The sequence below is a fragment of the Gopherus evgoodei genome, chromosome 20 (genome assembly GCF_007399415.2).
Source record: "Gopherus evgoodei ecotype Sinaloan lineage chromosome 20, rGopEvg1_v1.p, whole genome shotgun sequence".
Classification (NCBI taxonomy): Eukaryota; Metazoa; Chordata; order Testudines; family Testudinidae; genus Gopherus; species Gopherus evgoodei.
In genome coordinates, this window is record NC_044341.1 from 6447888 (window position 1) to 6509934 (window position 62047).

The following is a 62047-nucleotide window of genomic DNA, read 5'->3' on the forward strand; positions in this document are numbered from 1 at the left end:
TGCTGCTGTTTAACAGCACAGAGCAACACCATGTGACGATTCAGGACAGGAGGAGAAAGAGAAATGCATGTTCCACAGAGCGCGCCAGAAGAATTTAGCTCCACAGCGTGTAACAATAACTCATGCTGAGATTTAGCCAGGTCAACCCCACGTTTGTGAGATGCACCAAGGAATTTTTAACAGACATGAGGGCTCAGGAGCTCAGTTTTGGATCTCTGCTGAAAGGCAGTGCCTCCAGCAAGCACCATGGAACAATGCCGACCCAGAACCGACTCACAGGGCAGAGCACCACATAAGGGACCACCGGCACCGCTTCTCCTCCTGTCAGGAGGAGGGGGGTCTCCCATCCAAGAACTGAGCAGACCCGAGCTTGGTTTAGACACAAGATCTGATGAGGTCAAAGCCCTAGTGGGATGAGACTGCAGGCCAGGAGGTGGGGAACAGGTAACAAAGGGGCCACTGGGCTGTGGTGAAGCATGTGGGAAGGTTATGGATCTGCCACGGAGAAGGTGAGCAGTGCAGGATGCAGTTCTGTGGCCGGCGAGTCAGCACCCACACTGTGAAACTGGGTGAAATCTGCACGCTATGTCACTGCAGCATTAGGCCCATTGCATGGGGGGGGGGGGAAGGGGGACAGCCCCCAGGGCTGGGAGCAGCAATTCTAAACAAGGCTCCAGTTCCTCACCAACCTTTCACAGACAGTTCATCATTAGGACCTATTCCACCCACCCCCACAAACTCCCCCACTTCCAGGTCCCTGGCTCATTCTCAGCTGTGCTTCACTGCCAATAATGACTCTGACATTTACATTTGAAAGAGAAAGCGAAAAAGAACCTTCTGCTCATTCAAGATTCGCTTTTGCATTTTCATGAGACATGAATTCCCTTTGCAGTTTTACACCTGCCTCCTGGTGTTTATATCCCAGAGGGGGAAACTGAGGCATCAAACCGGGAGGTGATTTGCCCAAGGTCACACAATGAACCAGTGGCAGAGATGAGAGCACAGCAAGGTCCCCTGACTTCCTGGGCCGGGAAAATATAAACAGCACTAGCAAAATAACTGGCCGGGAACAAGCTTGAACTGGATGAGAGGAGGGCTAGATGGGACCTAATGGGCCAGATCTCTTGCTGGTGGAAAGCAGTGTGGCTTCGTTTAAGCCAGTGGCACTATGCCAATTTATACCTCCTGTTTTACTAGCAATTCTGTGATTCAGACAACATGATCACAGTGGTCCCTTCTGGCCTTGGAATCTACAGTCCAAAGTGCAAAAAATTTACCCCTTCACCGTCTTGCCGTGATGTTTCCAAGCCAGAATGCTCAGAAGAACGGCAGACAGGCCCCGGCTGAGCAGCTAGGCGACATGCACAAGGGTAAGATGGAAAGATCAAGGTCCCACCAAGATCAAGAGCCCAGCGGAGGAACTGCCCCACCCCTCCAAATCACCAAGTGATAAGGGGACTCCTTACACACACACACAGCCAGAGAGGGGTTACAGGAAAGACCCCTGCTGGAGGATCTATTGGCCATGGGGCTCCTCGCCATGTGCCCCAATTCCAGTAATCTGCTTGAGGAGTGCAGAGAAGTGACCACAGGCCATTGCCCCACATTAAGCCATCAAACCAGAGCTTATTAATTCTGTGCATTACAGAAACACCCAGAGGCTTCAGCCGAGATCAGGGCCCCCTGGTGCCAGACGCTGAACAGATACCTAGCAGGAGACCATGGAGTGCTGCCGTGTTAATAAATCAGGCAGACGGAGAGTAGGATGGGAAACAGAGGGCCAGGGAGGAGTCATGATTTGCCCAAGATCACGGCAGAGCCAGGAATGGAAGTTAGTCCAGTGCAGTGCACTAGATTGCAGACCATACTGCTTGGCTAGCAGTGGTGACCCCTCCGGTGCAACCCCTGCCCCGGCTTTTGCCCCTTTCTACTAGGAGTGGGCACCTCCCCAGGACGCCACCTCAGCCCGGCTCTGCACCCAAACGGCGAGACAGAAGCACCTGCCGAGGTGCCCCAGGGATGGAATTCCTTCCAGGCCCTAAATTCACATACAGTCACCAAAGGTTGAGCAGCTAATCCCATCCGGGCAGCCACCTGAGCTGCGGCAGGGTCAGTTTGCTCAAGCCGGGTCCCAGGCTGCGCCCCAGGAGCTATCCCAGCAGAGTGGGACTGGGAGGGGGCCCATAGGCTAAGACAAGACTTGGGAGAGCTAATAGGGGCTCTCAGCAACTTGGCTGGGGGTAGTCATGGCCCAACAGGTGTCTGGGCAGGATGATTTAACACCTGCTCACACACACCCCCTGCGCTTCTGTCAGATGCTACACTAATAGGCTGCACATGTTATTGATTTAGTAGCACCTATTAGTTCCAGGAATTGATCTGATGTTTCTATTAGGCTACACAAATTTTTAACATGTGGGTTTGTTCCAGATTAGCTCACTGGAGGCCCAGGTAGCCAGTGATCACGTCCCTTCGCACAGGGTGATTTATCAGCACCTGCACGAGGGCCCTGTTCCCAGACAGAAGCACCACGTAGACAGACGAGTCTGGCTGTGCACCCAGAAGTTCTGGGGCTGGCTAGTGCACACCCTTATGGCAGAGCAGGTCATGGCCACTCGGCATCCATTCCTTCTTGGGATTCAGCCCTCAGCCTGGCGGCTTAGAGCCTCCCCACTTCTGGGGTGACAAAAAGTCCAAACGAAAACTTAGCGTCTTAGTGACCCTGTACCAGGCCTTCAGCCCTCACTTGAAGCAGACCCCAGCCCTTCTCCCCCCTGGCCCTTGTGATAAGCAGCTAGGGTCTGTTTCTTACAATCCCTTGCTGATTCCTACCTGGGCCTGAGGGCAGGTGTCTGTCACGAGCTGCGCTCACTCATCCTCCCTGGAGCTTCAGCTTTTCCCAGGTTGTTGCTACCTTTGTCCTTTCACCGGCTACCCTCTCCTTCCAGGGTCTACACACCCCCTACGGCTGCTGTTCTCCCCTAGGGCCACTGCAGTCCTGCCTTGATAGAAATCACCTCGCCCAGTCCCCCCAGCTGGGTCTAATTCTCAATCACCAGCTTCCCCTCCAGGTGCCACAGAATGGGTTGACTGGGCTCGCTGGCTCTGCTTTAACACCGTCACTGCCGGGGTGGGGTTTATACACCCCACGGGCCTGTGAGCGTGTGGGTGGGGAAGGAAGTTGCCCTTCCAAGGGATCCCAGCATCTCAGTCACGACCCCGGCATTTCTTTCTCCCCAGGGAGCGAGTTGATGGGCTCGGCAGCGAAGCCTGCAATGCGTCCAGGCTCGCTCTGCACACGGACGTGGAACGATGCCCCTGAGCCTAGTACAAAATGCCTGCCTGTGCCAGATCCCAGTGGAGCAGAGCCAGCTGTTCCCCACCACTCCCCCTGCACGGCCAGCAGCATCCCACTCTTGCCCCGTCTGTGGCAGGGCCTGCTGCATGTTGCTTCCGTCCACCCCGCCTGCAGAGTGAAACTTCGCCCTTTGCACTACGCACGCCCTCTTTTGGAAGTGGTGCAAAGCCAATAAGCTGGGCCATGGCTCAGAGGGATATTGCCCCCACAGGGCAGGGCTGGAGAGAGGCCCCCTAGATAAGATCTCCTGACATAATGCTTCTCTTCTGAGTACTGCCTCCAGCCCAGCTCCTTACTCTTCAGGGGCAATTTCAGTTGATAGCCCGGAGCCGTCTCTTCTGTTATTTATCACTAGGGCCCTACGAAATTCACAGCCATGAAAAGTGCATCATGGACTGTGAAATCTGGTCTTCTCCCCACACACACCCCTGTGAAATCTTTCCTTTGCTTTTACCCGATACCATAAAATTTCCTGGGGGAGACCAGGGTTTCTCAAATTGAGGGGCCTGACCCAAAAGGGAGTTGCAGGAGGGTCACAAAGTTATTTTAGGGGGGGGTCCCAGTATTGCCATCCTTATTTCTGCGCTGCCTTCAGAACTGGGCTGCTGGAGAGCGGCGGCTGTTGGCCAGGATCCCAGCTCTGAAGGCGACACCCCACCAGCGGCAGTGCAGAAGTAAGGGTGGCAATACCATACCAGAGCTGGGATCCCGGCCAGCAGCTGCTCTCCAGCTGCCCAGTAGGAAGAGGTGGAGTGGGGTGGGATCTCAGGAGAAGGGCGGGACAGGAAGAGGCGGAATGAGGGTGACCTCCTCTGTAAAGTGCTGTGACACCTATGGGTGAGCTGTTCATTCCAATGGGAGTGAGGTATCCAAAGACCTTTGAGGATTTGGGTTTCAGCTCCCCATCTGTAACATGGGGATAACTACATGTCCCTCACTCTCAGGGCATTGTGTGATAAATGCATTACAGATTGTGAGGAGCTCTGATACTGTGGTGACAAGGGCTATAAAAGCACCCAATATATGCATGTCCCACTGCCCTCAGCAGGATGGACTTGGCACTCCTCAGCTGTGTGTCCTAAGCCCAGTACGGCTAACAGCCGACAGAGAGTCTCAAGTGGCAGGTGCCTGTGTTCTGAGCATAGCAGAATCTGAGAGCTATGCCATGAAGCACAAGTAACAAGAAGAGCCTCTTATGTGGCAAGGGATTTGTTACAACATTAAAGAAAATTCATTCAGTTAAACATCTTCAATATTATGCAGTTTCCTAACGACTGCCTCCCACTCCCACCTTGAATCTAAATGTCGGGCCTAATCTAAGGTAGCAGTGTCCATTTAACAAATGAATTCATGGCACTTGCGGAAACAACTCCATTCATCTGCTTTGTAATAGGCTCCATTTTCTCCACTTAGACCCATGGCTCATTAAAACTTCTTTGCACAATAGGGTGTTATTTCATGAATTTCTTTTCCATAAGAGTGTTCTTGATCTCTTTCAGTGTGCCTGGCACCATTTGCCTGACCAACATTCTCTTCCCCCCATCCTACCCCCCACAAGATCATTAACAGTCTATTAATTTCACAGATACCTCACTACAATCCATGTTCTCCCCTTCCCCCACCTTCCTGTAATTTTCATGCTCAGGTTAAAAATATCTTCGCTTATTGCCTGGGGAAAAAGCTAAAGAGACAGGTCCCGTGACAAAAGCTGCTCTGACACCTGTTCTTGGTAGCATGGTCCTCTTGTGAGCCCACATGGGCAGTGAGTTCTCCATTCTCAGCTCCACATTTTAAACATTTAACTTTAATCAAGGGGTGCCCCGCAGGCCGCCCACAGCGTTTTCCCACGTGACCTGCACGTGGGAATCTTTGACACACTGGGTGGTCTGCAGAGAACTCAAGTCCCAGCAAGCATTGCTGCATCTTGATCCAAGTCAAACCTGTTTGGACTGACCAGGAGCAGTGGCAGCTGAGGTCAGTACTATCCTTGGGGTGCTCATCTCTATAAATGGCCTGAAAAGGGAAAGCAGATGTCTTGTTTAAGGCAGCCAAATAAACCCCTATCAGGAATGCCGTCTTGTCTCCCTGGTTTCTGCGGGAGAACTCCTTGGATGACTCAAGAGATGAGGACAGCCCTCAACTGAAGGGGCGGGGGTGCTTTAACTAAGACAATCTTCTTCCCAAGTGCTAGTTTTAAAGAGATGTTAATGAGAACAAGACCTTTCAAACTGCCAGCCCTAGCCACCCGACCCTTCCCAGCCCATCAGCTTTCACTGAGAAAGCTCCCCTACCATTTCTCAGCTGGTCCCTAGAGACTTGCAGGCTCCACAAGCCCTAATGTATAAAAACAGACAGGAAGACAATTCTTTTCAAGTCTCTTTGTGCATCGCAAAAGGGCAGAAGCTGAATTATTATCCTGCCCAGGTCTCCTCTAGACAGGAGAACTGCTGAGCTCTGCTCAACCTGAGGCAGATTTGTGACAGTCCCTCAGCCTGGTGGCAAATTGCTGATGTGGCTCCAGGACTGGGACAAAGATTGGGCAACCTGTTTTACTCCCATTATCCTCAGGATCCAGACAAATTAGACAGGCAGCATGGTGTCATGGATCAGGCACTGGCCTAGGAGACTGGGATTCTAATCCTGGCACTGCCACTGTGACCTTGGGTGCCTCCATGCCTTAGGGGGATAACAGTCCTTCCTCCCAGCTGCTGTCTATTTACAGTGTAAGCTCTTTGGGGCAAGGACTCAGGGCTGGCTTCAGGTACCAGCCCAGCAAGCAGCTGTTTGGGGCGGGCAACGGTGTGGGGCAGCATGTCCAGCTCTTCAGCGGCAATTCGGCAGCAGGTCCCTCACTCCCTCTCGGAGCGAAGGACCAGCCGCCAAATTGCCACCGAAGACTGAAAGGCGACGGTAGAGCTGCAGATCATGATTGCAGTGTTTTTGCTGCTTGGGGCAGCAAAAACCCTGGAACCAGCCCTGCAAGGACTGTCTCTCACTATGTGTCTGCACATCACCTAGCACAGGATAGATGAATGCAAAGCACTCCACTTAGGACGGAACAATCAGTTGCACAACTACAAGATGGGAAATGCGACACCCGTGGCACCTTGTAGACTAGCAGACGTATTGGAGCATAAGCTTTCGTGGGTGAATACCCACTTTGTCAGATGCATGGGAAATGACAGCCTAAGGAGGAATACTGCAGAAAAGGATCTGTGGGGCGGGGGGCCAGAACAGATCCCAAACTAAATGCATCGACCATGTAACACTGTTGCAAAAAAAAGCAAAGGTCCTTCCGGGATGTAAGTGGTAATTCTTCTGCTCTGCTCAGCACTGATAAGGCCTCAACTGGAGTACTGGGTCCAGCTCTGGGTACTGCCCTTTGGGAAAGATGTGGACAACCTGGAGAAAGGTCAGAGGAGAGCAACAAAAACGATGAAAGGTCTAGAAAGCATCACCTAAGAGGGAGGAGTGAAAAATGAAAAAAATGGGTTTAGTATGGAGAAGAGAAGACTGGGGGCGTCGGGCCATGATAACAGTCTTAAAATGTTGTTATAGAGGGGAAGGTGATAAATTGTCCTCCTCATCCACTGAGAGCAGGACAAGCAGCGAGGAGCTCAAATTGCAGCAAGGGAGATTTAAGTTAAACATTAGGAAAAACTTCCTCACGGTAACAGCCGTGAAGCACCGGAATAAATTCCCAAGGGAGGTTGTGGAATCTCTGTCATTGCTGGTTTTGAAGACCAGTCCTTTGGAACAATAAGCAGCTCTCCCTCCCCCTGAACTCTGTCTCCAATAGATAGGAGAATTAGCATGTGCTCTATTGACATACAACCTGTTCCACTCTCTAATTATCCCTGGGATCCCCGGCCAGCCCTTGATTGGAGTTCAATAACCTTTCACTGCTCAGCAGCTGTTCAAGCTGGTGATTACAGGTTACATCTACTCCGGAGTTCCACTGCCAGGAGCTGAGATCTTCCCGGGGCACTGACCTCTTTGCGGTGCCATGGTGGCACCTGACCTTCTAGCTCAGGTTGGCCAGAGCCATGCAACTCAAGATGTCACCTTGGATTAACCTTCCCAATGTCCGATTTGCGTTTCTGTGAGCACCTTCCCCCCAAGCACTTTCCAGCCAGTCGCGTATATGCTGATCTCTGCTGCACCAGCTGTGAGCTCCATCGATTTTTCAAGTGTCAGTGAGATCAGAACCTGACCCCCTTATCTCTCTCTGTGAGAGTCACCATGGCAAAGAGACTATTGATTTATCTTTTTATTTTTATTTTTATTTTGCAGGCGATAACCAGCAACTGACACGCAGGCACCCAGCTGAGTGGAAGCATCCAGATAGTAAAGCTGTGTAAAATGAACTCCCAGGGAGGCTGCCTTCGCTAGAGTGCGCTGAATCAGAGCAGGTGTGGTTTAGGATGGAATGAACTATGGGGAGCTCGGATGCAGCCCTCAGGCTAGATATTTCTGAGAGGGGATGTGCTAATGGTTTACAGCAAAGACCTAGGAGGAGGCAGGTCTCCTGGGATCCATTTCTGGCTCTTGTGCTTACTCACTGTGAGCAAGTGATTTCACCCCTCTGTGAAGAAAGGCACAAATCCTACCGCCTTTGAGGAATGTAGTGAGGCGCAAAGAAGGACTCTCTCTGAGAGCCTCTCGTCGAAACAGCAGAATATGGGATGGGGAGTAATACTGTAATGAACCAGACTAGCGCATCTGCACACCTCTTCCTTCGGCTGGGTGGAATCACAGCTCCTCAGCTGTGTGTCAGAGGCCCTATGTGGTGTCTGCTCCTTTACCCAAGTGCTAGGGACCTGTGCTCTTTGAAAAGGAGGCTCTGAAATCTAACACCATGGTCACAATGAATGCCCAAACAGCTGTGTCATGCAGCACAGCGACATGTGGGAAGGCTTGGGTGGGAGGCTTTGTTACATTATTCTTGGGGGGCAGAAAGGCAGGGCCCTAGGGGATCCTTCTTCACCATCCGCAGGAGAACAAGCTGCCAGCAAAGGGAATGGGGGGCAGGGCTCTGAGTTCCTGCATGGAAGCCCTTCCTGAGGCTCTGGCTTTGTCCTTTATCCTTAACTTAGCTAACAGAGCCCTGAGCAGAACCTTACTTAGCCTGAGCTCCCTCGTGAGCTGGTTGTACCTAGGTGCACTCCCTGCAGGACTTCCTACCCCTTCCTCTGGCTCTCTCCTGCCTCGGAGAGACTCTCTGCCTTTGGTACTCCTCAACTGTTGCTCATGAGACCGACCTGGCCTGACTGGCAGTGAGAGTCAGCAAAATAGCTCTGCTCTGCCCATTGCTAGCGTGTCCAACACTAATGCACCCCATCTTAGCACTGACAAGCAACACCTTTCATAATGTCCCATCCGCAGCAGAACCTGCCTTCCCTTTGCTGGGTTGCCAGCCCTCTCTAACTGCTAACACTTGAGGAGCCAACACCATCTCTAGCACAGCCTGCAGGTGCATGAGGAGACGGCCTGAGACTGTGGTTTCTCCAGGGCTCTGGAGAGGAGATCTCACACAGAAAGGAGTTGATTTTCAATCAGTAAAGTTGATCTTGTGAGGCCAATGGCTTCTGAAAGCAAAGACAAAGCAGAGGGACAGGCAGGGAATGAGCAATCGGTGGGGACAAAGAGAATCCATGGCTCCAACCCACACACAGAGATTAGGGTCACTCAGTGGAAGAGAAGAGGTTTAAATGAACAGCCTGGGGAGATTGAAGTGTTTGTCTGCTTTGCTGTCCACACTCTGGCCTGGACTCAGATTATTCCGGGCACGTCAGTGCACGGGGGAGATTTATTGACTGGCCACTTCTCCATCACAGTCTGAGTAGTTTTCTTACAGCTTCATGCAGGGAAAGACAGAGAGAGAGAGAGAGAAAACTTAAACTGGCTGGTGACTCAGTGTCTTGAATGGGCCTTTCCAGCCAGCACGTCACAGCACTGGGGAAGTGATGGATTTTGTAACATTTGTTTTGGTCTGATGCACAGCAGCTCCGCAGGCAAGAGGCTAAGCGCTCTCCCAGGCCAGCTGCGGCTTCAAACACTACAGCAATTCCAACCCATCTGGAACCCCCTCAACTCAGCACTAGGGGTTCTGTCCCCATCACACTGTCACCAAGGGCTTCTCTATCCCACAGGCTGTCTCATACCCCTCACTCTTAAGGGTCCCTTGCTCCCATGGCAAGAGTTCACTCCACAGCTCTAATGCATGAGGCTCTCCCTGCCCCACCTTAGGAGGGGGATATCTCTGCGCTTCCCCCAATGCCCCCATGACGGGGCTGGCTCTCTAGACAATAACCCCTCAAGCTCCCCATTTCTTCCGCATCCACCTAATTGAAAGCGTCCCATGGTTCCTCCTGCAGGGAGATGATACCCTGCTCTCCCTGTGACTGCTGAGAGGGGCTGGTCATTTCCTTTGAGTCAGCAAATGACCTTGGCCCTGCTCCTTAAAGGGATTTCAGTCTCTGATTCCCATGGTTATCAATGGGAATTAAGCACCTAAATACCTGTAAGGATCTGGGCCTTCTTGCCCCTTGGGTGCCATTTCTGGCAACCTGCGGCCCTTAGGAGACAAAGATGGCACAGGGCCTGCTCCAAAGATGCTGGACCAGCAGACAGCCAAGGAGCTCTGAAGGGACTCAGCCTCTCGCAGCTTTGACACCTCCTGCTGGCCACACAGGGAGCTTGGTCAGAGTCCAGTCCAGACAGGGACAGAAACCCAGCTCCGATGCTTCTTTTCCCTAAGGCTGCAGCCAGAGTCCACTGCAGATGGGCACGAAGTTCCCCCTGCCCTTGAGGCCAAGGACATGAGTCATACACACTTTTCCTCTTGGACCAACCCACACATAAACACATACAAGCCCTTAGCCCTGTATTTGCTGCAACAGGCTAGAGACGCACATGCAGATACGAACACACGAGAAAAAAGATTCACATGCAGACACGCACACCCAGGTGCTTGCATGTGGGGATGCAGAGATGAATGCAACCACTCGTATGTGCATACCCAGCTATGGCCAGGCACAGAGACACAAAGGGAGCAGCATAGCCTAGTAGTTGAAGCACCGCACCAGGATTCACAAAAAATGAGTTCTAGTCCCACCTCTGCCACTAAGGTGCTGTGAGACCCTGGAAAAGTCATTTCCCTGCTTGGTTCCTCAGTTTCCCCTTGTGTTGAATGGGAATAATGCTACTTCGCTACCTCCTAAAGGTAGGTTATGAGGCTACAGTCATTCATGTGTAAAGTGCATTGAGATCCTCAGATGGGAGGTACTGGAGTCAGGCAGAGTACAGTATTATATACTGGGGCTTTATCTTCCTAGGCTCCTAGCTGAACCTTTTATGTCCCCCTTTCTGCCCTTCCCACTGTCCCCAGGTTCCCATAGCCAGTTAATGACTTTCCTTCTTTGTACACAAGCTGCAGAAATATCACTTGCTGCTGCCTGAAGCCTATCGACGTACAGGGGCGCACACAGCTGGCCACCACTGCATGCACACCAGCTGCAGCTACACATATGCTGCACGCCGGTACAGACATTCACACATCCGGCATAAAGCTACCACAGTGAGCTAGAGCTGCGCTCACACAGGCACCGCCATGCACCAGCAGTGCTCCCGGCTGCAGCTGTGACTGGTCTCTCTCTGCCAAAGCAGAAGCTAGATTGATTTTAAAAAGGGGGAGAGAGGGGGCCTCTTTTTCTTGTTGTGGATGCAATCCTAAAGTGCTTAGCTCTTTATTCCGAATTAGTCACTAACTGCTAATCTCAGCCACGCTGCTGTAAACACTGGGCTTTGAAATCAAGGAACTTGGCACCCCTTACAATGTTTATTCGGTGCCCCCTCCCCACCCACCTACCTACTGGAACAGCCATGCTATTGTCAAGTGCTCTGCTACCCTCTGCTGTTCATTGCAGGGAAAAACGCAGTCCTGGGAAGATTTCTTCTCTGCCCAGCACCTTACAGCAGCCTGTCTGGTTTCCTTGCCCCTGTGGTTTGTGCTGGCACCTTCCCTCCATTAAATGCTTCTAGAAATGGTCCTTCCTACATGGCAGATTCATTTCAGATCCCAGGAGAGGCTATTCTATGAAAAGCCTGGGGCTTTAGAAAAGAGCCTGCTAAATATTCATTTGCACACACAGAGCCCTGACTGGCTGGGCCATTCCTCCAGCAGCAATCAGCAGTGCAAAAGCCATGGTAGATGTATACTATGGCGGAGACCACACGCAGCTCTGGGCACCTCAGCAGGAATGCACCAAAGGGAATTCAGAGGAGAACTGAGATGACTGAAGGGGCTGATTCACGAGGAAAGATTAGAAGAAGTGAACCCAGAGAGCTTGGTTCAATAGTGCCCCAGTTGGGGATGCAAAGGTGTCTACAAGCTGAGGCGGGTGGAAGTGTTTAGGGGATCCCAGGTGTTATTACTAAGAACGATGGGACAAAACGGAGTGAAGGAAGACTGAGGCTCAAATATCATGGAAAAAAACAACCCTTACTGGCCACATCTACTAGGCTGTGGAAGTCTCCCACAGGAGATAAATGGACATTAACTGAGTCCATTTAAAAGTGGATGAGCCAAGACCCCAAAGAACAAAGGTAGGGAACAATCTTACTTTGGCTGAGGGAGTGGGCTGAACTGACAGGTCTTTGCTCCCTCACTTCTAGATGCTTAGGGAAGTTAGTGCTTCTTGTGGCCTTCAGTTTGTGGCCAACCAAGGGCAAGTCTGGCACAGCCATTAACTGGCTGGACAGAGGAGGAGGTGCATTGCTGCAGCTGTAACTCTACCTAGGACACTTGTGTTCTAGGAACAGGTGGGCTGCAGCAAGCTCTCTCTTCCACTGCCCCACCAGGAGCTGTTCTAAGCAAGTTTTTCTGGAAGCTGCTCCTTGCACTTCCTGTCCTACTTGAGTACAAAAGCCTTTATCTGGCGTAACATATTTTGTTTTCTGGTAGAAGCCGGCTGTATTAACATACTTAATTATATTAGAGGCTTGTGGATTATCTAATTATGAATGTGCCTAGTTTTGATTTTCTTGTAATTAATTTGTTTTGTTTACATGCAGCAACATCTGTCTGAGCTCCCTTGGACTCCATCAGAAATGAGATGGGATGTCTCTAGGGAGGTGTTCTTCTGGCAGATGACGTTGTAATAAATGAATTGGGGTGTTGTGCGGGGATTGGGTTTACATTTAAATGAGTATTTCAGGGGGTTGAGTGGCTCAAGGATCGAGACCTTTTCACTTCTGTGGGCTGGTTTGAAGCCAAAAGTGACAGAGCTGTTACCATGAGACAGCTGGGCACGAATTACATGAAGTGAACAGGCAGGTAATGGGCAATCTCCCTGTGGACACGTGTCCATGTCGGCAAGACCACCCCAAATTGCAGGAGTTGGCAGCATCTTCCGAAAGCCAGAGGGCTGAGTAGGACATGGAGTGAGAACTCTCTTTTCACCTCTGGAGATGGTCTTTCCAGCCAGGGATGAGGACCTTTGGCAGGAGGCAGGGGGCTCAGCAGCTGCCCATGCTGCCCCTGTGCCAGGGACAGAAGCCGTCAGTTCCTGGTTGGCTATCTTGCACTTCACACACAGAAGCACAAGTAAACAGCTGGTCCCCTGTCTCTGGTGCCAGGCGCTGGAGATGCACTGCCTGTCAGTGCAGGTGGCGATAGTAAGTGAGTGCACACTGGGAAAGGGGCAGCTGCCTGTTTCACCAGCACTGAAATACTGTCCCCACCCTTCAGACCAGGGGGATAGAGACATCCCACTAGACTGTCAGGTCATGGGATGGGACCCAGACAAACGACGGCAGCGTCCAGCATGGTTAGAACACAGCTCAGTCTTGCAGTCAAGGGGAACAAACTGCTCACTGAATGGCACCAGAACCCTGCGCAGTGCAAGGCATGGCTAGAACTCAGTTCAGCTCCAGCTGCACTGCAAAAGCGAATGGTGTTCCTGCTGCAGCCAGACTCTGCAATACCCTGGTTTTTTCACGGTGTGGGACCCTGACAGCTAGGCTCTCTCTTTCCACGGGAGGGCAGCAAAGTGCTGCGTTTTCAAAGGTTTGGCAACACCAAGGCAAAGCTGACCCCAGACATACCAGCGACCCATGCAGGGTGCCCTTTGTGATTGCCGCCATCCCCCCTCTTCCTTCTCCTTCACCCTTGGGCCTCGCTTGTGCCACAATGCCTCTCCTTTCAGCAGAGATGGGCTAGAGGTGGCTCTCGCCAGCAGCCACTGAAGCTGCTCTAGGCAGGGGATTAGATGAGGCTTAATCGCAGGCTGTTCCCCACCACCCCAGATCTCCGTAGGGCAGCCAAGGCCCAGGTTTTTTTTAACATTACACACACACAACTGCACTCCTCTTTTGCAAAGGCAATACTGCAATTGCATATGCATGCTGGACAACTCCCACCAAAGGGCCAGTTACATGCATGATTTGTGTGCACAAGTTTAAAAGCAGGCTCTTAGTTTGAAACATAACCAGAGGAACAGTTTGTGGGGTGGTCGTCAGAGCAGGGGTCTGGGGTTCAGGACTCCTGGATTCTAATCCCTGCTCTGCCACAGACTTGTACTTTAGAACTGGCCCATAACACCACGACTCCTACTAAACTCGATGCTCCACAGCTCTGAAAATAGGGCCCACGGCTGGCTAAAAATGGGAAACCAAAGTGTGGCCCTTAACTCCACACTTCCTCTCTCTGTAAATGAGCCTAGCAATCTCACCCACTCCATAAAATGCCTGGAGATTCTTGGGTGAAAGGCTCTATATAATAAACAGTGAGTGTTACTGTTCACCGAGTCTGATCTCTCTCCTGAGAGGCCCACTGGCTCAGTCACAGAGCGATTCCCACCCTGTCTCTGACAGCAAGCCTGAGAGTCAGACTGTTTTGCTGCTCTCCCGTAGCCTTTGCTCTAGCAAGTAGGAGGTGGAGCAGGCAGGAATTGACACCAGACATTTGGGCTGAGAAACACTTACTGCTTAATCGGCGCATTTCCTGGTATCAGCAGGGCAGCCTGCTTTGTTTACTATCTCATGACACAGAGCTCAGTGCCATCTGGATACTGTACAAGGAAGTGAGATAAGTTTGTATGCAGGGAGGAGAGCAGACTTTCTCTAACGCATTCTAACGCATTTGGGAGTTCTCAGCAAAGACACCACGGCCTTGCTGGCTCATTTCAAGTGAGAGTTCACTTTTAACATGTCTACACACCACCTCTTTATGTAAGCAAGGAGCCTCTGCATCTCTTCTGGGTACAGCCTGGTTCTAAACTCAGCAGCAAAATCCTTAAAGTCAATTACAGGAAACATCTTGTAAACATAACCAAAGTCAACCTCTGCTGGAAAAAAAACATGGCTGATCAGTCCAGCTCTGCAAAGCTGCAAAATGAGAAAGGAAGAGCAGACTAATATTAGTGGGGGGCAGATGGGGTTTGAAGATCTGATGCAGAAAAAATAAAAACGTGACGACGAAACGGGTAAGAGTACCAATGCATAACACACAGACACGCTGCGTGTGCCCTCAGGTCTAAGCGTGCAGGAGCAAGGAGACCATGCTTGTGTTTGAAGGGCAGTAAAATGCTGTGCATGTGTATGTCTAGACATGGGACAAGGTTTTATTGTGGCTCTGCGGCCCAGGCCCAGGTTGGGAGAGTCGTGTAGTGTCACACTAGCCAAGGGGGAGCTGGAAGTGACATTTGGAGAGTTTTGCCGTGGATTTCAGTGGGACTAGAATCTGATTCCCAATCTAGGAGAGGGCTAAGTAACAGAGACGTAAGGCAAGAGAAGGTTCTTAAAAGCACAGGGTCAAATTCTCTTTTCAGTTACACCAGTAGGTGTGGGGTAACACCAGTGACAACGATGGAATTACTTCAGATGTACACCGTTATTAAGGCAGAATTTGTCCCACTGGAGTTACACCTGGGATAAACCATCTTAAGAGGCCAAATCCTCCATGGGCATAAGCTGTCGTATTCCACGGTTACGCCAATTTACACAACAGAGGCTCTGGCCCCACGAGTAAAACGCAATGAAAAATTGATTTAAAAGCCGTAACACACACCAGCTTCATTTTAAAGAGCAATTGTCTAACCTCGTTAAGTGGTATATTAGAGATGTCGTTCATTATCAAATGTATTAGACAACTGGGGATAGTTTGACTAGTTTTAATGACAGAAGTTAAAGGCACATGCTTCCACATTTTGGGACTGAACCGACCTTGCCAGGTTAGAAATCATATGGTACACAGCTTGTGCCTCCCTCCCTCCCTTTGTAACTAATAGGGATTGGGAAAATGGAGGGGATTTAAAACAGGGGAATGTATTTCTCTGTGTCTCATTGAACTAGAAGAGTAAAAGCAACCAGAGCCGTTTCTTATCAATTTATCATCCACTACCACCATGCACTTATGTTTTGGTTGCCAACACTGCAGGGAAAGGTGGGTCCCGAAAGACCCTTCAATTCCATGCATGCTCCAGTGCTTCAGGGAACTGGGGAAGTGGGGGGGATGCACAGGGCCCAGGGTGGAAGAGGGCCTGATTCAAAGCCTACTTAAGTCAATGAGAGTCTTTCCATTAACCAAAAGGGGCTTTGGATCAGGCCCACATAACACAAGCGTGAATATGGGGCACTAATGCAACAGAAACAACAAAGCTAACCTGGACCCACTGCTGATTGTAGATGCTTATGCCATCCCACTGGAGCAATTACTAACAGCTGAATTCTCAGCTCAGGTCCAGCCTTCACAGCAGAGCCTTCCATTGGGACCTGCTGCCTGCAACTATCCCAAGAGCAGTTGTGATGTTCTGTTTACAGCTGTTGCTTGTTCTTTTGGGGTTTTTTTAATCTTAAGAGCCGACCTTGATGTCATGGGCGATGATTCAGAAGCAAACAGAGAGAGGGAGAAGCAGTGACAAAGGCCTGGAGACATTATCTGAGGGGTTTAGGAAAGACTAAAAAAAGAACTGAGTAGATTGGCTGCACAATGACTAAGAGGAGAGGTGATAACAGCCTACAAGTGTTTGAGAATCTGAACACCACAGGGCAAGAGGTTAGTTAATATGGAATGGAGGAGGATGACTGGGAAGAAAAAGGAGAATAAACTGAGGCTAAATATCAGGGGGAAAAATCCTCCAGGTCATGGATGGGGGTGAACCCTCCCTTCAGAGAGGTTAGTCCTGTCCCCCCAGACCATGGCCAGACCTCCAGCTGCCCTGTGGCTGGAGCCCCAGCCCAGCTTCCCTGAGCTGCCAGGCCCCAGCCACGTCGGCCATCCCAGCCCCTGGCTGCCAGCCCGACACCTGGGCCACTGGTCAGCCTGAGCCCTAGGCCATCAGCTGGAGCTGAGCCCCTGCCGGCTTCGGGGGAGAGGGGGAGTGAGGGTGGGGCCTCGAGGTAGAGCCACGGCCTGGGTTAAAGGAGACTTAGCCTCCCCTGGCCTATGCCACCTGCCCATGCTCCAAGTCAAACAGTAAGTGTGTGTCAGGTACGGGAGAGATGAGGTGGGTGAGGTAATATCTTTTATTGGACCAACTTTCTGCGGGCGAAAGTGACAAACTTTCACCCACCTTGTCTCTCTAATATACTGGGACCAATATGACTACAACCATGCTGCAAAAAACCAATGTCAGGCATGATGACAGCTGCAGGGTACTCAGGGCCAGCGCTATCATTTAGGCAGCCTAGGCAATCGCCTAGGGCGCCAGGATTATTCGGGGGGTGGCATTTTGCCGGGGGGGCGGCAGGCGGCTCCAGTTGACCTGCTGCAGGCCTGCCTGCGGAGGGTCCGCTGGTCCGCGGCTCCGGTGGAGCTGCCGCAGTCATGCCTGCGGACGGTCGGCTGCTCGCGCAGCTCCGGTGGACCTCCCGCAGGCATGTCTGCGGCAGCTCCACTGGAGCCATGGACCAAAGGACCCTCTGCAGGAATACCTGCGGCAGCTCCACCGGAGCCGCGGGATCAGCGCGGGGGGTGGCGAAATGGCCGTGTGCCTAGGGCGCGAGAAACCCTAACGCCGGTCCTGAGGGTACTGCTTTCTGACCCTGGATTAGATACTAGCACCCCGCACTGAGATGCAAAGCTCTTTATTCTTCTGTCTAACCCTGGGCTTGATCTGTTTCTATTAGCACATTTGGCTAAACAAAAATCTTTGTCTATATGGGACAATAAAACCATGCTAAAACAATGCTATCTACAAACTGTGCTGGGAAATGGCCATCTGTCAGAAATCCATCCTGACAACTGTTTTCAAGCCTAGTTGTAACCAGCTCTGCTCCAAATTTGCCCAGAATCTCTCAGTGACAGTGCTCTGCATCTCTTTTAAAACATAACTGCTAAAGAATCTTTATTTTTCTTACTCTGAACATTTTTAAACAGTACAGGTTCCATAACATCAAAATAAAACAATCGCGATTGCTACGATTCAGATTGCAAGTCACATGTGAATCCAGTCTATATTTGAACTCAAGTCTCCAGCGTTACTGTGCAGTGGTGGTTACTGGTCAATGTAAAAATACAATATTTAAAAAACATCGGTCATGGTATAGTGTAAAAGAACAGTGCCTACATCGTAGGTGCCTCTAACAACCCGCACCCATCTTCTGGATTCTTACATCCTGCATCAACCTTTTTTGAAAAATACCGTATTGTAAATAGACAAAACATTTTTTGCAATTGCTCGTGAAGGAAATGCCAGTAACACGTCAACAGCAGGTCCCTTTCTACCAGTGGGAGAAACTCCTTATGCTCGGTATAATTTTAAAACAATTATCTAAAAACCTTTAGTACACAAAAAAGCTCCAACCACCACCAGGACTGGGTGGAATTAAAAATTTTAAAAAAAAACAACACTACTTTCAGTAGCACATTATTTCTCAGTAAGCCTCAGATCTGCCCCCTCACAGACATGCTTTTCTTAGTGCACAATACTTCCTTGTCACTCCCCCGCCCCTCAAGTGCACAGGGAAATGGCCAAAAATTCCTTTTCAATGGCCACAGAAAGCAGAGTGACCAGAAAACAGCTTACATGGCGTAATCGTAACACTTGCCCTACTTCTTCCGTTCTGATCAATATGTGGCCACTGATGTATTTAGAGCGCTGCTCATTATTCCATCTGTTCCCACTGAAATAATTCTGTAAGCCTTCTTACCGTACGGGCATGTTTCAACCTATCCACAACTCTCAAAAGTTTGGGGGAGGCCCTTTTAAATTCCAGAGGTTGATGCTGCTTTCATGTCAGGAGTACACAATTGTAGAAATGATTCTCTATGGAGCTCCCTAGAGGACATGGTGTAATTAACAACCAGAAGGGGGATATATTGATCCACAAAAGGGAGGAAGGGTCAACTGAGACTGGGGATCCACACCACTTTCCTGCTGGGCTGGTGGAGATGTGGATCCTCCAACAATCTGAGATTCCCCAGGTGTGGTTGCCTGTAGGATTGCAGAAAGATCTAACGAAGGAAGTGGGAAAAGAGTCTGGTTCTGAATCTGTGAATTCAACTGCACCAGTGCCTCCAGATGCTGGATCAGAGACAACGCTTCCCCTACAGGAATGGTTGGATTGGAGTCTCCAGTTGCAGCATGATTTTGGAGGTCAGATGCAGTAGGAGGTTCATTGGAAACAAGATGGGCCACAGATGGCACCTGAGAAACTCCACCAGAAGATGCAACTCCAGGATACAACATGCTTGATAACTGCTGAATATCTAACATGTTGACATCGAGGGCAACATTGTCACCACATTCATGTGAGCATAAGGAGCATGAAGACAATGGTCCGTGATTCCAGTTCTGTGTCATGGCTGGCCCTGCATCAGCCTGAAACTCCGTATGTCCCCCAATCATATTCTGCTGCCTTCCCAATGATTCCTGAGCCGTACTGTAGGACTGCCCTCCCATCCAGGAGAAGCTGCTAAGTGAATGGACAGCACAATCCTGCATGGATTGGTTTGTTTCCTCCTTTCTGTTTTGGCAGTGTGAAGAAGATGCTGCATGGCATGTCCCTCCATGTATGACTTCACCCACTGCTGTATTGAGAGCGAACATATTATTACAGGGCTCCTGGCTGTGAAAAACCGCTGGAGGATACTCGTTCCTAGACAGCCTCTTACCTGTGAATGCCCTGGAAGGTACCTGCTGAAATGGTTCAGCCAGTTTGGTGCTCCCAGAACTGTCCAGAGGAGGAGAAAAGCATTTGGTCACAAGGTTATTTTTAAAAGTCACTGTCTTTCTTTTTGTTTCCCTTAAGAGGCTGGGCCCCATGCTACTTGTAGAGGGGTCGCGTGAGACTTTCTTTGGGAGAATCAGTCCCAGCAACAAGCAAGAATGACTGGCATCAAGACCTATTAAAACAAACAAAAAAGATGGTGTTAAAGGAAGACTTTTCCACAATTTATGCTGGAATCTTCCTAACTTTGGGCCAAACCCTTAGGTACTGTCTCACTCTTTACTGAATACTTACTGAGGCAAAACTCTCAGTGAGACAAATCCTAAATTTCTTCCTACAATAGTCATTGGCCACTGTCAGAAGACAAGATAGAGGGCTAGATGGACCATTGGTCTGATCCAGTATGGCCATTCTTATGTTCTTATGGAAGCTTTGCCTGAGTAAGTACGAAATAAAAAAACAAATAAGGATCATAGGTTTTCTTGTAATTTTTTTAACCTCATGCATATTTTCTGCATTACACTGAGATTTAATTTTTATTCTTCATCCACAGCTCAGCAATTGCATTCAATGGCTAGAGCCAAATTTTAAAAGGGACGTTAACTTGGCCTCTGAAATTGAGCCTGCAATTATGGGCAGGCTTGTTTTTACACATACATTTTTCACAACAAAATCTCAGGCCTGCAAAAGAGTGGATTTGTGCATGGGGTTCTTCAGTTACATGCGCAAACCAGGTAGTTCACAATCTGCAGTTGAGGAATGCAAATCCAAGTTTTTGCACGCACACAATAACATGCATGTGCAAACACTGTTGTGCACAAAATTCCAGGCACAACTTTAGAGACCGCTGTAGAAAAATTTGCCTTTATTTTTTTGCCCATCTAGGTCAGAAGTAGAATTAAGAGTCTAAAATACATATTGCTTTCAAATTATGTATTTCTTTCTCAAACGAAACACTTACACTAATCACATAAACTCACTTGAAATCAGTGGCTTCTGTTTGCAAATGTTAGTCCGACCACTCTGTGATGGGTGGCTGACCACAGCTAAACACCAAGACAATTTTACTAAGGATGACCTGCAATTTCCAACCATTGTGGTTTGTAGCTGGGTATCTGATTCTCCTGCCTTGTGCGATGGCTGAAAAAAGTACAGCCCATTTCAAATGGTCCAGGAGACATTAGAGTCTCTTGGTCTTGTCCTATCTTGATGGCAGAGCTCTGGACTGTCCCAGATTAGGAACACCAAGGTAACACAATTTATAATTAAAACTATCTGCTTCTCCGTGATGACTGAGTTCCCACTTGTCTGAGAGGTGAGACAGGTGCCAGGTCAATCACCGGTGGATTGTGCTGCACCTCAGAGGTGATTCTGCCAATGATTACTGGGAAATGTCATCAGTTTCCAGCCTGGGTTCAAGTGTGCACTGACTGTGAGTACCTGATATGGAGATTACGTGCTGTTACATCATGTGATGGGAGGTAGGACAGGGATTAGCTGCAGCTCTGACAAATGGCATTTCACACGAGGAGTAGCTGTGTGGGAACACACTGTTATGTGACAAGGGGTTACATGAGTTTACATCCTGATGTGCTGCAGGCAAGCACCAGGCATTTCGTTAGCCATATGTGGCAGTTACCTCAGGTCATGTGACACAAAGCTGGGCAGGGAAAGAAAATGTCATAGGAATTAGGACAATGTGGGATTACTGGGCTTGATTTGCCTTTCATTTACTCTCATTTTATATTGCTGTCAATCCATTTACCTCAACGGAGTTACTCCCGATTCTCCTCGTGCCAGTGTCAATCAGATCCACTGGCTCTCTGTCATTTCATATGCAACACAGGGCTATAGACGTCCATACATCACAAGATGCAACTACTCATATTTTAAGTGCATTTTTCTATAGCAAAGGACATGCGAGTGCCCAACCCTATTTTTCAAATCTGCCTTTCACTGAGAAATAAATCGAGCCCCTGGCTTTCTGACACCCTGTAAAGCTGTGGATTATATTATACTGAATTATTTATAGCACTGGAACCTGTGATCCTCAGATTGAAAGCAGCAAGTTATTTCACTGAGCCTCTCTGTGGCACACACCAGAAAGGGAAGCCAGATTGTTTCAAATCCATACCTGGGCCACCAAGTGGATGGAATTTGGCAGGTACTGGCTGGAAGGCTGGCAGCGGTACCATGAACATTTCCATCTGGTTGCTGTTCACAATGCCGTATCTCTGTTTGTTGTTCAAATACGAGTACAGCATGTTGTAAGTGTTGAAGTCTTTGGTCATGGCAGGGCAGAATCGTATCATGCTCATCTCCTAAACAAACACAGGGGGAAGGAGACTGGGTGGATTGCCTGAGAACACAGTGCGGCTAACATTGTTCATCTAGCAGTAAAGAAGTTCTAAAAAAAAGACTGAAAAACGCAAGGCATCTAGAAACTTGTTTGCATCTTGAAAGGGCTCAAGCTTACTCCCATTTGCGGGAGCGCTGCTGTTCTTCATGTGCTTCACTCACTGCATTTTGGTAAGGTGAAGAATGTTCACCTCACACACAACCTACAAACCACACTTTGGTGCACATAAACAATCTGGCAGACTCTACATTCTGTGTGGCGATGACAAGAGTATGAACAAATTCAGGGGAGAGAGAGAGACCAGCACAGACCGAGATCTTGCCTAAAATATGCTAAAGACAATTTTTACCTGCAGATGGGTACATCCCTGAACTGTGTCAGGTCAGCTCACCCCATTGGGCCTGATCCAAAGCTCAATGAAGACAGTGGAATGACTTCCAATCACTTCAGTGGACTTTGGAATAAGCCTTTAGGAGTCTTCCATCCATGTCACAAATTTATGCACAGTCACAATCCTTGAACCCAGTGGTTGTTGCCAGTCTACTGAACCTCTCAGGACTAGGGCCTAAATTCTATTAACTTTTACTTGCTACTTAAAAGGACAAAATGTCTTTTGTTTCAGTTGATCCAAAATATCATTCTATGCAATCATTAAAATTGTCCCTGCTGGTATCGTAACTATGTGGGAAAGTGCAATCCTCTGCAGGCATGCTTTCAAACATGTAAAGGTGACAGCTATTTTCGCTGCATGAATGCAGGCTGCTTCTGGTGTCCAGCAGCTGAGTTCTCCTGTGATGAAATATTTAAAGGTTATTATTATATAACTCAGTTCGTCTGACATCTTAGACCACAGGCTGAAGGAACCAGGATATGCTTAAAAGTCATCTTAGTACATGACAAATCATCCTCAGTGCTTGAAAACAAGAACCTTTCGAAAGGATACCTTGGCTTCAGCTGGCCATATGCTCTCTAAATAATCCCAGACGTCCTCCGGGAGAATACAGCCCCTTGACTGAATCAGCTCCGGTAACGCCTGTACAAACCAGGACAAAAATATAGGTTAACCACCTTTTCATAACTGTTGTTCTTTAAGATGTGTTGCTCATGTCCACTCCATTCTAGGTGTGTGCACGCCCACATGCGGGCGTCAGAGACTTTTGCCTTAGTGGTACCCATAGGGTTGGCTGTGGCGCCGTCTGAGTGCCATGCTCATGCGTCGGTATATCAGGCGCCACCAGCCCTGTGCCCTCTCAGTTCCTTCTTGCCGGCAACTCCGACAGAGGAGTAGGAGGGCAGGTAATGGAACGGACATAAGCAACACATCTCGAAGAACAACCATTACGAAAAGGTGGGTAACCATTTTTTCTTCTTTGGGTGCTTGCTCATGCCAATTCCATTCTCGGTGACACACAAGCGGTATCCCTGAAGGTAGGCGAGGAGTTCACGGTTGTGCGGCTTGCAGTACTGCTCTGCCAAAGCCAGCATCATCTCGAGCTTGTTGGGTAAGCGCACAGTGAGACATGAACATGTGAATGGACGACCAGGTAGTGGTCCTGCAGATATCCTGAACTGGCACTTGGCCAGGAAGGCCATTGACAAGGCTTACGCTCTAGTTGACTGAGCAGTGACAATTGCTGGCACCTTCGCCTGGTCATAGCAGAAACGGATGCAAGATTTGATGCAAGACAAAATTCTCTGGGTGGACACCAGATGACCTTTCATCCCATCTGCCACCATGACAAACTACTGCGTCGACTTGTGAAATGGCTTGGTCCTCTCGATGTAGAAGGCTAGCGCTCTCCTGACATCCAGGGAGTGTAACCTATGTTCATCCTCGGACTTCTGAGGTTTTGGACAAAAGACTGCCAAGAAGATGTCCTGGCTCACGTGAAACTGGGAAACCACCTGGGGCAGGAAAGCCAGCTGTGGCCACAGCTGGACCTTGTCCTTGAAGAATGAGGTACATGGCAGTTTCAAGGTAAGCACCCTAATCTCAGAAACCCTCCATGCAGAAGTTATTGCCACCAGGAACGATACCTTCCAGGAGAGAAGAGAGGACGCAAGGGCTTGGAGGAAGCTTGCATGCGCCGCGTGAGCACCAGGTTAAGGTCCCATGAAAGGACAGGATCCCAGGCTTGAGGGTAGAGTTGTTCCAGAACCTTCAGGAACTGGCCTGTCATGCCATGTGCGAAGACCGACCAGCCCTGGAACGGAGGGTGAAAGGCTGGTACAGCGGCCAAGTGGACCTTAATAGATGAAAGGGACAGCCCCTGAAGTTTAAGATGCAAGAGGTAGTCCAGGATTAGCTGCAGCAAGGCCTGCACAGGCCTAACCTCTTGGGCCATTTGGCCAGCTAGCTGGCCCTAGTGAAGGGCTTCCTGCTTCCCAGCAGGACCTGCTAGACTCGGGCCGAAAACTTCTGCTCCTCAGAACTCAGACATGGAGCAACCAAGCTGTCAGGTGACGCGCTGCCAGGTTCAGGTGCAAGAGCCTGCTGTGATTCTGTGCCAGTGGGGCAGCGGCATCGGGGCCAACACATCCAGGAGCATGCTGAACCAATGCTGGTGAGGCCAAGCCGGGACAATGAGTATGACCGTGGCCCTATGCTGCCTGATCTTCTTGAGGACCCTGTAGAGCAATGAGCACCAGCAGGAAAGTGTACATCAGAGTCCCCGTCCATGGAAGCACAAAGGTGTCCAACAGGGAGTCTCTGTCGAGCCCCCGGAACAAGTAGAACTCATGGCACTTCCTGTTCTGGCGAGTTGCGAACAGGTCCACCTGGAGAGATCCCCACTTCTGGAAGATCATGTCCACCCCTTTGGGGTGGAGAGACTACTCATGGCGAGATGAGAAGGTTCTGCTGCTGACCACTTGCGAAGCAAGGGAGAGAGGCCCTCCAACTGACCACCACGGGCGGTAAGAAGGAATTGAGAGGGCACAGGGACCGCAGTGCCTGATATACCAATGCATGGGCGCAGCACTCAGGGGGGCACCACAGCCAACTTTACGGGTACCGCTAAGGCAAAAGTCTCCTACGACTGTGCACGGGAGTGGCCACACACCTAGAATGGAATCGACAGGAGCAAGCACTCAAGGAAGAATTATTACTTATTATTTGATATTCTGCAGACTTACTCAAGACCTACTCAAGCAATCCCCTACTGAGATCATTATTTGTAAGTAGTAATCTTTTTCACATTTATAAAGGCCACCACCCTAGTATCTGGGCACATTTTGCATGGTTTAGATTAGAAACAAATAATGGAAAGTGAACCCTTTTAACCCAAACTGTGCTTTCTGAGATTCCTTTTAATCTCAGAAAATATAAGGAACAGTCCTGCACTGGCGCCTTGAGCAATGGACTAGATGCTATAACTGGTCTTCTCCACTTTTAATTCCTATGATTCTGCCATTCTACAGCAGTTCCTGCTTGTACAAGTGAAAACTCAGTTCAAAGTCCATAGTCTCAAATCCATGGGAGTTCAACTGGAGTTGAGCATAAAAACCCTCAAATCACTGCAAATCCTTCAGGCACCTAGCTAATCCTATGACATCTCAGAAATGTTTCCCCTTTCCTATTGTCCCAACCACAGGCCAAATGCTGAGGTCCTTACTAACCAGTTCTTACTTAGGCAAATTCCCTTTGGTTTCAGTGAGAGTTTTCACGAGAAACAAATGAGTAATAACTGCATAAGGGCCACACGACTTGGGTCTACAGCAGAGGTTCTCAAACTGGGGGTTGGGACCCCTCAAGGGGTCGTGAGGTTATTACATGGGGAGGTCACGAGCTGTCAGCCTCCACCCCCAACACTGCTTCGACTCCAGCATTTATAATGGTGTTAAATATATTAAAAAGTGTTTTTAATTTATACTGGGGAGGGGGGTCGCACTCAGAGGCTTGCTATTTGAAAGGGTTCACCAGTACAAAAGTTTGAGAACCACTGGTCTATAGTGTGAAAACACGTGATACAACTTGATGTAAGAATCTGAGCTTTGATGCCTTGTCTGTGGAATGCTACATGAAACGTGGTGTTTTATTAAATAAACAGTCTTGTTGACACAGACAATCCCTCCTGTTATGTATAAGAAAATAAGGGTCATACTTGAATGAGGCAAGTGCCGTAGCCTGAAACAGGATACGCTTTTGCGGCAAACTGTTTAATGCTGAACATCTGAATGAATCCTTCCCACAGCACAGTGTCTCTGACTTGCTTCTTTGGCCTTGGACTCTTCTTGAGGACATCAACTGAGGCAGGCCTAAAACAGAATAAGTTTGTGTGTATTATACAGTGGAGTCATTCCTGTAGGTCTGGATATTCCATATGCTTTTATTTCCTGAGTAACTTCACCTCTTTTCCTGCACATTTTGCCCTTTAAAGGAGGGGAAAGGAGACTGCCACCTGATCTGATTTGTTACCTCTGTTGTACCTTGTAACATGTAAGTTGGAGGTACAGAACATGCATCTCTCCTCCCTGTATAAGGGACTGACAATGGTTCCTGCTCCAGCCCATCTCCTTTTAGAAGGGGCCACAAATGAAAACCCAAAGGGCAGGACTTGGGGATATGAATTCCATTTTCCAGACCTCTTTCTCTCCCCAACCCCTTTCCATCACCACATGATGCAAAACGGTCACGTAGGGGCATAATATTTGCTGTACTAGATCAGACAACTGGTCCATCTAGTCCAACATCCTGCTTCTGGCACAGATCAATACCTGAGGCTTCAAAGTAAGATAAACCCCACCTGTAATATGTTATATCTCTCTGGCACCTCCCTGGGGTGAGGTTGGGCACCAGTCTTGTCTCAAAGCTCCCTTCCTGGACTACAGTTTTGCTGTGGGTTTGTCCTGAGGTTTGGAGCACAGCCCCCCAGCTCTCCTGCTCAGGGCACCTGCTCCATTATTGGGGGCTTGTGAGGGCGATTTAAGGTAGTCCAAACAAAAAAGGCAGTAAACTTCCACAGCCCACAAGAGAGTCCAGGGCCTTCAGAAAGCAAAGGGGGAAAAGAGAGAAGAACCAGCCTGTCTCCCTTCTGACAGGGTATGAGCACCCAAGGCTCTCAAACAGTTTCCCCAGTGAGTAACCCTGGCTGAACTCTGAGTTCCAGCCCTATTCCTTCAAAATGAACTCCCACACTGAGCTGGGATCCTCCCTTTTAAGAAACCATCTATCCACTGGCTTGACAAGTCGCCTAGTTGGGTCTGATTATGCCCAGAGGAGCTCCTTACCCTCTTCATGACTGAGGTGGGGATCTGTCCACCAAATCAACCCACTCCTCTAATGCAACTCGACAGCTTATGCCAAGGAGCTTTGGTTTCGACTCCTCTTACATTGCAGAATTACAGAACTTCTCAGCCCTTTTTAAAATCAGTGTATGGACAGTGGAGAATATACAGGCCAGATGTTTAAAACAAAACGCACAATAGTAAGATAAAATACATTCCCACAAAGACCTGTCTTTCTCCAAATGTTTTCTCTCTTTGTATGAATAGACACCGGTTGAATGTAATCTTCTGGAGCTGTCTTCTGCCTTCTTCTTTGAGGTTGGTTTGCTCTGCAGTGGGTTAAAACCGCTCTCACCATCAGGAGCCATCCTTCCTGTGAAGTCAGATAAAACAAAGATGTTTCTGTACGTTCTGATCACAAGAGAAAGAACAGTGCTCTATTGCAAGGTGGATTTCCATTTCAATGTGAATCTCTGAATTATAAACACAGAAATAATCTCGAAATTGACACTTTCTACTGTGTTATGGCCAAAGATAACATTTGCCCAGGCAGCCAGCAAGTGTAAGGTCCTCACTATACTGCCCTGGTTGTTTACACACCATAAACTCATCCATGCTGCCTAGATCTGGCTTGAAAAGAGCTGGCACTAGCAGTGAGGAATAAAGCTCTTTCCTTGGCCTCCAGCCCAAGCGTGACTCCTGCCGACTTCTCTCAAGCTCTCCCCACTTTCTTTGCCTGTGTATATCAACATTTTTACAGTTCAATTTAGGGATCATGAGAGTGACAGATTAATAACACTAGCTTGAACCAGGCATCATCTGAGGCTGGTAACGTACAAACCACCGATACACCTCATTCCTCAACAAGAAACATCCCTTGCTAATTTGGTCCTGGGTCTCTTGAACAATTCTATCCAGTTGCATGATGCATTTGTGACATGGAGAAAGGTTACGCAGGACAGAATTTGAATTCATATTTCTAATACTAACCAACCAAATCTCTTCTCCCAGCCTACTTACCTGTACAGATAAGGCAGTCTAGGTCCAGTAAGTGACTCCTGTGCTGTTCAGTGGTGTCTCTTTTGGACAACGCAGCGGGCTGGGAAATAGATTTCTTGTCCATACATAGTGCTGATCCCTAAACGGAACGTACGACAGTCACAAGCATACACATGTTGACCTTCATTCACACGGAGCCGGCCTATGCTCCCCAAACAGCCTTACAGGAAGTGGTGGCTGAGTATCTATTCACACCCTCCTCATTCACCTGCTGGTGTCACTCATGCTCTCTAGAAGAAAGACATGGGGGAGTTCCCAACTCTTCCCCATGGAAATGCTGTTTTCCAGATTCCCATCTTTCAAAGAGGCCTATGGCCATCAAACAGCAATCGGGGATGGGGCCCCCTTCTGTTAGTAGCAAACTATCCGTTAACCATAACCAGAGACACAGTGTCAACACACAACATCCATCCCCTTTATAATAAATCAGAACAGCACAAGACACTTGTAAAAAGAGCCTCTGATCTAATCTGGCTCACAAATCTATTGAAGCCTTCTAGAAAAGCCAAACTTTGGGATGAATCCTTACCCTTATACTTAATTCTTATGCTAATGAAGGACTGGTCTCAGGGATCCTCCTTTTTGTTCTCTGTTTGTACAGTGCCTAGCACAATGGAGTCCTGGTTCATGACTAGGGCTCCAAGGCACTACAATCATAATAATAATACTGGACCAGAACCCATCATAGTGCAGAAAAGCACTATTCAGATTTCCTTATCTCAGCAATGACCTGAAGGCCCCCTGTATTCTACTCCAGAGCTTCTCCTGACCCCTCCCCAGAGACTGCCATACATTTTCAGCAGGCAAATGTCCACTATGGCCTAGAACAAAATCATCAAACTTGTTTTCAGTGTGACTTTATCAAGATTTGAACTGAACACTGCAGAGATGGAAGCTTTTGCATTAATCCACTACACCAGCTGGCCCACTACTCCCATAGACCCACTGCTCAGAAACGCATCTGCACTAAGATTCTGACCCCAGCTGGTTTTAAGCACCTACATATTTCCCTTGAATCTTTCCTCATTCCTTCACGTAAAAGACCCTTGTTGAGTCGCCTTGGTCAAACATGAACACCTACTCACATATAGGTCTTCCAAAGTAAAGTCCTCATCCACCTCCCTGTGTATCTCTATTTCTCCTTTGTGGGTCAGCTTTGTGGGGCAACACCTTGGTGGTTCTCGCTGCTGTTTCTCTATCACCTCCAGCACCTGGAAGAATCACACTGTAGTACACAGAGATCCAAATAGGCATCTCTTGGACAAGGACTCACTCAAGAAAACAAATGTCATAGGGAATCAACATAGGCAAGAGCCAAAAGGGGGAGGGATAGCTCAGTTGTCTGAGTATTGGCCTGCTAATACCAGGGATGTGAATTCAATCCTTGAGGGGGCCACTTATGGGTCTGGGACAAAATCAGTTCTTGGTCCTGCTAGAGAAGTGAGGGTGCTGGAGTCAATGACCTTTCAAGATCCTTTCCAGTTCCATGAGATAGGTATATCTCTCCATATATATATATATATATATATATATACACACACATGCAAACTGTGGATTTAAAGAGAAGGGGTTTTAAAGATAAAGTCCTTCTCTTAGTGAAACAACATCAAGGAATTCTAGCTATCCACAAGATAAATACAGCAGCAGTACATGCCTCAAACCTGACTTGGAGACCATCCCAAGGCTGAGCAGGAAATTCAATATCCATAGACAATTCAGTTCTTGGCTTCCATGCAGAGACTGGTCAACAAGGCTGCTATTTAGTATCAGTAATGATGCTAGCTAGTTTTTGAGATGTGGTCCCCTACCCATTAGGAACAGGACAGAGACCATCAGATTCATCTCCTACAGGCAACCAAGCAGCTGTCTGATTTAACAATTTTCAGTCAATACCAGCCTGAGCTGCATCTGAACGGTGACATAGAGGCAAAAAGCTCTGGTTCCAATTGCCTATCCCCTGGACCATCCCATTCTCAATACAGTCATCCATCTAATCTGCATCAGGAAATACAAAAACGTGACACTGTTACGTAGGGCTCCTCTATGAAGAGAGGAAAATCATTGCTTTGTAAACATAAGCCCCACAGTGTCATAGAAAGAGGGAGGCAAGGAAGCCAATTACTTCTCCTTCCTGTTGTACTGGTAAGGAAAGAGTGCTGCACCCTTTTCTAAGTTTTGTTTTATAAAAGTTTTAGAAGACTCCAAAATATAAACCAATCAGGAAGAGGAAAAGCACAGGTGCAATTAAAGCACCAAGCCTGTTAACCAATTCTTCTCCCTATTTTTTAAAAATCTAAATCATACTCAGACCCCTTAAGCAATAAAAAGGGCTATTTTCATACTGTAATTACTTTGGTTTAGATCACCTCTGTATCTTCACCACAACGTCCAGTAAAAGCATCACAAAGAGGCCTTTGGGAAAGGGGGATGACACTGTGTTTATCCCTCTCTGAGCTGCACAGGGATGACTTACATGCTTGCTCTCCTTAGCTCTCCACTCTGCCAACTCCTTTGGTGCCAGCTCCAGCGAATTCATTTGAACAAGACTCTGGGGGGAAACCTCTCCAAGAACCACCTGGTGGAAGAGAAGCTGAAAGAACAAAAGAAGGATAAGCAGCCCTTGGAAGAACAATGATCACAAGGGACATGCAAGGCAGTCTGCTTCCAAAGATCCCTCTCTTTCCTTCTCCCACTAAATGTATATTTCAAAGACTTTATCACAGTACTCAGACAACTAATGTTAACTCTCAGCAGGTCTGGACTGAATAGCTTGTGCCATGCCTGGAGAGCCTAGGTTTTGCAACATTTACATAGGAATTTGCACTCCTCCATCCATGCATCCATCAGGTTCACAGGACAGATATCTGTACCAATGCAGGCCTGATGTTATGTGCTACAAAGAAGATAAAGATACTCAGGTATCTGGAGCTGACCAAATGTCTCTACACACTTACAAAGGATGACAGCGGATGGATGGTAGGCATGGCAAGTGCCACCAGGAATGAAAGATTAAGCAGTGTCTTAGAACCCTGGATAAGACCCCAAATGATCACGTCTGACCAAAGAAGGGGATGCCTGGATGTGCACTTGCATAGTCTTCCTCCATCAGTGAACAGAATGAGACTGTAATGTTGGACAGTCTCCTTCTAGGCTGGTGCTCTAGATAGCCACAAGTTTAAAGACATGCTCTCTTACCAAGGTAATGGAGAAAGTTAGGTCAATTTTCTTAGTCTCTTACCTTATTTTTCGGAGATTTCAGGTTAAAGAGGAGACTGCGGTACTTGTTTTTGTATCGTTGGTCAACACAAAGAAAGAGGTTGAATATTTCCTTCTCCACATTGTTTGCTAATCTCAATATTGTATCTTCATGGACATCCAGATCAGGAGACTCCTCCAACCTGGAACAGAGCAAGCAAGAACCACAGATGGATGTGTCAGATCTGCCTGCAACACAGGAGACAATTTATAAATGTACAAACTCTTTTCAATTAAAATCCCAAATAAATGAGCCAGAGAATCCTCCCCCAAACAGGAAGCAGTCAGAAACTGGGGTCTTTTAGAAACTTAACCTTCCCAGGATCTCAAAGAGAAACCCTTGTGTTGTGAAACGGCTTGTTCCAACTGTGCTGCTATATCAGAAAGCCTGTAGCATGTCTTATTTATGCTCACGTCACCTTCAGAGCGGTTACCAGAAGGGTGTGGGTGCACAGAGATGTGCTCCAACCCACATCCTAAGAGAATGCGTCCCTGTCCCCATACAGTAAATTGCATTTAAACTTGGGGCCCCTCCTAACTTCTGTACACTTATCTGAGCTTCTCACTTCTTCAAATACATTGTTATAACTTGAATTCCAGCATGGTGGCATTTAACTAATTCTAACAGAAGAACAGGCTGGTAAAAAGTCAAGCTTCCCCTACACAGCTCTGCAACTCCCATGTGCAGCATCCCTGCTATTCTCCTCTGGCTGGCATATACCTGTCAAAACAACGAGGAGTCCTTGGGGCACCTCAGAGACTAACAAATTTATATGGGCATAAGCTTTTGTGGGCTAAATGTTAATTGATTTATCTTGTTAGACTGACCTCAGATTTGGTAAAGCAACCCCCATCCTTTCATGTATTTATACCTGCTCCTGTATTTTTCACTTCATGCATCTAATGAAGTGAGTTCTAGCCCACAAAAGCTTATGCCCAAATAAATCCGTTAGTCTGTAAGGTGCCACAAGGACTCCTTGTTGTTCTTCCTGATACAGACTAACACGGCTACCACTATGAAACCTGTCACCATATATCTGTCACTCTGCCAGTGTGCCCCTGCTTTAATATCAGCAGTACTGCCTGCTATTCCAGACCTAGAATTCTTGGGCCTCAGATAAAGCCTGCTAAACTCAGTGGAAGACTTTCCGTTGACTTCAATGAGCTTTGGACCAGACCACTTAACAAAGGCTGAGAATCATGTGATAGTTTTGTGAAGTGGAAAAATACGGCCTGAAGGCCTGAGTCTCCACTGCCTTCACCTTTTATAGGCCTTTACATTTAGGCAAAGTGAGTGCAAGTGACTACGCAAGACAGTGGAGAATCAGGCCCTAGGATGAAACCCACCAATTTCATTTCCACTTCTGACCTAATTAAGGATTTGAAGATGGCTCTCCAGTTGTTGAAATGTACTGAATTAACCTCACCACCCTGATCCAATTTTCTGTGTACTAGCAAAATCTTCTTACATGATTACCTGACAAAAGGGCTAAGCCTGCCAAATGAATTAAACATGAACTGTAGCAGAGTGAGATAACAAATAGACAAATAAAATAATTCTGGTATGCAAATGACTGTCAATATCATACATGACATGGAATGTTCTAGGTAAACAATAGAAGTTGAAACCTCTTAAAGGGCCACATTTTTAAAAAACAGCTCCCTTGCTCCTAAAATCAGCAAGGGCTGATTGTGCTATAGAATTAGCATGTTCACCAAAAGTGATAGGAGGATTTTCATATCACTCAACAGCCGCCCCTCTGATTGATTAAGGAATTGCACAGATGGACTCCGAAGGGAGTTCGACCCAATTTTCCACAGAGAAAAATGGTGGCTGTGATACAGGGCTCCATAGGAGTTTAAGTTGAGAAAACTGCAGTCCTCCTCTTAAAATGGATCCATTCCCTACGGGAAACAAGACTATCACATCTCAGAGCTGCATGTTTTAAGAGATGTTCTGCTACTGCATAACAATAATCAAATCTACAAGAAAGTTTCCATTGCCCTGTCATTTATGAGAAACAGCATCAAACACAAGACTTTACTCGATAGTTCCATGTGACTTTCATGTAAGATGTCCCCAGCCTTTTCCCTGCCACCTATCATGCATAAGCCACTTTACCTTTTCTGTAGCATCCCACGCAATGAGTCAATGACCTTAATTCGACTTTGTTCTTCAGACAGCTGCAAACCATGAACAGAAGCTGAAGCTTCTTTAGAGGCTGGTGTCCTACCCCTCCTCTTCTTTTCATTACTGTAATCTTAAAACAAAAGAGAAGCCCAAAAATCTCACTCTCCCTGCAGTACTAGCAGGGGGAATCCATAAAGATCATTGCTGAACCCCCTTTGGGTGGGGAGTAGGAGGTGAAGCTTTTGTGCTGACAGATTTGTGAAGCAATTTTTTGAATTTCAGCAGCCAATAAAAAGTCCAATTTTTTTTTAATTGCGTCAATTGAACACAATGAGAGAATTCCAAGTTTTTGTCAGAAACCACTTCCATAAATGCAGTGGCTCTGAATTTCAAATAGCTAAATAATGCCAATGCAAACAATACTGCCTTCTAGCTAGCAGCACATAATCTAATGTAACAAGATATTTTGGCATTGAGTATGAAGGCTATTTAGTATATGCATCTGCCATAAACATAAAAGATTTAGCCTCATCACTTGTATAACTAAACATTATCACTTATTTATTATTATTCTAATTGCTATTTATACTAGGTTATTGTTTTAACTGCGTCACTTCTTGCATCTTGGCTTCCATAGCCCATCTCCACTCCTGCATCTTGGCTTCCAAAGCTTATTGATGAGATAGTAAAATCAAAACAGAATGGGGTTACCCTGGAGCAGTGGTTCTCAACCCGCAGCTCACTGGCCACTTGCAGCCCCATCAGCACACATCTGCGGCCCACGTGACACCCACAGAGCCATACAGGGTAATATTGGATGTGGCCAACAAAGATAAATAGGTTGAGAACCACTGCCCTGGAAATATTTTTCTCTGGACATATCTGGCAAGTAAAGGCACAGGTACCAGAGGTGAAGTGGTTAATTTGGTTTACTGTTTAAACTAAGACTTTCATTCAAAGGAGACGAGGGCTTGGCAAGAGGCAGAAAATACTTACATTCCTAAATTATAATGATGCTAAACTAAAATTCCAGACGAAAAGGAATTCCCCTAATACACCCATTTAGTTCAAAGAGGGTTATGCCAAAACACAGAACAGATTTACAGCTGAATACAGACCCTTTTATATTCCTCCAGCCCTTTAAGAAAAGCCCATCCACCCATCATACAAATCACTACAACCAGCAGCAGATTCTTGTAACTTATTAAACCGAGCATCAAATATATTTTGTAATAGAGTATATATATACTGCACCGTTAGAAATATTCTGCACTGCCACAATACTTTGTGTAACGTAATTACACTAACAAATCAAAATGCAAATTGTGAAGGCCATGTGTCTGGAGTGAAGACTTTACCCTATCTGCGTGACAACTGAATTGACAGATTACTGCAAAGCTTTGGCCACTGGAATTAAGTTACGGCTTCCCAGCTTCGTTCCGTCCTTTTTATACACTGGAAAATTCTCCACGACATTGATCGCTACCCGCCAATAAGGCGGGTAGTCTGGACGTACCCTGAAGGAGCAGACAGCTGCTTGAACAACATACCAGTGTGTTAGCTGCAAGAGTTACCCAGCAGCTCTAGACACACATCTCAGTCTGAGAGTCACTGTACCAGCAAAGCCAGTCACCGTGTGAGCACAGGCTATGCAAGTTTTTCTGTGTAACTTTGGTTAATGCACCTCAGCCATGACCTGTAATAAGATTTGCTGTTCAAGTACTCGGCATCTTTTTAGAATTGACTGTATCATGCTGAACTGTTTAGAAGCTAAGGGCTGTGAACAAATGCCCACCAAATTCATTTTCACCTGGCCTACACCAGGATTTAAATCCCCAGGAGGGAAAAGACAAGGGCTGAACTGGAACCAAATAAAGTGTGGTACTCTTCCAAGCTCCATCCATAACCTGAGTTCTGTCCCAGTGTAATGTCCATATGGAGATTGCGCGGATCTTAATAATTTGATCCACCCTCTTATTTCTTGGATATGTGGATCAAAGTGAACTAGTTAAGAATCTTGACATTCAGAATATTATTATTATGCTTCAGGTTCAATACCTCCTTGAGAAGACATGGGACAGTTCTCATCTCTCACACCTATTGTTTCATGATGTCTGTACACTCAGAACGATACCACTGAATTTATTTACATTCAGTTCACATTCTAAAGGTTCATTTTTCAGCCATAAGGGCTAGAGACATAATTACTTTCTTAATTACTTGAATTTTGTGAAGGCCAACTTCCAAGAAAAAGTAATGGCTAGTCAAGCTGCCATAAACTGGCCCAATTCAACCCCTGGGAAAAGCTAATGCCTCACCATCTGTATTACCTTGCCTCCATAAGAGAGGTTACACAGCTAGACCCTTTCTGTATCAGCTGTCCTTGTGAAAAGGGAACTGTCATATGAAAGAAACTCCTTTAGGCACATTTCCACTTCAGACAGCTTAGGGTGATCTGACACAGCACACGATGCAATGAGGAACATGAACATACACAGCTAACAGTAGTGAGAATAAGATGACTCAGCTTCTAGGCCGCCTGTCCTTGGTTTCAGTGTTTAACAACTTACCTGAGTTCAAAGGCTTTTGCCAACGCACATGTGCTGCGTATGGTTTCAGGAGCTGCTTCATTTCTCTTTTATATAATGTTGGGTGGTAATCGCTGTCTTTAATTTCCTGGTGTTGCATCAATCATAATAAAGATTAAAGGAAGAGAGAGGAAAAATGGGATGAAAAGAGAATGGAATATGGAAGAACTCATGCAGACAACCAGCCTTGCTAGCACAAAACTCAGTGACACCATATACCAAATACCCAGCTGCAGATAGCTTTGGGAATGGAATTAGTCACTGCTTTCAAGTCTTACACTGCTCAGACCTTTACTTATAATATCTTGAGAGTTTGTGTTCAGATTCAGGCTATTACTGCTTGTTTTATTGCTTCTCTGCTACTGAAAATAATTTCTACTTCCCATTAACACCTCTCAAATATCTGAACAATGGAATAAGATCCTCATTTTATAGACACCTGCCCACTATGAAGACCAGTTCAAGCAGACCTGTGACTGCACGTGTAGCAGTTCAATTGGGTTCCCTAGCAGGAAGACCTGAGATTCAATGTAAAATCATCTCCTCTCTCCTCCACCTGCTCCTGAGGCTGCAATTAGGGGAAATTCCACAGTCCACCAGAAACTGGACAAAAATCAACACCTCATTTCACACAGGCCACTGAACATCCAACAGATGGCAACAGTTTTGGTTTACTAGGGACCTTGGGCAGATTCAGACTAATGATCTTGCGGTAAAAGGCCTATAGCCCATTACCAGTCCTCTATCCATGCTTTATTTTAAATTTCCCTCTTGAAAATCACAGTAATCCCACCCTTCTTGCTACTCAGCATTTTCTTTTCAATTGGTTATGTCAGGATGGCACATGGCGAGATGAAATACCTGAGTAACCTGGAAATCAACATATACGTCTTCTGATAAATCCTCCATTTCCTCCACTCTCCGCATCTTACATGGCTTACAAGCCTTGCTGTTGGAGACTCCCAGGACAAGTCTAGACATTTTCTGAAGGAGGAAAACATTGCCAGTGACAAAGACATTTCCAAAACAGAGCGTGAGCTTTAAATTGAAGTAACAGAAACATTTACCATCTCCTAGCCCTCCAAGCCCCTGTTGCAACCACAAGGATCTATCCAATTTTCCTACTCCATCATTACTTCACTGAATTGTGATCACTATTCTTTACGCTAGAGGAGCAACTGCTAAACAATACATGGCTTCTCTCCCTTCAGAACCCAGGCACATTGCTGTCAGAGCACTGACAGCAGCAGGGGCTGGGAACTGCCCAGGTGTCCCACATAATAACTCAGGGCACAAATTGCTAGCCCCCAGACATACTTTTTCACTCCACATGTAATTAGACTGTGTACTCCTTGCCACAGGATTCTTTTGAGATCAAGAAATTAGTCAGATTGAAGAGGAGACTAGATGTTTATATGGATAATAAAAATATCCAGGGTTATAACAGTTAATGCAATAAAAGAATTTGGCTAGGGGAATAAACCTCATGTGTCATAGTTTAAATTAGGGCTGTCAATTAATGCAGTTAACTCACGGGATTAACCCAAAAAAATTAATCGCAATAAAAAAAATGTTATCACGATAAATCGCAGTTCTAATCGCACTGTTAAACAATAGAATACCAGCTGAAATTTATTAAATATTTTGGATGTTTTTCTACATTTTCATATATATAGTATTCTGTGTTGTAATTGAAATCAAAGTGCATATTATTTTTATAACAAATATTTGCACTGTAAAAATGATAAACAAAAGTAATAGTATTTTTCAATTCACCTCATGCAAGTACTGTAGTGCAATCTCTTTGTCCTGAAAGGGCAACTTACAAATGTAGATTTTTGTTGTTGTTACAAAACTGCACTCAAAAGGAAAACAATGTAAAACTTCAGAGTCTACAAGTCCACTCAGTCCTGCTTCTTGTTCAGCCAATTCTAACTGATAATCAGTCTCTTTCCTTCATCCTCACCTCAACAGTGGCTTCCTAACATCAGTCTCTCACTGGGGGGGCAGGGGGAAGTGACCATCTGCTCTCCCTAGCGACTCCTTGGCTAACTGGCAAGAGGATGCTTATGCAAGAGAAAATTAACTACCACTATTCCTCTCTGGAAAGGCTTTTTCCTAGCACATACCGGAGATTACAAATTGACTCCTGACTCTTTCTCTCCTGAGATTACCTGCAAGGGTACCAATATGGTGTCAATTTTTGTCCATGTGGACTTCTGTCTGCTAGGAAATGGATAATTACCATCAACTTTTGCCACACACGTCAATAAACATTCGGGAAATTAATGACTTCTGGTCACTAACAACCTGGTCTGAATTCAAGCCATTGCTAGAGGTGGAAGTATTTATAACCCATTACCGATCCCTGACAAATCCCTGGCTGGGATGATTTAGTTGGGGTTGGTCCTGCTTTGAGCAGGGAGGTGGACTAGATGACCTCCTGAGGTCTCTTCCAACTCTAATTTTCTATGATTCTAGGATTTCTTTGGCCATCTATACTTCACTTTCAAGTTTTCTTCTTAAAAAAAAAATCACAATCTTGCCTAATTGCTGCTCTCCATTTCATTGAGCTACTTTATCATGATGTGGGGTGAGGTAAAATACCTTAGGGGGCTGGCAACAAACACACATCTCATCATCTGAAGAATCCTCCAATTCTACCAGTCTCTGCAGTCTCCTTGGCTTACAGGCCTTGCTGGGGACTCCAAGGAGTTCGACTACTGGTCCAGACATTTTCTGGAAGAGAAAGCAAAACATTTTAAAACAGAAAATAGCTGTAAAATAAGTCCTTGAGTGAACCTTCCTTCTGCCCCCAATAAGACCTCTACATTCCTTCTGGAACCTCGAGGCACCCATCCAGTTTTCCAACTTTGATATATCCCTAGATTGTCACTACCCTTTTAGCCAAAAAGTGCAGGACAGGATTCCCTGACAAAGCAGTGCTTGAACTGGACCGAGTGGTGGTTGTTGAACCTCAAGGCTATCTTGATCTCTTCAGGACCTGAGCATGATGCATCCACAACACTCCCAGCTCCTGACAGTGCAAGGTTGTAAGCTACAAGTCTCCCAAACATCAGTACAGTTCACACACAACTAGGTACTAAGCCAGTTGAAGGGCACCTTTTTAACCAAACCAGTCAAAGGAAATGATCAGTGATAACTAGTCTACATTGTCTTCCCTTCCCCACAGTTGTATCCTCTCCTGATGCTTTCTACACAATTAGATCACTGGATAGAGAATTCCAATACAGGAAAGAAAACTGCCTTATCCTTTGCCCAGATGAAGTTGCATTGTTCGATCTCCCCAAAGATAGGTCAGGTCTTCCTTAACCCTACCAAAGCAAGAAATGACCATTGACGAATACAGTAGCAGCATAAAAAAGAGAAGTGGGCACACTGGGTTAATTGCTGCTGCGTCTATTTATTCCTTGACCAATTAGCAAAGGTTTCTGCAGATTGAGAAGAACTATTCCCCTCATTCCACTCTTCCCCTCATCTTCAAAAGGGGAAGGTAGAGGGATTCACCTCCCCCAGATTGCCTGCTGGTGATTTCTATTCAATTCCCATCTGCATCCACCAAGCTAATGTGATGGCTATGGAACTGCAACCCGAGAACAATGGGGCACAAAGAAGAATTTGGGAGGTCCAAATTCCCATTTGAAATTAGGCTTAAAGATTCATTCCTCACCATCATCTTCTATGCCTAACTGAGGAACATACCACAAAGGAGAAAAAAACAACAGAAGAAAGGAAAGGATAAACATACGTAATACACAATTTGCACACCATGTGACTGATGAACCAAAGGGCTCTCTTCCTCCTTGGACAGAAAGAGAACAGAGAGATTATCATCCAGTATTTTAATCTAATGTGTTGTTGTCTCATCCTATAAACCAATCTCTTGCTGAATACTTAAATAATATTTCAGCCATAAAACTTTAGACACAAAATCACACAGCCCAGCTCAGATGAGAGGAGCTGTGGGTAGTAAAGGATATTCTAGATTATAGCAAAAGCAACCCAGAAAGAGGTTCACTAAAATTTATCTTTCAGCAAAGAGACTGAGGGGTTTGTTTTCTATATGTGCCATTACAGTATAAAACGTTTTCATCAACGCTATGCAGTTTTTCAACTATATGGAACCTACTGTATTTCAAGAGCATTGACACCTATTGGGGTAGGAAGAACCAGTCTATTGTAGAGTCTTCTGCTACATTGTTGGCCCAATCATCTTTGTCTTGCTCCAGGAGAGCATTTCTGCCTTTAATCTAAATGGGTATACCCTGGACCTCTTTCCTCTGTTAAACCCCGAACAAGTCCCAGCATGACTGAGAGCCATAAATATGCCCCTTGCTTATAACTTCTTAACCTTGCCAGACTCCTATTTAATCCTACCACACATACTGAAATAGTCCCATTCAAGTTGGTGTTTGCACACTTATCCCTGTACACTGGCATGTCACACTGGCTGCTATAGGAATGGGTTGTTTTGGGGAGGCAAGACTTACTATCAGATTTCTTATTAATCCAAAACCTGAATGAAGTTCATTTCCCCCCAAACTTATGCAAAGTGCCATGAAGCTGTCTCTGATCCTGCTGAAGCTAACATAACATTTGCAGACTGGCCACGCAAGTGGTCTCAAAGCAGCATTTTCTGCTTGTCCTGTACTAAGTCCACATCTACACTACGGGAGCTACAACAGCTTTAAATCTAGGATTCCTTTTGCCAACTTTGCTAGGGGGTTCCAGCAGCATAGACACAGACTACAGCAACAGAAGAGATTTTTCCACTGCTGTAGAAACTCCAGCAACCCAAGCATCAATCAACCTAGCTGCATCAACATTGAGGGTAGGATGGCATAGCTACAGATTTTTCACACCCCGGAGCAGCGTACCTATGTTGACTTAAGTTTTAAGTGTAGACTAGGCCTAAGTTAGGGATGTGTTTGAATTTCTATTAACTACCTACACCCTACGGCAGTGTTTCTCAACCTATTTCATACCAGGGACTGGCTTGTTGCCTTCCTAAATTGTGTCAGGGAGATGTCAGGGATCAGCAGGTTGAGAAACACTGCCCTAAGGCACAGCCCAGGGTACACCACAAACATTTGTATCCTGGAACAAATATTTAGGAAGTGTCCAGACTAGCTTTTACAAACATGTTAATCAATAATCAGTGAAGTCAAGGTAAAAAATTCTAGTGTTGACAAGAACTCTCAGGGACTAATTCTGCAGCATGCTGAGGACTGTCCTGTGAGGTGCTGAGCACCATCAATAACCAGTCTTATGGGGATTCACCACCTCCCAAGGAGATGTTCAGCACTTTGTAGGATTAGGCCCTCAGGCTGAACATCAGCAATGCAGAGCAGCAGGTCTTATGACTCACTTCCAAGAATATGAGAAAACTGGGTAGGAAATGGTTAAACATTGCAGGGGAGGGTTAATTTGGAGGAATATTGTCGGGACCACTACGTACTTGGGGCCAAATGCTCCTTTCACCAAATAAACAAATAATTCATCAGATTAACTTTTCATCGCAAGCTTTAAACAATGAAACACTTTTCAACTTATTCTGCAACTTGAAAATGATGGCGTAACATATGTGAAACTGTGAAGATCTATCATTGTAATATATTATCATTTATTATTTGTATTAATATGAGCACACAGGATATGCACAAAACAGAAGACCCAAGGTCAATTTTGAAATAAGTTTTCCCTGCCTCTGGTCTGTAAAAGACCGATGATTTCAATGGAAGTAAGGTGCAGGTAAAGCTATGCTGAGCAGCTTGATAACAGCAAATAAAAGAGTCAGATGTCCATAGACTAGAGATAAAAGAATCATGCTGTAATTGCGACAAAGGAAAATCACTTGGAAAATAAACAGGAAGAATTACAAGAATGAAAATCCTCACCTTATTCCATCTGAGAAAGATCTGCATTGGAGAACAGTCAGGCAGAGTCCATCCCAGAAAAACAAGCAGTGAGAACATCACAAAAATTCCGTACACTTCGTCCTAAAGATCTATGCAAGCTATATATAAAGGATTCAAATCAACTGCCACCGAAATGCCATCACCTCCAGGGTGGACCACAGCAGCTGTCTAGCTATGCACAGCACAACAGTCTAACATAAGAAAATAAGCCTATAGCCAAATAAAACTGCTGAGAAAATTTTTAGAAGTCAAAATATAATTATCCTAACTGGAATATAACACCAGGGCTAACAGACCTATTCTTTCCATATATATCTTAAGAACACAAGCAGCCAAGCCACTAGTTTTATATCTCAACCAAAGGCCAGCCTCTTTACCAGCCAAACTACCCCTAATTATGCTGGTACATTGGTTCAGTAGTGATTAAGTGAAAAAAGTGCCACCCACTGAATCACTAACACCACTTCCTATAACACCAGCTAAGGATGACAGCAGCCCTTGTCTCAACCATTTTATCAGGCCCCCACACAAATGTGAGAAACAACATGCCAAACGCATCCTTGGTCTAATTCCCCTGAAACCAACGGAGTAATGTAACAGGTGAATTTGGACCCATATTTTTAAATATCTTGACTCTAGCTGCCTGACTGGTTTTATACTTCAATAATACTAACATTTCAAAGTGCCTATTTAGACTCTGAAATTACCATAAGCAAAGGATGCAGATCACCTCTTTCTTTAGTGATAGTACTGTTTCCTGGAGAAAATTTTCTACTGAGGCCTGTAAGCCAGTTATGACCACTGGAGTTCTACAGCATGGCTGCCTTCATCTTTATTGTGACTGATGCAGCTACACAGACTACAGGTCCCAGCACATAACACTTCAACTAGAGCAGCGCAAGAAGCTGCTCCGACCATGATGCAGGATTATCGAGTAGGACACGTGGTCTTTGCAGGATGGCCCAGGGTGGATATGTTTTCACTACTGTTAGCCCAGGCTCTTACCCAGATGCTGTCCCTAGAGCCTCCTCTTCCTATTCACACAGAGTGGCTCAGCTTACTGCAGCACAAAGAATCATGGGATGGCCCCAGAAGTCCTAGCAACACACATGCAGCACCAGTGAGGACACAGTAACTTGGGTCTGGCTTTGCAGTATGGCTGTTCAGACCGAGGCTAAGGCAACCCAACGGCAAGTCATTCAGGCTAATTCTGCAGTGAAGACATACCCTAAATTAAACTCAGGTCTGAAATCTGCTCTCTTTTATGCATATATTCATGATCATTATCCCTAAAAACAGTATTTGTACATACCCCGATGAGACAGGTTTCTTTGGCTGAATCCGGAGCTGCTACTTTTCCTACACAACTACTTTGTCCATCTCTGTCTGATTCAAGACAACAAAAAGCTGTGCTTTTTTTAATATCATTGTGCTTGATTTTGTTTATGTCATTGGAGCAAGAATAACATTCTGCCTTGTGTCTCCCTGACACTGGCACCTCCATGCTTTCTGACTGCAAGGTGACCTTACTAGGATTCAAATGCTCTCCTCTAGTCTCCTGTTCCACAGCCTTATTTTGTCCATCAGGGACATTCGCAACATCTACATTATCTAAGTCCTCTGCAATTTCCATCAGAAACCAAGAACTATCGTCACTTTCATCATTGGATTTGAAGTTTCCTTGGTTTAAGGATTTCTGTTCTTCCACATCCAACTGTCCCTGGGAAACTTCTTCAGCAGATTCCTCTAAGAAATACTGAACCAAACCTTCCACTCTGGGCATCTGATTCTTCATTTCACTAAGTTCACCCTTCTGATTAGTCCCAAACTTTTCCACAGCAGGTGGTGAAATGCAGCTGGGTTCACAGACTGTGACGTGTATGTCTTCAATACCATCACTCTGATCAGGCAGGACAGGAGATCTATTATGGGACTTTCCCTCACCAAACACATTCTCTGTCTTGCTGGCTGACAAATATGTGGAGGTACCTTCCACTGGAATTCCTTGAAGATCCTTAGTCTGCAAAGTGTTCTCAGGTGCCAGAATAATCCTGCCGGACTGACTAATATTACTGGTAAAAAGTCTTTCTGAAAGTCTAGAATTAAATCCTTTTCTATTTGGATTCATCACTAAATAGCTATAAGATATTTCCTCCTTTCCTAATTGCGTAACTGGATTGTTCCAGAATTTCCTAAACTTTGCAATAGGTGTTATTACCTCTCTACTTTTTTCCTTCTCTACCTCAGGAATCATGCTGGATAGAGGGCGAGAATCTGACTGTAATCTCTTTGTCCTTGAGCCTTCCTCTTCTACGTTGGAGAGATTTATGGTAGAACGCTTATACTCCTTTTCCACAAGTGACAGCCTAGAGAAAATGCCATCCCCAATCATATCTGAAAGATCTGGAGAGTCCATTTCAGTAAATGACCTTTTTCCTTGAGTTTCCTCAGAGTTATGGTGAATCTTTGTATCCATACTATCTGATCCTCTTGAAGTGACTGCTTCTCCATGACTTTTGATCTCTTTCTTTTCCGTGTTGTTCAGTTTTTCATTTTCCAACGGTGCCTTAATGTTTTGGATTTTTATTTTATTTTGTTTTTTAACATTGTTTTTATGTAAAGGAACTTGGAATACGTCTGAAAAACTTGCCTTCCTCTCATTTTTCATTTTTAGTGACTGTGTTTCATATCTAAGCTTATTAAAGAATCTTTACATTTTTCTTTTAACTCATCCTTGAGGTCTTTCAGGCCTATGTTACAGGGTTTAATTAGAATTGTTCTGCTTCCCCTCTCGTCATTGTCACAATTTTGCTTAGGACTTTCAGAAGGTCCACCAGACACAATCATCTTTTCTCTAAAATCGGTTTCCTTTGCTTTTATTTCTTTGACATAAGGGCTTCTGCTGTAAGATGAACCATCTCCAGATACTCTGACTTCACTTTCTGACGACACCTTGTTCTGGTTAACCACATTCAGAGTAACTGTTGACTGTTCACTCTGCTCTTCATTTGAAACATGGTCACTGGCATATGTTTCTCCCACTCTCTTGCCTGTAACCTGCTCATTGCAAGCCGGGAGGTGAAAGCTGTGACATGAAACAAGAAAATGCTTTCATTTTGTGAAGGCAACTCAGGAATACTAGTGCTACAATCAAAGTTAACAGTTAAAGAGACAGTCCAACCCTCATCACCATTGTATCTTAAAGGGGTGGTGGAAGTTCCCGAGTCACCATAGGGTCTACAAGACTTATCTAACTTTAGTGCAGTGGTTCCCAAACTTTTCGGCATCACGCCCCCTTTTTCATTTTCGAGAAACCCTCACACCCCTCTCCTCTGCTTTACCATCATCCAACCCCCTCTGATCCTCTGTCCTCTGACCACCCCCTCCTGGGACCCCACTTCCTATCCAACCCCCCTGCTCCCTGTCTCCTGACTGCCCCAACCCCTATGCACCCCAAGAACTCCCATGCCTATTCAACATCCCCTTCTCCCTGTCTCCTGACCGCCCCCTCAGAACCTCCACCCCATCCAACCACTCCCTGTTCCCTGACTGCCCCCCGGGACCTCTTGCCCCTTATCCAACAACTCCCCATCCCCCTGCTCCCCTTACCAGGCCACTCAGGACCGGCTTGTGATATCTCTTTCAATACTGTAAATTACTGATAGCAGAACCGTTGCATAATAAAATGGAGATTAGCTACGCTAAAGAAATTAATACCACGTGGTTTTATGGCTCTTATACTATTTGTATTATCCCCCCTTTTGAGTCTGTATCTCATACCGTGTCCCACATTTAATCTTAGCAGGTTAAAAAGTATACTGGTTGTACTGCTGCCCTGAAACCATGTAGTGGAAGTCCTGTGACACCTGCAACAGCTTTGACGTGAGTTTTACAGGGTCAGCAGAAGCATGTGAAAAGATGTAACATACATTTCTAAGGCTAGATCTTCACTAGAAATGCTGTAGCACTTCAGTGTAAACATTCACTATAGGGATAGGAGGGATTCTCCCATCACTGTAGTTAACCCACCAGGTGGTAGCTAGGTCAATGGAAGAATTCGCCTGTTGACCTTGCGCTATCAATACAAGAGGCTAGGCGAGCTTAACAATGTCGCTCAGGGTTGTGGATTTTCATACCTATGAGCAACGTAGCTGGGTTAGGCTAATTCTATACTAAGAAGTTAGTCTCAGGTACTGAGACACTCAAAATACACAAAGTATGTCCCTATTGGCTGATATTCACATAAATGTGCAGTGCATTACTGGGCTTGTTGCCATATAAAGAGCCACATGCCACCTGATTCCAGCCACACAAAGCTCCACCATGTCAATGGAAATTAAATGGGGATGTGGTGTATGGCCCTAAATGAGCCTTTAGCACTTCATGAGGATAAATAATTAACTGAATTTATAAATGCTATTATTAATTATTCAGTATAATGTTTATTTCCCACCATGATTGTTTAATCATTTAAAAATAAAGTATTAAACAGTTGCCCCCATCATGGAATTCAGTAGCTATGGGCTTGGGCCTGCTCTGGCCTTCTCTCGGAGCCCCATTTGCCATGGCAGTTCCCTCAGAGTTCGTCAGTTCACCTCTGCTCTGCTACCCTGTCCCATTCTGTGGTCACAGGACCCCAGGGCAACACAGTACTCCACTCCAAAGAGTTATTGTGAAGGCCAAGACTGTAACAGGGTTCAAAAAAATAACTAGATAAGTTCATGGAAGATAGGTCCATCAATGGCTATTAGCCAGGATGGGCAGGGATGGTGCCCCTAGCCTCTGTTTGCCAGAAGCTGGGAATGAATGACAGGGGGAACGAACACTTGATGATGATCTGTTCTGTTCATCCCCTCTGAAGCACTTGGCATTAGTCACTATCAGAAGACAGGATACTGGGCTAGACATGCCTTTGGTCTGACTAGAGTGATCACATTTCCCCAAGGGAAAACATGACACCCTGTGGGGCTAGTCCAAGCCCTCCCCGACTCCGCGCCTGCAGGGCTGGCCCAAGCAGTTCTGCCAAGCCCTGCCCCACTGCCCCCGCCCCCACTGTGCAAGGCTGGGGCTGGCATCGCCATTCACCTGAGCTCTGCCTCCCCTGCTGCTCGGGGCTGGCATTGCCGATTGCCCCCCCTGCATGTTCCTCTGCACCTCACTTTTTTTTACAAAAGTGGGCATTTGTCCTCTTTGCTTTTGCCAACTCACCAAGATGGTAAGAGCAAACGGGACAAATGCCCACTTTTGCCAAAAAAGTCAGGACGGCCGGGACAGAGCCTTAAAAAGGGACTGTCCCAGCCAAAACGGGATGTATGGTCATCCTGGGTCTGACCCAGTATGGCCGTTCTTATGTTCTTAAAGACAGGCTCATTGCAGGGCTTCATACTACAATGTAAAAGCTCTTTCCCTCATTCCCACACCACTTACAAATGGCAGCTATAAATAACAGGAAGTGCAGATAATACTCCATAGACCCTGTTCAACCTGCCCCTTTCAGGTGCTCGCAGGACCAAAAGAACAGCAGCTCTGGCTCCATAACAGCCCCAAACATGTGGCACAACTGAGATTCAGAACAGCCAGGAACTTCAGACAGGAACAAGGCAAACTTCACACCCTGAATGAGACCGTAAAGGGAATCCTCTTCCCCAGGGCTCACTATGATTCCAGGTGCCATAAACTGCCCTGTGCCTATCATCTACAAAGGGGTCTGGTTTGAGAGTTGTAGATCCAGCAGAGTGGGACCCAGAAATGAGGTCTGACAAGTACTGGCAGAAACTGGTTGGGGATTTGTCACTGTGTGAGATGGTTTTGGGAACTGGGAAGTCTGGGTGGTCAGCCTCTCAGGTGGATTCAGTAGGGTTTGGCAGATGGAAAAGGAGTTTAGTTAGGGAGGGTATCAAAGGAATACAGGGTTTTTACAACTGGGGGGGGGGGGCTGGCTGGGAGCAGTTGTAAGAGTTTAGCAGTTCAGGGGAGATCTGTTTGGGATGTATAAGGAAGCTTTTGCAGTAGGGGGATCCTAAACTTTTCTGTTAATGAACTTCCTACTTTTTTCTTCATGTTCTCAAGAGCCATAGAGGATAAAGGGGAAAAAAAATCAGACTGTAACCTAAACAGCTCTTTCTCCTCTTTCAGATCAGGAATGATGGGCGACTTGGAGTGAGTTCCCTGGTCCCAGGAGTTCGAAAGATTTCCTGAAAAGTCCATTTGACTTAACAATTCTTTCAGTTTGGTTCCTTCATTATTAAGAGGAAACTCTGCTTTGACAGCATCCACACCAGTCAGTCTTGCTCCCTGTGATGTTACTGATTCTTCTTGACTTTGGACTTTCAAATAGCTTTTCATGCTATGTGACTTCTCATTTTCCCCCAATGCCTCAAGAGCTGGGATTTTTAGAGTGCTACTGAGTTCTTTAATACAATTTTCATCCAAATCATCACCAGCACCAAACCATGCTTCACTTTGGACAGTTCTGCTTCCTTTATCATTATCATCGTCGACACAATTTATTTTAGGAATTTCAAAAGCCTCACCAGCCACAACAGCCCTTTTCTTAAATATTTCTTCTTCTGGATTTATGTCTCTGTCAGGGCCTCCAGAGCCAAGAGAACCCGCTTCTGTGTTTGATGTCTCCATGTTTTTACTGTCCACATTCAGACAAAATTTTGACTGTTCACCATGAAACTTCTGGTGCTCCATCAGTATTAATGGACTGTTTGAGGTTCTCCTCCTCCTTTTCTTTTCTTTATTTTTTTTTTTTGGCTGTCAAGTGATGAATCTGTTGATAGACAAACAGTTCTCTTCAGTTTAACTCTCTTCAGGATGGAAGTACTTCTGGTTTCACCTCATTCCTCACATGGTCAGCACAGAAATGCTTTACAAAACTCCTGCAGAACAGACTTGTTCCCCACAGCACTTACTTACAGAGACAACTGTTGAAAAACAAAACAGAATCATGGTAACTTGTAAAAAAAAAAAATTATTATTCTCTATGGACAACATAAGCACAATAGCCACATTCACAGTTAATCGCTGCCCCTACATAACTTTTTCTGTCGAGTTCTCCAGTTCCTTAGCTTATCCCCTAGCCTCAGCCAGCTCAACATCTCCAACCACTTCTGCTAATTTCTCCCACATTGCCCCAGGTACTTGAAATCTCAGCCTTGTCTATATGGCGACTTAGTATGCAGCAGCTTGCCACGCACTAACTATGTCGACCCTGCCACCGCGCACTACAGTCTGTAGCACATTTTGACACACTCAAGGCTCCTCAAGGCTCTCCTCCTTCACAACGAATGAAATTTTCTAACTTGAGTTCCCCATTGGAGCTGTGGGATCACCAAAGCCCTGAAGATCAGACTACTTGTGTAGATGCCTCAATGTGCAGTTAGATGTTTAACGTCAGGCACATAACTTTGAAAATTTGGCTCTAGTCCTCCAGTACAAATTTGCTCTCCTGCCCTCTTTTCCCACATAATTCTTTCACCTTATTCTTCCAAATTATTATATGAAAGAGAGAACAAGATGTCTATTTTTCCTAACATGCCCCACACATCCATGCGGCTTCGCACAACCTTGTACACTCATACACACCAGCACTCACTGAGGCACGCCCATACGTGCTTCTGAGCCTGTGCACGTTCATCTTGTGTGTCTGCAGATGCATGCTCAATTTTATCGACCCAGGTAAGGCTGCACTTCTTCATGCACACACCACACAACGGCATTCACGTGCCACACACACTCGTGCCCCCCCCACGTGCCCCAAGCACAACAGTGGTGCAATAACGGTAGCACCAGCATCCCTCCCTTGGGCACTAACGGCCTCAGCCCCACACCCTGCGGGAGCCCGGCACCGGGGACCCCACGCAGGGTCTCGCAGCCCCGGGGACTCCAGGCGCCCCGCCCACTTCTCCCTTCCCCCACTCACTGGCGGCGCCTCGCGCTCACACCCCAGCGGTTCCTTCCAGCCCTTTCCCCCGCACGCACCACGTGACAGGGCGCGAGCGCCCAAGCGGCCGTTGGGCGGAAGGAGATCACGTGGCTGAGGCGAGGCCCGCGCCGACTCTGAGGTCACACCTGCGGCACGTGACCCGACGGGCCGCGCCCGCTGCGCGTGAGCCGGGAAGGCGGGGCGCTCTTGGAACGCGGGGGTGGGGGGAAGGTTACGGCGAGGGTATAGCTGGGGGGGGAGTGGGGGGTTATAGCTGGGGGGCTGATTGGGGGGTTATGGGAGGGTTATAGCTGGGGGGCTGGTTGGAGGGGTCCTGGGGGGTTATAGCTGGGGGGGCTAGTTGGGGGGCTTGGGGGGGTTATAGCTGGGGGGGCTGGTTGGGGGGCTTGGGGGGGTTATAGCTGGGGGGCTAGTTGGGGGGTTATGGGAGGGTTATAGCTGGGGGGGCTGGTTGGGGGGCTTGGGGGGGTTATAGCTGGGGGGGCTGATTGGGGGGTTATGGGAGGGTTATAGCTGTGGGGGCTGGTTGGAGGGGTCCTGGGGGGTTATAGCTGGGGGGGCTAGTTGGGGGGTCATGGGAGGGTTATAGCTGGGGGGGCTGGTTGGGGGTCCTGGGGGGTTATAGCTGGGGGGGCTAGTTGGGGGGTTATGGGAGGGTTATAGCTGGGGGGGCTGGTTGGGGGGCTTGGGGGGGTTATAGCTGGGGGGGCTGATTGGGGGGTTATGGGAGGGTTATAGCTGTGGGGGCTGGTTGGAGGGGTCCGGGGGGTTATAGCTGGGGGGGGCTAGTTGGGGGGTTATGGGAGGGTTATAGCTGGGGGGCTGGTGGGGGGCTTGGGGGGGTTATAGCTGGGGGGGCTGGTTGGGCGGTTTGGCAGGGTTATAGCTGGGGGGGCTGGTTGGAAGGGTCATGGGGGGGTTATAGCTGGGGGCTGGTTGGGGGGTTATGGGGGGTTATAGCTGGGGGGTTAGTTAGAGGGGTCCTGGGGGTTATAGCTGGGGGGCTGGTTGGAGGGGTCCTGGGGGCTATAGCTGGGGGGCTGGTTGGAGGGGTGGTGGGGGGGTTATAGCTGGGGGGGGTTGGTTGGGGGGTTATGGGAGGGTTATAGCTGGGGGGGCTGGTTGGAGGGGTCCTGGGGGGTTATAGCTGAGGGGTTAGTTAGAGGGATCCGGGGGGGGGTTATAGCTGGGGGGCTGGTTGGAGGGGTCCTGGGGGTTATAGCTGGGGGGCTGGTTGGAGGGGTCCTGGGGGTTATAGCTGGGGGGCTGGTTGGAGGGGTGGTGGGGGGTTATAGCTGGGGGGGCTAGTTGGGGGTTTATGGGAGGGTTATAGCTGGGGGGGCTGGTTGGAGGAGTCCTGGGGGGTTATAGCTTAGGGGCTGGTTGGATGGTCTCAGGAGGTTATAACTGGGGGGCTGGTTGGGGAGTTTCTGGGGGTTATAGCTGGTTAGGCAGCTTCAGGAGGTTATAACTGGGGCTGGTTGGGGGGTTTGGAGGGCTTATAGTTTGGGGGCTGGTTGGGGAGTTTCAGGGGGTTATAGTTGGGGAGGCTGGTTGGGGGTTTCAGGGGGTTATAGCTGTGGGGCTGTTGGGCAGTTTCAGGGGGCTATAGCTGGGGGGCTGGTTGGAGGGGTCATGGGTTAAAGCTAGGGGGCTGGTTGGGAGTTTCAGGGCGTTATGGCTGGGGCTGGTTGGGGGTTTTGAGGGGGTTATAGCTGGGGGGCTGGTTGAGTTTGGGGGCTTATAACTGGGGGGTTGGGCTCAGGGGGGTTATAGCTGGGGGGGCTGGTTGCATGAGTCCTGCGGTTAGCTTGGAGGGGGCTGGTGGGGGTTGCCTTGGCACTGGTAGCTGGGATGGGTGTGACTAGAAGTTGAGGCCTGGTAGGGAGGCACTTAAGGGTTGTAGCTGGGAGACAAGGTTAATTGGGAGTGGGAGCTGTGGGTTGTCCACGGGGGAGTAGAATTTGTTAGCAGGGAGGTGACATTGCCAAGATTACCCACTCGGTCGGTTCCCTCCCATTACGTGGAGCAAATCCCAACAACCCTGATCACGATCCACCTACCCCTGTGGTGGGCCTGGCCACACCACCTGCCCATTGAGTGGCCTATGACTGGCACCCAGTGGTATCTGTGGTACCCTAAATGCTAAATCTCAGAGCAGTATGCGCACGTGTGGGGTATGCAGCAATTCAGCCTCCATTTACCACTCAAGCTGTGTGTGCAGGTGGCATACCAGGCCCAGCACAGATGCAGCAGGGACTGAGCATCACCACAGGGCAGGGAGAGCTGGTTATCCCGTGGGCATTCAAATGTACTAAGCACAGGAGAGAACCCCAGCTTGGACACGGGTAAGTGGGGCCAGTCTACGCTGGCCACATTAAAGCACTGCCATGGCGGCACTTTAACGTGGCTTGTAGTTGCAGCAGAGCTCTGGGAGGGAGCTCTCCCAGCGCTCTGGAAAAACCACCATCACAAGAGACGTAGCTACCAGCGTGGGAGCATGGGCTACACTGGCGCTTTAAGCACTGAAACTTGCTGTGCTTGGGGGGGTTTTTTTCACATCCCGAGCGGTGTTGCAGCGCTGTAAAGGGCTAGTGTAGACGAGCCCTGGGTCGTCAGGTCAGATCACCAAACAGGCGAGGTGGGTCACCAGGCATAGAGTTTGGCCTTGTCCATGGAAGCCTTTCAAGTCCATATAAACTGAATTGCTCTGCAAAGTCAGCCAGCACTGAACAACTGACGCAATTGTAAACACCATCAAACAATTCAATTAAACTGCTGGGTGTGGATGGATGTGACTAGAGCCATAAACCCTGCAGTGACACATTGTGCTAGCAATTCTTGTCGCTCTGGCAAGAAATGTTCCCTCTAGGTCATGGGCGAGGCATGTTGGCAAGATAAAGGGAAGCTTGCACTGCCGCTGCCCAGGTAGAGGACTCACTTTTGGAGACTGGCGATCATTGTTGCACAGCACAGAATTATAAATTAAAAGAAAATCCATGTATTCTGACCAGTGATCTCCAAGTAGCTGCTGTCCCACTGGTTCAGATAACTTTTATTAGTGTGTGGGGTGTATTATGATTATATAGACATCTGCATACCCAGCTGAGGGCAGGGCCCCAGTGTGCTAGAGGTTATACAGACTCATAGTAAAAGATGGTCCCTGCTCCACAAAGCTTAGTCATTCTACACAAGATAGATGAAGGGCTTTGGGGAAACAGAGGCACAGAGAGGGAAAGTGACTTGTCCAAGGTCACACAGTAGCTCAGAGCTGGGAATAGACCCCACATCTCCAGTTGTCACAAATTGCTAGCACATAGTCCCAAACTTCAAGGAGGTAGGCTGTCAAACTGACAGTGGAACGAATTAGTTTTTAGTTATGTTTTGTGGCCCAGGGCTACAAAGAAAGCCAAGTTAAATTATCCTTCATCCACAGCACCATCCCATTGATGGGAGCGGAAAATTTGCGGAAAGATACAGCAGCATAAGAGTCACCACCCTCCTGAGATGACAGAGGCAGCTTACGTTTCTCCTCACCGGGGAGGGTGGGGTTGTTTCAGGCTCTGTAAGATGAGGCAACATTGGGATGATTTCTTCACCACCGTAAAGGCTATCATTTTTTTCTGTGTGAAAGTTTGCATTCTGTAGGTTTTTTCAGAGGCCAGGCCTAACCTGTGGAAGTTGTTACTGCAAGATCTGAAAAACCACCACTAACTGCCCCATTTTCTAGTCCAAATGTAAAGCATGCCTCTTCCACTTTGCCTTCCTCAACAATAACCCATAAACATCTATTAAGGGCTTGTCTATATGGAGTTATTCAGGAACAGCTCTCTTAACGTTTTCCCTACCTTTTTCTGAAATATCTTTCATGTTTAGACAAGACCTAATAAAAATAAAACAAACAAACAAACAAAACCTGTGTAATTTCACCCTTGGAGGACAAAGAGAGAAACCACACTGAACAAAAGATGTTAGTCACTGTGTTCCTTTTAAACCGTGGAAGGCTCTTGGAGACCATGGGATGAAAGCAGGTTAAGAACCTAGAATTGGACAAGAACTTAGAACAGAAAATCTAGATTGGTCATGTGTGTCTGCTAAGCACAGCAAGTAGGCTAGATGTTTGACACACCTGACTTGGAGTAGGAGCCATTGGCTGATATTCTGAGAACCAGCACTATTATCCCATTATCTTATATTTTGTAAGCAGTTAGTTTCTTTACCTGCCTCGTATATTTGTAAAATAAAGATCTGTCCAATGCTATTTTACACTCCCTACTGTTAGAGGAGAAGGGTCTGCTGATGAAGGCATAGAACTTGGAGAGCTAGGTTGATTCTCAGCCCTTATTGTTTGTATCATGGCACTACCTGGCGGCCTCAGTCAGAGATCAGACCCCATTGTTAGGCATGGGACACATCTAACAAACAGACAGTCCTTGCCCCAAAGAGTTGACAGTCTAAGTCTGGGACCTACCACAGACATCCTGATTTGGGCTAGTCATTTCATTTCACTGCACCACAATTCACATCTATAAAATGGGAGCATTAATCCTTGCTTGCCTCCAGCGGTGATGTGAGGATTAAATCACTGATCCTCACAAAGTTCTGTCACTGGAATATGGGAGGGGTAGCTCAGTGGTTTCAGGATTGGCCTGCTATCCCTAGGGTTGTGACCTCAATCCTTGAGGGGGGCATTTAGGGATCTGGGGCAAAAATCTGGGGATTGGTCCCGCTTTAAGCAGGGGGTGGACTGGATGATGTCCTGAGGTCCCTTCCAACACTAATAATCTATGAATATAATTGCAAAGTACTATCACTGTATGTAAGAAAATAACATACTGTATAACCAAGGGCACATAAATCTTGCTATGCTGTACTTGCAGCATACCTGGAGTGCAAGGGCTGCATGTAATTTATCATTTTAGCTAAAAAAATCAGTATTCTTGTTTAATAAGTGTGTGCTCTGAATCCTTCTTGGCTAAGGATAGAAATTGCTTCTTGTCTGAATTCTGTTAAGGCAGATCACCCCAAATCCATCTAAAATTCCCTCTTTGTATCACATCAAATGCAAACTAGCCATTAAATAAATCCCACCAGGGTTTTAGTATAATTTTCATTTTCTTGCTGTAGAGGTACCGTGAATTCCACATACGCCAAGAGAAAATCCCTCTCCTGTTAGCATTGCTGTGCTGTCTTCCTTTGTTTTCCACTTTCAACTACACACAAACATGAGGGAGACCTGAGTTTATAATGCAAGTTTTATGAAATGTGACAATACTATGGTGATAACAATGCGATCGATAGAGAGAGAGAGATATTATACGAGGATAGATAGATCAAAGTGCCAGAGAATTCTAAGTAAATGAGTGCACCTGTTCATCCACGCTTAGGAAATCAATTAATTTTATAAGTCGGCAAATATATTTCTTCCAGTCCTTGTGGGAGGGCTTCACGGGGTACAGATCAAAGCTACTCTCAGTTTCCTCCTGCCTATCGATTCAATATTGGTTTTCTGGTAGCTGAGAAATTGCTTATATCCATTATGGAGCCATCGCTTGCTGCATTAGGCTTTGCAGATTTTGCAGTCAGGAGGCCTTGGCTGACTAGAAAAGCAATTACTCTGTACTATTGCAGTTTCAGTACAGGTCTTATACATTGAGAGGTTACATTTGGACTTGTCCTCCAAAATTGTTACCTGGAAGAATGTCAGGATGGCGCTGGATGTCAGGAAGTGGGCCCGCAAGAGACCTTGTGCAAAGCACTCAAACCAAATGGAATGAAGCGGAGTCACAGGGGACACGTGGTTTTCCCTCTTTTTGATATTAAACGTGTGTCATTTGAGAACACGTTCTGACATGCCCTATTATTTACACAGCACTGTAAGATACACTGCACTTTACAGAATGCTTAGAAAGACAAGTCCCTGGTCCATGGAGCTTCCAGTCTAACTCAGACAATTAAAATATATGGGACAATATGTTGTGAGGCATCATTGGCAAGGAAGAGATCAATGTAAGATGCTTGTAATGTCCCCAAGGTCATCTTCTCTAGGTTCCTGACCGACCAGGACTTTGGAACAGCTATTGAAGACCATTCCAGAGAGGTCTCATTACAATTTTACACAAAGCGCAATTCATGCTCGGGACAGGACTTTGGGAGGTTAGTCTGTGCTGTGTGGAGACTCATGCAGTGCAAAAGTGATCAGCAAAGCTCAAGGTCCTTGTACCTTGAAGGTCCTGTACCTTGATTGAAGGAGCTCCCCAAAAGTCTTGGATTTAACAGGCTCCACAGAAGAAGTGGAACTAAAGGAGGAAAGTGGAAAGGTGGCATGAATAAAGTTCAAAGGCAAGCATGGAAGAAGGAGACAATAGGAGTGATTGGGCGAGAGGATAGGATGAATGAGTGCAGAGATGTAGCTGGCTCTGAGATGTGTGGGATCTTAAAGGTTAGGAGCTCATGCACTTTCTTTCAAATATCCAACCTGCTGGGCAGGGTTACAACAGAGGAAGCAGGGATGGGGACAGCAGAAAACCGGGGCATGTCAAACAATCTAATCATGCTGAATTCAGCCAGGTCCCCATGCTTGATACCTACATGCAATTACTTTTAAAGGAAGAACAAACCCACTGTGCACTCAGGCAGCTCTGAGAGCTGTTTGCGAATCAATGTGTGTCTGCTGCTAAAAGCCAAAGCAGGGTGAGGGGAGGAGGGGAAGGAGTGATGGATGGAGTCAGGGTTGAAATCGGTTTGAGCAGTTCCTGGTGCATTGATCCAGTCAGGCAAGTGGCAGACACACAGGCCAAAAAAGGAAGAAAAGAAAATAAGCCTGCTGTTTGTTGTATGGCTAAGAGGCATTTCCTCCACACAGCACTAACCACTTTCCATAATTGATTCACTGCTGGGTCCACGGGGCAAATGCACCTAGAATATTTTTTATGCCCAGAACAAGGAGTTGATTCTAACTGATCTGGAAGCTCAGATGTACAGTTAGTCCCCCTACAGACCTAATGATGTCATTCCAGAGTGATTGGGACCCTAGGGACTGCCACTCAACCTGCTGGGGTATTATTCAGGTTCTGAGTGACTGGGAAGAGGAGGAATCAGGCACTGTGAGAGCAGATTGGGCTATCTCAGTGCCTTGCTGAATCAGCGTAGGACTGCTAGATGGCAGGAAGGACCAAGCAGCAGCTTGGGCTCCTTGTGAGGAAGCCCAGACCAATTTGCATGGATGAGATTGTTTCTTTTCTCCCTATTGGCAAAATAGATGCTAATTCTGTCCTCGGATTGGAGGCTGGGACAAAGGCTCAGCTCTCATTCCTTGCCCGGCAAGAAGAGCTGGGGCTGGAGCTTCTGCAAGGCAACTGTAGAGAGGTTCTGGGGGCTGTTCTGGTGTGATCCGTGGACAGTTCGGAGACCAAGATCAGCGTTCATGGAGTTTTTGTGGCAACACTCATTCACCTAACCACACCTCCCAGAGAAGCTGGCTTGGTGAGGTGCTTGAAGATGACTTTTATGGGGTGCACTGGGCCTCTTGGATCAGGACCACAGCCCCAGACTGATGCAAACACCTTGCTCTCAAGGTGGGATCAGAATAGAGGGATGTTGAACAAGCCCAGATGCTAGATCCAAATTCAGCAGCTTGGTGTTCTAGGATCGAAAATTCATTGTTTGTTGCTCATTTCTAAAGCATTCCTCCCTTCCCCCAGCAGCCTCTCCACTCCTTCCCAGTGTGTCAGCTCTCACAATATGTGATCTTTTTCTTAAAGCCACAGCAGGCAGAATTAAGAGTTTTGCATGAAAATCCAGCTGTTATTTAGAGAAAAGTACAATTCTAGCCCTCATGGCTGTAGAGTAGAGCTTGAAAACGGGACACGTATGTGACCCTATGGTCCCAGAACGCAAATAAGAAGAACTCAAAATGGTATTTTTTAATCACATTCATTTTGATGCAAATCTCATGATTTTGGAAAGCATGGGTTTGACAACAGTGCCTTCCTCCATCTTAATTTGAGTTGATCTGAATTCCCCTCTAAAGGGTGCTTTGGATCGTTCCCTGATTCATATCATCAGCAAGATTCATAAAATAAAATTCTGTAGGGTGACCAGACAGCAAGTGTGAAAAATTGGGACAGAGGATGGAGGGTAATAGGAGCCTATATAAGAAAAGACCCACAAATCGGGACTGTCCGTATAAAATCAGGGCATCTGGTCACCGTAAAATGCTATGAGATTAAAAATTAAATCACTCTTGTTGGGATTTTTCCTTCCACAGACAAGAGGGTCTGCCCAGCTTCCAAATGGTATTTTTGGGGAGCCGTGCAAAGAGTTTGAATTCACTGCCAGCAAGCAAACGAGAGATGCAAAGATCATTTAAGAAGCAAAGGCCTGTTCCCCTTCTAGGCTTTCAGAGGTCGTTGATAGTTATGTGATTTTGAACAATAAATAAAAAAAATCCTCCTTCCAGATGCCTTTTCTCCTTTTGTTCCTTGCAGCAGCATGGCTTTGACGTTGTGCAGGCAGTGCTAGGCAGGGATATCACATGCAGTCACATTACGCTCATCTGCTCTTTTAAGACTGGGTAATGGCAGCTTTGTCCTTTAGTAAATGAAAGAGTGGCTGGTTTGTTGCAGACCCAGCTTGATCTTGAAAATCATCACAGTGAAAAAATGTCACCTGCTGATTTGATCTGGGGCATGTGGCATTTCTGAGCAGCTGCTCTCTTGCAATCAGCCATTGTTATCAAACAGGTGGAATAAAGGGAGTAGATACAAATAATAAATACCGAAGGGTTGGTGAGGGAAATAAGTTAGAGCCCTCATCTTTCAGCTGCACAGGACTGGCTTACGGTGCTGCTGCATTTACGAGTCAAAATAGTTTTAGTTGATTCACCCTGGTCCCTAATTGCTATTTGCACACATCAGAGGAAACCTTGTGCCATCTGGCAAAATAGGACACAGTTGAAAGTCTCTATTCAGAAGAGAACTGGGACTAGGAAAAACAAAGGATGCTGCAGGTCAGGTGTGCGCTGCATCGGCAGAGCTGTGTAGGTGTCTAGGACAGGAGTTCATTGTAGGTCTGGATTTCCTTTGATTACTGATAGGGTGTGAGGGCTCAGGATTGGATGTTAGCTGACAGTTTTAGAACAGCTGGGCCTGGGGGACTAGAATATATTGAGGTGCGCTCACATAGCCGTATGCTCGACTCCACAGCTCTTGATTTGAGACAGTTCAATCATCCTCTAGCTTTTGTGAGAACTAAAATTCATTTTAAAACAAGTTCCAAGCAAAGGCATGAGGTTTGATAATTTTGCTGGGCCTTAGGGAACCCAATTTAATTCCGGTCTGAGGGCCCGAAATGAACGAGGTTTGTCGCAGTTCAACACCAAGCAGACAGGAAATCCATAAGAAAAATTGTGTTTGCAGAAATCAGGGCTACACCTTGAATACTGGTATTACCTAGTAACCAGGAAGCAACCTCAGGTTATCAGTGACTTGAGTCTGGATTGTGAAAGCATCCATGTGCGAGAGAGATCAATGCTTATTGCTCCTGGTCCCAGTTAGTACAATCGTGAAGGCTGTAGCCTCCCCCACAGGGGTGATCCTAAAGGAATCTTATCTAAATACAGTGGCATTTACAGACCTGGCAGCAATCCACAGCTTCCCCGTAGGGTTTAAATTTACTGTCATTAAGGGCAGTCACAAATGTCAAATGCAAGGCATCCTGTAATGGATTTAACACACGCTGGAGAGGAGTTCACTGAAATGCAGGGTATTCATCTTGCTTAAATAATTATGCTTGCAGGAAGGCTACCATTACCAAGAGCCAGTCTGTTCTAACATATGTCACCTTCCTCCTCACCCTTCTCCCATTTAAAATTTCTGGCCAGTGTCATACAAGGAAAGCAAGTCTGGCTTGTTATTCAAGATTCAAAAAATAGCTACAGCAGGTTGGGATGGAGTCCACATGGTAATCAAAACAAGTCTTTGTAGTCAGCGCTGAGTTCTTGCTGTCCCAATTACATTTGTGGAGCACACCTCATGCTGTACAGAGCTGTGCAGCAGAGAGAAAGTTCTTTGTGCATTATTGGCAGCATAGAATGAGAACAGTTTCCTTGACAACATTTTTCTTAATGGGATCTTCCCTCCCCTGCATCCCAAATGGCTTTAGGTTTGGGCTCGACTTTGAATCCCAAACTATGTTTGTAAAGGAGGCCAGGATTATTATTATTCTTACACCAGAAGTGGGGCTTTACAGGCATATGAGAAGCTTTACAGACATATGAGAAGAGGTCCCTGCCCTGGGGTAATGGCAGATGAGGGAGATGGTGCGGCTAAAAGCAAGTGACTGCACATTGATAATTAGCACATTTCGTTAGTGGCATGATTTGCTGCTGTGTTTTTCTGGATTTCTTTATAGTAGGGGCAGCTGAGTTTTGCCATCATTTGTTTTCATATTAGCACTTTAAGGGGTGGCCTAGAGATTTCACAGGTCCTGGAAGAAGCACTTTTCTGAGGATGGCAGTGCAGTTGTGGCATTACAGCAAGTTCTCAGCTGACTTTTATTTTCATCTTCTCCACCAGCATCAATATCTAAGAACAGCCACATTGGGTCAGAGCAAAGGTCTGCCTAGTCCAGTATCCTGGCTGCTGACAGTGGCCAATACCAGGAGCCCCAGAGGGAATGAACAGAACAGGGAATCCAAGTGATTCATCCCTTGTCTCCCATTCTCAGCTTCTGGCAAACAGATGCTAGGGCCACCATCCCTAGTCCTCCATAGAACTGGATCTGTCTGTGAATTTAATCTCATCTATCGCTCTGATTTGCCAGGCAATAGAACTCTCTCCATCAGTCTGTCCTTTATGAGAGTGGATAGATTAAAGTTGGCTGGAAGTTTTCCCAGCAAAACAGTTTTGTCAGAAAATGCTTATTCGTGGGGATCAAAATGTTCTGTGGGAACTTGCTGACTCCATTGAAACTTTTGATGTTTAGACTGCGTGCCTGATTTCCTGCAAGCCTGCCTAGCTCCTGGGGCTCCCCAGCTCCCTGGACTCCCCAGCTCCCTGGGCTATTTGGCTTTCCAGTCACCAGGCTCCCCAGCTGGCTGGTTCCCTTGGCTGCCTGCTTGGTGGGCTCTTCCACAGCTCACGTGGAAGGCTGTCAGGACTCCCCAAGGCCCTGGGCTGTGTGACTTCCAGGCAGTGGGCTTCCCAGCTGACTGGTTCCCTGGACTGCCCACCTGGTAGGCAGGTCAGCTCTCCAGCTCCCCAAGATACATAGGGAGCCAGGCAGACAGCTCGCTAGGCAGCTCCCTGACAGAAGTTATTCTGTGAAGATGCAATCTTTTAATTTGTGTTTGTACAGTGCCTAACATGCCTGGGGCCCTAATTTGGGTTGAGACCTCCAGGTGCTATTGTAATGCAAATAATAACAAACACCTTATCAAATACACATTTTACTCAGGATCTGTAGATGAAAAAGTTTTTTTTGTTTTTTTTTTTGTAAAGTAATTTACAGTTATCCAGAACTCTGATTCTGGAAACTGGATTTTTTTTGTTTGTTCAATAGCTTTGAGCAGTGCTATAAAGAATCAGCCAAAATCCATCAGCACCAAGATTCTCAACAGATACGCTTTGATGGGACTAATCAGACATCTTCCTACATAGAATCGTAGGACTGGAGGAACCTCAAGAGGTCATCTAGTCCAGTCCTCTGCACTCATGGTAGGACTAAGTATTATCTAGATCATCCTTAACAAGTGTTTGTCTAAGCTGCTCTTAAAAATCTCCAATGATGGAGATTCCACAACCTCCCTAGGCAATTTATTCCAGTGATTAACCACCCTGACACTTGGGAAGTTTTTCCTCATGTCCAACCTAAACCTCCCTTCTACATGTAATGATAGAATTTTTGCTAGTCATATGGGAGAGAGCCAACATAGAAGATTATGCTTAAGACTCCTGCTTGCATCAGATAGGGCTTTGCTGGTGATAAAACTGGGCTGAGCCACC

General features: G+C 46.8%; 1 protein-coding gene across 7 annotated transcripts; it reads right to left on the minus strand.

Moving 5' to 3' along the window:
* Positions 1-17687: 17687 nt before the first annotated feature.
* Positions 17688-50099, minus strand: SPOCD1 (SPOC domain containing 1). 7 transcript variants are annotated; one of them, XM_030539101.1, is made up of 18 exons: positions 50019-50099; positions 48198-49020; positions 43401-45173; positions 39919-39972; positions 38757-38888; positions 37011-37133; positions 36132-36237; positions 33553-33691; positions 31414-31573; positions 30649-30765; positions 29261-29386; positions 28137-28254; positions 27345-27489; positions 25994-26147; positions 22834-22923; positions 21666-21852; positions 19476-19706; positions 17688-19391 (listed from the first exon to the last, which is right to left on the minus strand). In XM_030539101.1, exons 3-18 carry the CDS (start codon positions 44754-44756, stop codon positions 18658-18660), a joined length of 3972 nt encoding a protein of 1323 aa, XP_030394961.1. In that variant the 5' UTR covers positions 44757-45173; positions 48198-49020; positions 50019-50099; the 3' UTR covers positions 17688-18657. The 7 variants fall into 7 exon arrangements, with proteins under 7 accessions (XP_030394961.1, XP_030394956.1, XP_030394958.1 ...); XM_030539096.1 differs by having other exon boundaries at positions 17688-19706; XM_030539098.1 differs by having other exon boundaries at positions 17688-19706; positions 50041-50059.
* Positions 50100-62047: the final 11948 nt, after the last annotated feature.

Bases quoted from the DNA above. Each gene is read 5' to 3' on its own strand.
- SPOCD1 (XM_030539096.1), bottom strand. From the start codon at position 44,756: ATGAAAAATGAGAGGAAGGCAAGTTTTTCAGACGTATTCCAAGTTCCT. The intron at 31,574-33,552 runs GTAAAGTGGCTT...GCTCTGTTCCAG, and splicing joins CGTGGGATGCTACAGAAAAG to GTTGGAGGAGTCTCCTGATC. The intron at 22,924-25,993 runs GTATGACCCTTA...TGGTTTGTACAG, and splicing joins ACGGCACTTGCCTCATTCAA to GCGTTACCGGAGCTGATTCA.